The sequence below is a fragment of the Perognathus longimembris genome, chromosome 2 (assembly GCF_023159225.1).
Source record: "Perognathus longimembris pacificus isolate PPM17 chromosome 2, ASM2315922v1, whole genome shotgun sequence".
NCBI classification, from domain to species: Eukaryota; Metazoa; Chordata; class Mammalia; order Rodentia; family Heteromyidae; genus Perognathus; species Perognathus longimembris.
Genome location: NC_063162.1, coordinates 127,890,845 through 127,962,933, shown reverse-complemented (window position 1 = coordinate 127,962,933; position 72,089 = coordinate 127,890,845). Strand labels below are relative to the sequence as shown.

At 36.7% G+C, this 72,089-nt stretch overlaps 2 pseudogenes; one reads left to right on the top strand and one right to left on the bottom strand.

The window, feature by feature from the left end:
* Positions 1–7,473: 7,473 nt before the first annotated feature.
* LOC125347063 lies at positions 7,474–8,488 on the top strand (annotated as a pseudogene).
* A 20,375-nt stretch (positions 8,489–28,863) lies between these two features.
* On the bottom strand, positions 28,864–57,686 carry LOC125345495 (annotated as a pseudogene).
* Between the last annotated feature and the right edge of the window lie 14,403 nt (positions 57,687–72,089).

Genomic DNA, 72,089 nt, shown 5'->3' with positions numbered 1-72,089 from the left:
GAATACGCTATTGAAAATCTGAGCTTTAAATACATGTAAACTGCCCTATTTTACTTCTTTTTAGTTCATCCTCTCAGCAAAAGGTAATTTGGGGGCACAGTTCATACATCTCTGGCTTTTCCTTGGAAGAAGCATGATTTCATGTGACTTTGAGCAGGTTGGGTTTTTTTTCAAGTTTTTTTTAAAATAGCACACAGTATGATTCATCCAAAAATGAAGCACAAGATCTGAACATTTTCAGCCTTTTGGAATCTCACTGTGTGTATGACCACAATAACAAAGCAGATTAAAAACCATCATTTTAAGCTAAGTGTATTTGCTTATGTATTTATTTTTTGTTGTTTTACCTAACTACTAAAAGGGTAATTATGTTACTTTTTCACTGTGATTTTGGCATACATCCCAAAATAGTATATATGTGTATTTAGTGCATGTATGTGAAATATATACATCCATGCCTCACTATGTACTCCGCACTGATTTTGAACTCATTATGTAGCCTAGACTGGCCTAGAACTCATTATGCTGTTGCACCAGCCTCTTCAATATTGGATTGAAAATGGTTACCACAATATTTCACGCAAAATAATATTGATGGTACAAATTAACTTAGATCTCTATAACTAATTTTTGAGGAATATAACCACCAAATAAGTAGTGCTGTAGTTTGAATATGGGTAAAGTTCCCCCAGAAATCTAAGTATTAAAGGCTTGCTCTCTAACATGGTGCTGTTGGTAGGTGGTGAAACTGAACAAGGATGGACAGTCTTCTTTCTGCCAAACACCATTTGGATATTTATAACATTCCAAGGTGTACAAGATTCTCAATGCAGGCAGACTGCTGTGGACAGATGATAAGAAGCACATGTCTGTTCCATCATGTATCAAACAATTTTATAGGTCTTATATGGCCCACAGTCTGTATATTCCCCATTCCCAACTAAGGGCATGCTTTAATAGGGGATTGTGGTACTCCAGTCTCCTCTCTCTGCTTCCTGTCTCTCAGTGCCACTCTATTACCACTGTGTGCTGCTATCATTGCTATCCTCCACCTTCATTTAGAGCCAACTTATTTTGGATTTGAAATTACAGAACTGTGAACTAAATAAATGTTCTTTTCTTCATAATTTTTTATAATTAAGTCTCAGATACTTTGTTATAGCAACATAAAATCTATTGTAGATTGATTTGGACTTGTTGAAGACATTCTCTGGTGAGAGAGAACAAGGTTAGTGTTTTGATTTTGAGAGAAAAACCAAGGTTATGTTATGAGCGCCGAATAATACAAGAAAAATAAATGGAGTGATAGGAGTGGAATGTAAGAATAATATTAAGAAAAGTTGAGCACAAATAACCTTGAGACACTAATGGAAAGAAAATACCTGAAACTACACACACACACACACACACACACACACACACACACACACACACACACACTTTCTTTTCATTTTCTATTTATCATTAAGTTCTCATGTCAGTTTTGTTGTATTATTTGTATAAATTAAATATAATTAGCCTCCCAGTTTTATCTTTTTTTCTTTTGGACCAAAGATCATAAATATTGAGAAAAAGGAAACTAGGAATTTCTAAGTCCACATTCTTTATTTGGGTTAGGAAACTAACTCCTACAGAATCTCAGTGACTTTTTATGGTATGTCATGAGTCTATAATGACCTATGAGTTTCTATATTTTGTTTTTAGCATTTTTTAACAGTGACTAATAATAAAAAGCCAGAAATGGAGGTATAGCTCAAGTGATAGAGCACCAGCCTTCAGCGAAAAATCTAACACAAGATGCAGAGTTCAAGCCCCAGTACTCCCCCCGCCACACACAAAATTACAAGATACAAATTTTTGAGTCTTATAATTACAGATAATCAGCATACACTGAGATCATAAGACATATTGTTATCTTATTTTCTGTTTTTGTAGGTAGTCTTTTCAAACATGAGAAGGAACTGATATGCAGTTATTGCAAGAGAGATTGACACTTTTCAGCTATCAGTACTAAGAAGAATTGAAAGTCTGGCCCTGGCAGCTCACACCTGTAATCCTAACTACTCAGGAAGCTGAGTTCTGAGGATTGCAGTTTGAAGCCAGCCTAGGCAGGAAAGTCTGCGAGACTCTTCTCTCCAATAAATTACTCAGAAAAAGGCTGAAAGTGGCACTGTCGCTCAAGTAGGAAAGCACTAGCCTTGATCCAAAGCTTAGGGACAATGCCCAGGCCCTGAGCTCAAGCCCCAGGACCAGCACAAAAAAAAAAATGGAAGAAAGAAAGAAAAGGAACTAGTGCTGGGGCTTAAGTGGTAGAGTGACAGCCTTGGGCACAAAGAGGCTCAGGGACAGCACCCAGGCCAAGAGTTCAAGCCCCACAGCAGACAAGAAAAAAAAACAAAACAATACCTTCCCAAAAGGCATCTGCCTGTTAATCCTTGCCACCTGTGATAAATCGTAGGCGTAATTAAAGCTAAGGAGCTTTAGAGAGAAGGAAAAAGCTTCTGGATTATAAGAATGGGCCTGTAAAATCACAAGAGTCCTTAAAATTGTAAGAAGAAGGAATGTGGGTCTGACAGATAAAATATTAGAAAGTGATTCCCATGTTAGTGGTTTTGAAGTTTGAGGAAGGATGTTATGAGTACTGTAGACATCTTTAGAAGCTGAGTGCAGATTTTACTTTACAAACAGTAGTCAAACAAGAATCTTGGTCCAACAAAAGAAGGAATAGAATTCTACAGATGATATAAGAGAGGCAGAAATGGTTTCTCCCCTACAACTTCTCAAAAGGTATATATTCTACAACATTGAGCTTAATCCACTAAGACCCACACCAGAATTCTGACCTTTAGCCCTGTAAGATAAAAAAAATTTATGTTTTTGGTTTGTTATTCTAAAAGCTATAAAAAAGTAATGATTCAATTTATTATCTTCCTATTGTTAGGACTTAAGACCATGCATGGATGCTTTCCAAGTCATTACCCCATATGATAATTCATAGAATAATTCAATAGGATTTTTCATACATGAGCATGATAGATAACAATGGTCTGCATTTTAACATATGTACCAGAAAAGAAAACTAAAAATCACAAATGTGTCATAATAATTCACATTTGGGTTGAAGCAAATGCTCAAGAGTTTTGTTTCTTAAACAAAAAAATAATTTGAATTAAAGACAGCTATTTATAGGGACCATTAATCATTTAAACGTTCCTTTTATACTTGAGAAATCTAATTTTGTTGGTAAAGACAGCTCAATATATCAGTCACTTTTTTCCTGAGTTTCTTGCAGTGAGTGGTAGATTAAGACCACCTTAGACTTTGAATTGGAATAGGAGTGTTGTAAAACAACTGAACCCCATAGAAACCTACTTTCACAACTATGCCAGCTGTAAAAAAATAAAAAGCAAGTTCATCAAGGAGCATGCCACTGAAATTTTGAAAGTTGCACAGTGTCCTGCATACACCATTCCATGCAGAAAAAAAATCATCTGCTGCTTGGTAGAAAGCTATTAACATTTGTGAGAAATGGAAATGCCCTTTGAAAGAATGTATAAAATGAAAGGTGCTGCTGTGCACTAGTGTCTTATGATTAGATGCTCAGGAGGCTTAGGTCTGAGGATGGAGGTTCAAAGCCTGCTGGGCAGGAAAGTCAGTGGGACCCCATCTCCAATTAATCACTAAGTGAAAGTGGAGGTGATGATCAAGCGTGCTAGCCATGAGCAAAAAACAGCTCAGAGCCCCAGGCCAACAAAAGAAATCTGGAAGGAAATTTCTAAGAGTATATCTTCACCTGAGGAAACAATGCTTTACTGAGCTGTTCAAGAAGGTACTTAATAAGAGTATCACTACTTCAGAGATTTGTGACAATATCCATGCCAGCTGTCATTAAAGATTTCAATAATATAACCCTTAGTTCTGCTTACAGGATTCTCAAAACGCTCTAAAGCAATTTGACTCACTAGTCGGGCTTAGACTACACAGCAATCAAACTCTTTTATTTTTAATGAGTAAAATGGCTTAAACATTAGCCTGATCAGTTTAGTTAATTAATTGGCTTTCTAAGTGCTCTTAATTGTGTTCTCATTGAGGACACTATGTTTCTGAGCCTGACACGATGATAGACACTAGATTGAGTGACTGCCTGGAAATGCAAACCACATTGTGGGAATCTTTGTGCCTAAAGAGTACACCTAATGGTATACTCATATCTGATGGGTCAAATTTTCTCCTGCAATGATATTTTATTTGTAATTTGAGCCAGTCTCTAAATATTTTATATCATATTCACATAAAAGATAGTTTGGAGATAACTCTTAAAGATAGTAGACATATGTCTACTATTTAGTTCTGTTAATTTAAAAACTAATTTTTTTTACAAAAATGGTTGAATTATTCTAGTATCCACCTGACCTAAAATTAAAGCATCAGACACACACACATATTTTTTCATCATAATTCATATATATCTTTCTGTTTTAGACATCTTTTCATTGCAACAAAAATTATAAATAATTTAAAGGAAAGGAAGATTTACTATTGATTACAGTCCTTACTGCTCTCAATTCATCATCAGTTGACCTTGTTGCTTTGGACCACCTGAAGCAACACAGGACATTGTGGGAAAAGGACTGGGCAGAAGAGACTGTTTTCCACATGGGAGGGTTATGCCTATAAACCTAGATACTCAGAAGGCTTAAGTCTAAGGATGGTAGCTCAAAGCCAGCCAGGCAGGAAACTACCTGAGATTCCTATTTCCAATTAATCACTAAGTGGCTAGCCTTGAGCTCTTCAAGGTCTCACCTCCAAGGACTTCCTTCAACTGGTCCTTACCTTTTCAAGGTTCTCTTATGTCCCAATCATCCCATAGGCTGTGAACATATCCTTCAATATGTGGTTCTTAGGGAACATTTACAATCTTAACCATAGGGCTTCCTCTTCACTTTCCTCCATCCTTGTCAAACTTTGGAATGATCTGTGTGCTGTCACTCACTGCCTCCACTTGTTCAGTGGCAAGCCTCTTTTCTCCACCCTCCACCATCTGGTTCCCACCCTCATCCTGCTGAAACTTTTTTTTCTGACTGATAACAAGCACAGCTTCTTAATCATAATTCTGACTTGTCTGCAAAGTTGGGTGGTGTATTTTATGCTCTGCACTTAAAAAAAATTATTTTCTCTCATATAATGTTCAACTCCTTGTCTTCATTTTTTTCCCTAATAATTTATGCCTCTCTCTCTCCTTTGGTGTCATTGTCTAGAAGTTTTTTTACAAAAAGAAATACAATATGATAAACCAAGCTGATTCTCCTTTCTTCTGCTCTGAGGTTGTACTCTAATTTCTATATTGGTTTGATTATTTTTAGTAACATATTTCTACATGTCATTTGTGTTTTTTGTTGTGTGGTTGGTTTTGGGGATTTGAATTCTGGGGCTCAGTGCTGGCCCTGAGCTCTGCAGCTCAAGGCTAGTGTTCTACCATTTAAGCCACAGTTCCACTTCCCGTTTTCTGGTGGTTAAATGGAGATAGTCTCATGGACTTTCCTGCCCAAGCTGGCTTTGAACCTGATCCTCAGATCTCAGCCTTCTGAGTAACTAGGATTACTGGTGCCTGACCTTGTCATTTGTTGTTGTTGTTGTTGTTGTTGTTGTTGTTGTTGTGTGTGTGTGTGTGTGTGTGTGTGTATGTATTTTGCCAGTCCTGGGCCTTGGACTCATGTCCTGAGCACTGTCCCTGGCTTCTTTTTGCTCAAGGCTAGCACTCTGCCACTTCAGCCACAGCACCACTTCTGGCCATTTTCTATATATGTGGTGCTGGGGAATTGAACCCAGGGCTTCATGTATATGAGGCAAGCACTCTTGCCACTAGGCAATATTCCCGGCCCTCATTTGTTTTTAACATATGCATTATCACATTTTAGAAGCTTGAATTTTAAGAATGTGTCATTATGTATTCCAAAATCATCTATTTTGATCTATTTAGACTATGTAGATACAGTAAAACATTTCCACATCTCCATTTAGACTATGTAGCCATAGTTAAATCATTTTACCATCTCTAATCATCTGTTGCATAAAATAATGACAGTTTAAGCACAGGTTTAGGGGAGCTATTTGTACTTTTGATTTACCAGCTACTGATATGTCCATAAGTGATTTTCTATTCACCAAGAAATTCAATAACACCATTTGCCTTGGAGGCTACTTAAGGAATAAAAATCTCATCAACCATCATACATATCTTAGAGGCATTAAATTTACCTAATATGGAAATCACTGCTCCTAGAATTTTTTTTCCATCTCTTTTCTCCACAGCTTAAATTTGAGAACATCATGATTTATCTAACTACTAGTAGTAAAAACTTAGTCATTTTTAAACCAATTTTTATCTTATCATAATTCATTACTGAATTTTTGGATTCTATATACACAATGGTTTTTAAGTTGTCCTCTTTTCCATACCTAATACCATTACCTCAAATTGTTCTTTATCATTCTTACCTAACTGTCTCCTTCCAAATATTTCTTTACATCTAATAAATGTCTATATAATTCATCCTTCATCTTCCTACTCAAGTTCTCTTCCTAAAACATAGGTTGGAAAATATCTTCAAAGGGATAAAAGGTAAATATTTTAGGCTTTGGGGCAGTTTTGTTTGTTAATTAATCAACATCCATGGGCAAATAAACCTGATATCTTTTTATTGCCCTAATATCATAGACAGTTTTATATTCCTTTTATTAGAAAAATTTAAATACTACCTAGAATGTACCAGATATTGAAATAGCTACATTTGTACATGTATCAAAAATGAGTTTATTGTAAGATTGTGGGATAATAATTTTATGCAGGAGAGAAAGTCAATAATCAACCAAAAAAGAATTGGTTTTGCTACTAGAAGGAAGAGACAAGAGTAGAGCAATAGTTATTTTTTAATTGTGGAAATGTTAGGGGTAATTTGCTAAAGAATGAGAAAAGATAGATGGACTGATCTCCTTGAGAAGCTGTCAGGATAAGAGGTTCAGGAAATGTATGGAAGAGCTTCCTTTCATGGAGAAGCATTAATCCAGCAAAGTAGGACGTAGACTTGGTGACTTTTTCATGAGAGGATGGGAGACCTTCCATATGATAGGCTCATACTCTCCATAATATATTCCATGAAGACACAGGCTGAGAGGTTAAGGAAGGAGAAGACCAAAGAAAGGAACCAATCATCAGTATGTTATGCGGGTGAGCAGAAAAGCACTTAGAGAAATGTAGCAAAATGTCTGGGTCATATCAAGATTCAAAATTTTACTAAACATTATGAATTTAAAGAAATATTAGGGGCAGCAGCTCTAGGGGCAGTAGCAGCAGCGCCGGCTCCCCTGCGGAGGTGCTCTCGGAGGTGTTTCTTGAGCAGCTACAGTGGTTCGGTTGGTCCCCGGAGATCTCATTCTGCTGCGGGAAATCGGGCTGAAGCGACTGAGTCCGCGATGGAGAGAAAAAAGGAACAGTTACATAAACTTATTGATGGCTTAAGCTTTGAAACCACAGAAGAAAGTTTGAGAAACTACTACGAGTGATGGGGAAAGCTCACAGACTGTGTGGTTATGAGGGATCCCGCAAGCAAAAGATTAAGAGGATTTGGTTTTGTAACTTTCTCATCCATGGCTGAGGTTGATGCTACCATGGCTGCCAGGCCTCATTCAATTGATGGGAGAGTGGTTGAGCCAAAACGTGCTGTAGCAAGAGAGGAGTCTGGAAAAACGGGCTCATGTGACTGTGGAGAAGCTGTTTGTTAGTGGAATTAAAGAAGATACCGAGGAACATCACCCTAGAGATTACTTTGAAGAATATGGAAAAATTGATAGCATTGAGATAATTACTGATAGGCAGTCTGGAAAGAAAAGAGGCCTTGGCTTTGTTACTTTTGATGACCATGATCCTGTGGATAAAATTGTGTTGCAAAAACACCACACTATCAATGGTCATAATGCAGAAGTAAGAAAGGCATTGTCTAGACAAGATATGCAGGAGGTCCAAAGTTCTAGGAGTGGAAGAGGAGATGAATATGGAAGTGGACGTGGATTTGAGGATGGCTATAATGGGTATGGAGGAGGACCTGGAGGTGGCAATTTTGGAGGTAGCCCTGGTTATGGAGGAGGAAGAGGAGGATATGGTGGTGGAGGACCTGGATATAGCAACCAGGGTGGGGGCTACCAAGGTGATTATGACAACTATGGAGGAGGAACTTATGGAAGTGGAAATTACAATGACTTTGGAAATTATAACCAGCAACCTTCTAACTATGGTCCAATGAAGAGTGGAAATTTTGGTGGTAGCAGGAACATGGGGGGACCATATGGTGGAGGAAACTATGGTCCTGGAGGCAGTGGTGGAAGTGGTGGTTATGGTGGGAGCTTCACTGTATAAATAGGAGAGGATGAGAGCCCAGAGGTAACAGAACAGCTTCAGGTTATCAAAATAACAATGTTAAGGAAACACTTATCTCAGTTATGCATAAATATGCAGTGATATGGCAGAAGACACCAGAGCAGATACAGAGAGCCATTTTGTGAATGGATTGGGTTATTTAATAACCTTACTGTAGAGGAAGGATTGTAAACAAAACAAAACAAAACAAAAAAACGACAGATGCCTTTGAGACGGTTTCCTAGCATTTTAATTGTTGTTTCCTTCTAGTAGTCTTTTTTAAAGTGTAGAAGCATTCCTTCTTTGATAATGTTAAATTTGTAAGTTTCAGGTGACATGTGAAACCTTTTTTAAGATTTTTCTCAAAAGTTTTGAAAAGCTATTAGCCAGGACCATGGCGTAATAAGACATAACATTTTATCTTTAAAAATTTAAGTGCATGTATAGAGTTAAGAAGCTGTTGTACATTTATGATTTAATAAAATAATTATAAAGGAAAAAATAAAGAAATATTAGTCACTTGATTATGTGATTTTTGTTACATTTTACTGTTCAGAGTGAGTTCATCCATACATTGGGATTTTGTAAAATGAACTTAAGTGAGAGAGGAAGGAAGTGGGAGTTAAAAGGGACAACTAGATTGATGATGATGGTATCTGTGCTAACCAGCATGGAAAGTCAGGGCAAGAGAAGATAGATAGATTGAGAAGAAAATGGGGAATGAAAGGACTGTGATGTTCTCATACCAAATAAATGTTGTTCACTTACATGAAAGTTCTTGCACCAGTGAACCAAATGCATAGGAAGCTGTGTCCAAGGAAAGTCAGAGGTTTGAAATATTGAAAGGAGTTCAACTTTTAAGAGCTGAAATTGTCTAGGAGGTAACATAGACTAGATGGCTGAGATGGAAAAAGAGAAACTATCTTTGGACTATGGAAGTCAAGAGTCTGAGAAGATGGCTTGTTGTTTGGTTTTGAATTGAATTGATGATTCAGGTATTAAAGTCAACAAGAAGAAAGGAAAGGGGGCTGGGGATATGGCCTAGTGGAGAGAGAGCTTGCCTCGTATACATGAGGCCCTGGGTTCGATTCCCCAGCACCACATATACAGAAAACAGCCAGAAGTGGCGCTGTGGCTCAAGTGGCGGAGTGCTAGCCTTGAGCAAAAAGGAAGCCAGGGACAGTGCTCAGGCCCTGAGTCCAAGGCCCAGGACTGGCCAAAAAAAAAAAAAAAAGGGAAGAAAGGAAAGGAATGGGATAGACTGGAAGAGCTTTTGCTCAAAACAGAGACTTTAGGGAGGTGCAGCTAGGAATCCAGAAGAAGATAGTAAAAAGGAAGCAGAAACAGTGGTATATCCAGATCTTTCTCTCTGCCCCCCTCCTCTCTGTCTGTCTCTGTCTCTCTCTGTCTCTCTGTCTCTCTCCCTCCCCCCTCTCTCTGTCTCTCTCTCTCTCTTTCTCTCATGCACACACAGCAGTGACTTTCAGTAGAGAAAACGGTAATTTGGCAGTAGCAATAGGAAGAAGCAGGACAGACCCACCTTAACTCCTGGACTTCCTGTTTTCCACAAGGCAAGGATGTAAAAGGAATATTTGAATGAAAGGAAACTGTTGATCACTTACTGGAGTTACAGGAGACCATCCCCCCACCCCAAAAAAGAAGTTTGTTTGAGAAGGGAGGGAAGGTTAAGAGTTTCTGAGAAAAAGCGGTAACTTAAAGAGGTTAGATTGGAATTCCTGAAGATAAGGGAGATATCCAGGGGGAAAAAGCACCAAGTCTCAGGCCTGGACCTCAAACTCTCACCTTCAATACCACCTTTTTTATGGTATGTGCAATCTCAGACAATAAGCTATGGTGTGGCATCGCTACTCTTTCACTACCTGAGAGTTAGGAAATCACCTGGTGTTAAATATCTTTAAATCTCTGTCTCTCTGTCAATGAGGAATTGGTCTACATAATCTCTTAAATACCTTATCGTATTTTTAATATCTGAGAACAATAAATGAAGTCATGATATTGGTAAGTTGTCAGTATCAGAAATTAATATTCATTACTAATATTAGGAAAAATGTGAAGTATCTGAGAATTTATACATCTGCTACATTTGGCTTCAAAGCATGTTAATGATCTCCACAAAACTGAAATACGACAGAACAATTCACCATATTTTAGAGACATTTGGTTATGCCTTCCTGCTAAAGAAAATGCATTTGTAGCCTGTAACTATGTATTGGTAATAGATTTATGATATCCTAAATGTCAAATACTAAGTATAAAATTGAACTGCAAGACTTTATCTCTCACCCTCCTGACATTCCTTTTTCTTTACAAACTCTATTTTTGTGTTGTTAACATGGAGTAGCATAATTAATAAATGATTTACTTGAAATTATATAATTATAACTGGTTAGGCATTTAGTTAGTGAGGTTCATTCAGTTGATAATTTACAATTTGCTTATATGTTTAGATTGATTTCCTATTAAGTGACTTGTTTGAATTCATAGATAAATGCAGTCAATGCTACAGACACACTAATAGCCTACTGATAAAAGCTGTTTATTTCCATCTGGAGTTTTGTTTATTTGTTTGGGGAATGGTGCTTTGGATTTGAACCCAGAGGCTGTCATAGCAACATGGGCAAATGTTGTACCCATGAGCTATAACCTTAGCTTCCTAAAACTGCTTATTCCAAATAATGAAACAACAGGGTGGTGTATCCTTCTAGCTGACAGAGTTGTTTTTCTCTTCCTATTTCTCTGTGTTCTGTGTCCTGGCAGGTGTTCTGTTGATGGCTTACAGTTTCTGAGGAGAATACAACAAACTAGCCTCTTTGTAATATTAAGGGATAGAGGTAATGTGGACATTACATAGTATGTATTCACTTGGTTTCAAATAAAAATTCTGTATAAAATAGAAACTAAAACCCTGTACATAATTAATTCATTTCACTCAACTCTGCAGAAAGTTAGAATTTTGGTTTTTTCAGGAGTTCAAAAGTATATTTGGGTGCATAAATATATGTGATAACAAATGTAATTTTACCCTGCTTGTATAGAAAATATGTGGTATAATACCTTTGTTATCCTATGTATTGTAGGTAGGTTCTGAGTAATTGATCTGTGGTCTGCCACTAGATGGCAGGGCTTTGATATAAATAGAGATCACAGACAGAAATAAGTATTCTGAGGGAAGAGATAATTAAGAAGATAACATGTAATTCCTCCCCCACAATTTAGAAGAACAACATGAGCATTGTGTGCTAGGATTTCTGTAAGTTCTGGAGGTACAATGAAGCTTATTACATAATCTTGGTCACTAGAATGAATACTGGCTGTGAAGGCAGAAATAAGTATTTTTAAATTAATCATTTAGTAAAATGTGGTGGATAAATTACATATATGTGTATATTACCTATATATACATATATTTGTTAACTATGGGACTCTGAGATGAGAGGAAGAGAATGTTAGAAGATAAATGATACTGAAATACACTGCATCTGTGATGAAGATGGCAAAATAAAACTGAATGCTGTTGAATAATATGGGACAGTGGGGATGGGGAAAGTGAGAGTAAGTTAGGGGGTTGGTAAGACTAAAATACTGTACATTCGTGTGTGAACTACCATGGTAAAACCCCTTTGAACAAATAGCATACACCAAAAATGAAAGAATAACTGGAATTTAAAACATCCTGTGGGTGCTAGTTGGAGAGAAGAGAGTGAACTCAGAGGGTAAATATGGTCAAAATATTTTATACATGGGTGAAAATGGAAGAGCAAAGCCTGTTCAGTTTGTGAAGAGTAGGAGGAGAAAGGGCAGGGACTAAGTATGATCTAGGTACTTTGTATGCACATATGAACAAGTCAAAATGAAACTCCTTTGTACAACTAATTGATATTGAAAATTTAGAGAAGAAATAACCATAGCAAAATGGGCTGCAAGCATGGCTCTGATGGTGTCATACTTGCCTAGCAAGTATGCAGCCCAAACTCAAACCCTAATACAACCAGAAAGAGGAGACAGCAGAAGAGGAAGAGGAAAGGGAGAAGATGAGGTAGAGAAGGAGAAAGGAGAAGGAGATGGAGGAGAAGGAAGGGGTGGAGGGGCAGGGAAGAAAGAAGGAAGGAAAGAAAGGAGGAAGGAAGGAGGAAGAAGAAAAAGAAGGTGGTAAGTCTTTCTGAAACATTGGGCTGGGGTTTGGCTCACTGTACAATGTTTGCTTAGGCCTGGGGTTCAATCCCCAGCATCACCAAAAAGGTTCTAAACCAAAATTATAAAGATAATTGTAATTACTACATAAAACATATCAATATGAAGTTTTGACCAAGATTGTTTGTTTTCTAAAAGTTTCCTTCTATTCCAAAGTTTCTCAGCCAGGGATGACTGCCTCACTCAAGGGTGGCTAGAAATATTTCTGTTTGTCCTAATTAAGGAAAAGTTGTTACTGGAATCTAATAGGCAGAGGTCAAGTGCTACAAAATGTCCTAGAATACATAGGTAGAGGAACACTGGTGAAAGTTCAATGTTTAGAAATAAGCTGGGATTCCATAAGGAAAATTAAAATTTCTGTCCAGCAAGAGCAGTTGAGGTCCAGTGTTTAAAAAACAAAGGCTAGAATAGGCACCTTACATTAAGGATATTGGAACTCACCTGTATAACACATTTGAATATGTGTTGGATCCAAACAAGAAAAACTTGATTTTACCTTGGCACACAAGGGCTAAGAAGTATGGGTTTGGAACAAAGTGATTGCTAGTAGGCATGCAGGAAAGAATCTGGATGTTATCTTTGGAACTGCTGAGAAGCTCCTTTTATCTTCTTTGTCTGATCTAGCTCAGTTTATCTTCTGAGTCTGATCCTTAGGAAAAGGAGAAAACTTTTTCAAAGGATTATAAATGCATTTTAAATATCTAAAACTTAAAAAATCTTTGATAAATAATTTCACATTATTGAGATATTATAGAGTCATAATTTTACCTTTCCTTCCATGGATATCTTTATGTATTATGGAGAGATTAGTTAAGGTAGAAATTATATTGCATAATATTAAGTTGTAGGGTGGGAAGCAACCAGTGAATGAAGGCAAAACATAAACAAAACACTTGGAAGTCATGGGAGAATTATTGAAAGCTGAGTCAGAATCACTAATATCTCTGAATAACGTTTTCTGGTAGGGACAAGATAGTTGATTATTTCCATGAGTAGGCGAGGAATGTAGGGGGATCAGAGTGTGCTGCTGTCATTAGCCAAATACAACCTAGTTAAATTCAATTCTCTGCTGCTCCTGCACCCACACAACTGAATTTTTCCCAGCATAGAGACTTTGGTCTGTGGATAGATGAGAATTCTTCAGCCATCTTGCTGACATAATCCTGTCGCTCTCTGTTTTGTCACACTTCACATATGATCCATCAGCACATACTCTTGTCTGGCTTTACTTTCATTTATACAAAATAGTGGTCTAATTTTATCACCCTTTTCACCAGTGTTGTTATTGTAACACAGCCATCTCTTTTTAAAAAACATTTTACTGTAATTTCTTGCTTTGTTTTCATAACTTTTTTTGGGGGGGAGGAGGCCCTCTTACTTCAATCTATTTTTTTTTAATACAGAAGTCGCATCATATCATCTCTGCTTAAACTTTCCAATGACTTTCATTCTCAGTCAGAATTAAAGCCAAAGGTCTAACTATACTTAAAAGGTATTGTGTGAGGGACTGATGACGCACATTTAGATTCTCAGCCATGCAAAAAGCAACCTGGGAAAAAAGATACTACCTTAAAAAAAAAAAAAAAAGAACCAGGTATGGAAGTACATGCTTGTAATCCCCATGTACATGGAAGTCAGAGTCAGAAGGATTCCGGTTTGAGCTCAGCCCTGGACAAAATGGGTGAGACCCTGTCTTCAAGTCAACTAAAGCAATAAACTGTGAGAACAAACCTCAGTGGTACAGCTACTTGCCCAGTAAACACAAAGCCTTGCCAAGTTCAAATTTTTCCTATTTGTCCCTTTGTCTCTCTGAACTAGCCCCAGTGACCAAATCACTTTAGGACACAGTCTTTCATTATCTTTCCTTGTACTTGTTCTCTCTAGTTTTTCCCTAGATTTCCTTACAGATCCCTCCTCCTTTTCCTCAAGACCATCACTCGGTTACCATAATCTCAGGGAAACCACGTTTGGCCACTCAGTCTAAAATTTTAATAAGTACCCTTTAATATTTTATGTATTCCCCTTCTCTGCTTTGTTTCTTAAAAAATTGTACTCTCTAAATACCATATGTTATCTTTATTCTATTTATTGTCAGTCTCTGAAAGGACCAGGACTTCTGCTTATTTTGTTAAGTATTCTAATGTTTGTACCTAACAGTGATTCCTGCCACATAGTAAATGTTCAGTAAATTTTTTTCAATTAATTTTAAATGTCCATTTGTTGAATGAATCTGGAACTCTATAGTCATCTACAGTGAGGAGAAATGGTTCAACACTCATAAAAATTGTTTTCATGACAATACCAGGCTAAGTAAGGCGGCAACAGAAAATGAAATGTTTACCTTCTGCAGCATTACTCTTCATCCTTCAGAACCATAGCTTATGGGCAAGAATGCTACCAAGTGGGTTGGTAAATAGATATATATCTAGAAAATATCATTTTCCTATGATTAGTTCAGGGAAGACAGGCCTACCTTCCACCTCCCTTTGTACAATTTAATATATATCAATAAAATTAAATACTCCCAAAATAGATTATATTAAATATGATTTTGATGGCTTATAATTTTGTGGGTTATTCAGGTTTTCTGCTTTATGAGGTATTTATTGATTAGTATCATTGAGACATTAGCCTCTCAACATTTCATTTACTCTTTCAGCCAGATAGTCATGTGACTGTATTCCAGGAGCAAATATTCCAAGAAATAGGAAGTAGAAGCTGCTAGGTCACTTGAGTGAGTGTTTTGCCAATGAATGATAAAGGATCAGTTTTCTTGTGTCATATCAAACAGGGCAGACACAACCTCAGCCCAGCCACAGTGAAATAAATGGTGACTGAAGAGGTGTGGTTCATTGTGGGTTGCCATAATCACTATCTACCACAACATTTACATGCCTTTTTATTATTTTACTTATTTAGCTAGATATGTAGTTGTTTGTTTTTTGTTGGTCTTGGGGCTTGAACTCAGGGCCTAGCCTATGTCCCTGAGCACTTTTGCTCAAGGCTAACACTCTACCTCATTGAGCCACAGCTCCACTTCTGGTTTTTGAGTGGTTAATTTGAGGTAATAGTCTCACAGGGACTTTTCTACCTGTGCTGGCTTTCAACTGTGACCCTCAGATCTCAGCCTCCTGAATAGCTATGATTAAAAATGTAAACCACTAGTTCCTGGATCATACTTAGTTTTATTACTCACCTCTAAAACACAAAATCCCATTCCTTTCTCATCTCTCATTTCAGATATAGCCGTGGAATATTTTTCTGTTTATACTTGTACTTGTCCTATTTCCCACTTCATGTGAGAGCTAGCATTTTTCTTCTTTCTCTCTCTAAGGTCATATGCTGAAAAGCTGAAAGAACAAGTGAGTTAACTACCAGGACAAACTTAATGCCAAATGGAGATGGACCTTGCAGGAAAATGTTCTTGTCTCCCATCCTTTGTTCTTTTAGAATTAAATTTTGGGAAATATCCTGTGTGATGCCAGTAGCTCTTTGTGGACTTAACCTCTTCCCACAATGAAAACATTTTTAATAGTCCCTTATATTGGCTTTTCATACCTTCACAATTCATTTTCCCCCATCCTTACTTCTGTGAGAAAAACAAACTTAGTGAGGTATTTTGTCAGGCAATGAGAAAAACCACTGACATTTTATTTAGAGAATTAACCCCAAAGTTAGTTGAACAGTTTCATTTGAAAGCATTCCTTCAACCACTTTGGAAAGCAGTATGGAGGCTCCTCAAAAGACAAAAAATAGAGCTCTCCTATGATCAAGTAATCCCACTCCAGGGCATTTACTCAAACAATCACAAACAAGGCCACACTAAAACCACTACAAGCACAACTATGTTCATTGCAACATTATTTATCATAGCTAAAATATGGAACCAACCTAGATGCCCCTCAGCAGATGAATGGATCAAGAAAATGTGGTATGTATACACAATGGCATTCTGTGCTTCCATCAGAAAGAATGACATCATCCCTTTCATAAGGAAATGCAACAACATGGAAAAAAATCATATTAAGGGAAGTAAGCCAGACCCAAACCAACATAGGTCCCATGTTTTCCCTCATTTGTAATATTTAGCATACGTCTAGGATAGTCCTAGCAGAGGATCACAATAGCTCAATAGCTATGTATATCTGACCATATAAAATGATGCTAATGGAAATTATCTCTAAGATATGAAAACAGGCTTTGGGGTTGTTGTATTTTTTTGCTTTTGTTTTCTTTAATGTACTGTATGAAACTATTTATTTTTCTTTGTTTTCTCCCCTTTGGTTTATTCCTTGTCACCTTTTTTGTGTATTTGTTTTTGGTATCCTTGGTCTTGTATATGTATATATCTGACTTGGGGACAGGAAGGGTAATAACAAAATGGTGAGATAAAAGACAAAGGGTGAACCAATGTAACAGAAATCCTCATAAGACACTATGCTGGAAATGAAATTTACAACTTGGGTGGAAAGGGAAGTTGTGGGGGAATGTAGGAGAAAAAGAGGGAGGGGGTAACAATGTTTAACAAGACATGTACTCATTACCTTACTTATATAACTGTAACCCTCTGTACATCACCCATACAATAAAACAAAAATTTTAAAAAGGAACTATTCTTTCCCAATCTTTGTCCTGAAAAGAGGCTCTTCTTGGTGTTCTGGTTGACTCACTGTAGGAGAGCTAAGTCTACTGTGGTTCTTGACAGACAACAAGAAAGACACTTACACATGATCAAGTCACCCCTGGGTTTGGGATTTCCCACCCCTTGTCTCATTGGAACCATTGGAGCCCATAAAAACCCTACATATTTCCAATCCTCGCTGAAGATAGAGATTTAAGATAGAAAAATCTTCTCTTTTCAAGGCTGAAAAAATATTTTATGCCAGTAATTTATTTTTCTTTAGGAATTGAATTTAGGGCTTTAAACATGTGAGGTAAATTCTCTACCAGTTGAATATGAAATTACTTAATTACCTAGTTTGTTTTTGTGGTTCAAGGGATTGGTCCCAGGATTTTGTACTCTACCCCTGAGCCATTCCCCAGCCCTTTCCTTTGTATTTTGTTTTGTTTTGTCTAGTCTAGGCCTGTAATTTGAGATCTTTTTACCACTGCCTCCTGAGTAGATGGGATTACAGGGCTACCTCATAATGTCCAGCTTCCTTCTACTAATTTCTGTCTCTGGTTGTTCAGCAGAGCAATGAGCAGATGAACCTGATTTCAGTAAGATGGTATGTGGGAAATGATGGGAACTTCTGACTGTAAAATCTAATCTTAAATTTCAGTAAAAAAGCTTATGGTCTGAGGGCTTGAGGTGTATCTCAGTGTATCAAGTTCGCAGAAATGAGAGTGAAATTTTAGTCTTTGTTCAATTGGAAGACCAACTAAAAGGATGACTCATTCTGTGTTAGCTATTCCAGCAAAGAAGGGTGATTTTTTTACCCCTTGTTTAGAAATCATGGACTGAATGTGCATGCAACTTTCCGTTTTTAGAGATAAAATTAACCCTATGAAATGAAAGTAAGGTCTTCTTAAGAAAGATAATATTTGAAAATTTAAGAAAATAAAATGTTTAGTACTCTAGGTGTTAAATGTGGTTTATAATCAAAAGTTTGGCCCCTTAGATTTAGTAAATTAGTTATTTAACTGGTATGACAACTTCTTACACAAATTTTGGGAGACTTTTCAATGTGTATAAATTAGTAGTTGGATTTATATTTGAAAACATGAATATATTTGAAGTAGCACATTAAAATGTTTAATTTCTCTCACAATTTATACTTTATTATCTTAAGAAAGTGACTAACATGTACTGAGATTAGTACATAAGATATGACTAGGTGGGATATGTTAGAACTGGAATAAATTTGAAGAAAGAATAATAAGGGTGTGGTACAAAGCAGATGTATATCCAGTTACATTGCTGCTATACTTGCCTTTGACATATCTCCTACATTTCAGATGAGCAAGGAAAATAACTGAAGAGAGCCAAAGGTCTCTGAAAATTTTAATTTGGTTTTAATTATAGCATGCAGATGAATGTAAAATAGAATCCCAAACTTCTGCTCTAAGTAGCACAGCAATGACTGATTTAGCTTGTAAACAATTTAAAGTGGTTATAAGCAGATGCTCTATTCAGAAAAATAACTACAGGAACACATTTTTTTAAATTTTTCTTTTAGTACCCAAGGATTATATAACTTTGAGAAGGCAGCCCTACTTCCTCACATACTCTCCAAGGAGCTGCCCTATTTGTTAAATGCTCACCAAGATATCTAATTGAGATAACTTGTTTTATTGGCTTGTTGTTTATAAACAAGTTAAAAGCACTGGGACAACCTCCAAGAGTAAGAACTACTTCCACATTCAAGATGTTGATTTTTAACTTAGTTTTGGGGCAAGGCTAAGCTTGCAAAGTTAGTTTGTTTAGATCTCATATAATTCAAAATAATGTAACCACATTACCAGTGAATCTCTTTCTGGTCTGTTTGGGTCTGTGTCCAACTCATTTGAAAGTGACATGGTCATTAAAAACATATGAACAATTATGGCAGTTGTGATATTAATTTACCCTTCTTGAATATTTTAACTCTTCTCCCAGAAGGATACTTTTGATAAATATGATTGTCCTAGGTTACTGTTCTAGTTGCAAAATAGCCTAATTCTATTCAATGTGTTTTACTTTTTTAAGAAAATAGTATATTTGACAAGCTGTCAATTACATGGAAAGTCCATGGGAAAAATTAAATTTTTAAATTAAAAAAATCCATTAGTTCTTCCAAATTTTAGTGTATCAACATGGTTCCTGCAATGTCCTCTTGACACCAAGTGAAGAAGTGTGTTGTGAGCTCTTTACCTTTCCCTAATTATTCACTAATCCAGATGCCCAAACAGTCATTCCAACACTGAAACTTCACTGCTTCTCCAGGTTGTGACATTTTTAAGAGTGATGACTTAACCTAAATCATGTCCCCATTTTCTTGTCTGAAAACACTCATCTCACTGTATTTTGAGGATCAAATAAGGTGATTTGTTAAATGCATATGTAAGAGCAGGTAACAATCCATAACCACTCCTCAATTTTCCATCTTTGTTATAACAATGATTATTCTGGTGGGATTCTTTGTGAGCACACAGAACAGGAGGTTTATACTGAGCTTTGGTTGACCAGAATCTACATGCATAGAGTTAAAGGTTAGGGAGAGCCCAGTCCTTCCCTTCTTCAAGATTTTGAACCTATGAAGAACATATTTAGTAATTTAGAAAGTAGATGATGCAGACACATGGACAGAAGACTGTTATCATTAAGGTGGACATGTGAGGCAACACAGCCTTCCATGAATGAAGGACTGTGCAAGGCCCAACTGTGTACATATCAGTGTATTGCTACTAAAATTGCTCCTGATGCCATTATAGAATCAGAGAACTTTTTTTCCTGGTCATAATTATTCTACATTCATTTGATAAAGGAAAAATTGAGGACATAGGCTAACCTGATACCACTACCCTATTAAATCATTGTGTATGAACTATATCCCATTTCATAAATGTTTGTAGCAGAACAAATTATCCTCAGAAGAGGAGATTTTGACAGCTGTTTAAAATTCTGCTTGTGCACTATTCACCATAGCCAAGGTATACAATCAGCCCAAATGCCCTTCAATGGAGGAATGGACCAAGAAAACATGATGTGTGTGTGTGTGTGTGTGTGTGTGTGTCTGTATGTGTATAAACACATATATATGCATATACATGCACATATACATATATATGGGTAAAATTCCATTGTTTGTATATATATACATTATATGTATGTATACATGTATTTATACATAGATATAAATATATACACATGCATATACATATACACACACATATATATATGTATATATTACACATATGCAATGGAATTCTACCCATTCATTAGAAAGAATGGTACTGCATCATTTGCAAAGAGATAGAAGGACCTAGGGAAATCTGTAAAATGAAGTAAGTCTGGCTCAGAGAGACAGAGCTTGCCTATATTCTCTCATATGTAGAAGCTAGAATTGGTTTACAAATATGTAAACAAATACTTTAGGTGGTATGCAACTGTACATCAAATTATTAATTGAAATACAATACATAATTCCTTATAAAACAAAATCATAATTTAACAAAACAAACACTAGGAGTGGGTTACAGGCAAGGAGAGATGGGTACAAGAATGAAGATAAGAAGGGAGTGCAGTTAAAAACAATGTATATTCTACAAAGTTTAGGAAATGTGAGGGAAGTGGTAGGAAGGGAGAGATGGGTGAGAATGTTGAAAGTCGTGACATTGGTCCAGAGGCATAGTGTTTATAAATTGCTTTGTTGAATGGCAACTCCTTTGTACACCTACTTAAAGAAAGTTCAGAATATGTTTTTTAATCCTGATGATGCAGAGCAAATGGAAGCAGGCCTCATGTTTTAGTAACTATATAAAGTCTTGCAAATGTCCCCTAAATGGGAGAGTCATCTATACAAATGACTCACTCTACCAAGAGATCACATTGGTAGTAGTGTTGGGCTCGTGGCCTGCCAAGGTACACTTTCCTATAAAGCAGCACATTTCATGTCTGTCTGTCTTGAGGTCCTCACCATGTCAAGGTGGTAGATTAATTTGCAGGGTTAGATGGTATTCCTTTTGGATTAGGGATCACTGATGAGATAGCAGGAGATAGCCAAGTGCCTTACAACATTATGCTATTTTTCAGGATGTTTGAGATAGAGTAAAAGGAAAGAAGCAGAAAGACTGTTGTTTGGTACTAGGAAAGAGGCATTTCAAGAGGAAATTCTTTCAGTAAAGGAAACAAAAGTAACAAGAGATTTGGGACAGAAAGAGAACTTTGTATTATCATAATTATCTGTGTGTCTTAGACCCAAAGTTTATAAAGGAAGCCTAAGGGAGTCTAAATTTGTTTTTTTTAAAGATGCTTTCCTTTGCTCCAGAGACAGAAAAGCCTAACACAATTCTTATATTCCAATATTTGGGGAGGTAACTGAGAAGAAATAAATCATGATCAGAAAATGGGGAAAATACAACCTAAATAAATATTTTTAAAAACTTAGTAATTCTATATACTGTTGCTAGATATACACATTATAAAGTTATAGATGTGTAATATCCTTGTATCTTCTGCATGAACAAAGGAAACATCCAGTACAGGGAAGCAGTTAGCCCTACAAGAAAGAAAGTGCATAGGTTGAGCTATGGTGGGTATTCAGGTTGTATCTATCACTATTCCTTCTCCCCTAATTACTCAAAAGACTGCTTTATGTTGTCTATCTATCGTCTACCTACCTATCTGTCTGCAAAGCTGATGACCTGAAACCTAGGGTCTTCAGCATGCTAAGCAAGCATTTTACCACTGATCTAAAACCCCTGGCCCTTGAAATTACAGTTTAAAAAACAATGATAGAGTTTGGGTGCAGTAACTAATGCCTGTAATCTCAGATACTTGAGAGGTGTAGATAGAGGGATCATGTATACAAAATGTTAGCAAAACCCTGCTACAAAACGCAAGTCATATGTGACAGTGGTAGTACAATTGCCATACAAGGCTGGCCTTGGGCAGAAAGCATGAGACCCTATCTGATTGGGCATGGAGCAAGTGGTAGAATGCTTGCCAAGCAAGTACAAAGTTCTGAGTTCAAACCCAAGTATTCAAAAACAAGAAGTAACAAGAATCTGAGTTCTGAAGTTTTCTCAGAACATTTCTGGGAGGAGGGCAAGGGGTGTCCTTTTGGGAGTTCCACTTCCGCTGGCTCATCATAAATGTCAGGAGAGATTAGTATATTCTTGTATATCAGTATATTCTATACATTGTGAAATTTACCTTGCTCTTCTTTCCTGATACACAGTTGCCAAGATTTACCTAAAACTCAAATCTTGTATGTTTTGAGTATCTCCATTGGATTCAGTGATGTATTTTCTCATAAGGGATAGGGTAAGTTTTAAAAAGGTAAACTTTTTTTTTTTTTTTTTTTTTTTGGCCAGTCCTGGGCCTTGGACTCAGGGCCTGAGCACTGTCCCTGGCTTCTTCCCGCTCAAGGCTAGCACTCCGCCACTTGAGCCACAGTGCCGCTTCTGGCCGTTTTCTGTATATGTGGTGCTGGGGAATCGAACCTAGGGCCTCGTGTATCCGAGGCAGGCACTCTTGCCACTAGGCTATATCCCCAGCCCAAAAAGGTAAACTTTTTAACAAAACAGTGACCTGTACAAAGATTTGTAGCACTGGGAAAAGTTCAAGCTGAGCATGGAGTGGCATATATTGAGAAGAATGTTTAAAAGTATGTGGGAGCACAGTTAGCATACATGGAAAGAGTTTTCCCTATTCATTCCTTCCTCTGTTCAGTCTCCATCAGACTAGTAGTTCTTAAAATATGGTCACAACCAACAGCAAATGCATCACCCGGGAACTTGTTAAACATGTTTCTAAATCAGAAATGGAGTGCACTGCCATAAATTTGTACTTTAACAAGCCCTCCAGGTGATTCTAAACCACACAAATATTTGATAATTACTCCACTAGACTTTCTTCTTAGTGAACTGAATGAAGGCAAGTCATTAAGTTATTTCACTACTACTATAAAAAAAAGATCCACAGCCCACTCCTTTACAATCCAATCCAATGTGGGGAGGGGGCAGAGGGAAAACAGAAGGATCAACAAAACCCAACTGAAAGCTCTAAAAATAGTAATTAAATTACTGGAAAAATTGAATCATAACATTAGACTAAATCAAACATGATTTAAAGTGATAAAGAAGCCTCCAAATAAGAGAAAGAAAACTAAGAAAGATAATTATAAAATTAAAACTCAAGATCTAAGCTAAAAGTTAAAATAGAATAATGGAAATAAATTTTTCCCATTAAAAATGGTAGCACTTGTTCCATATGGTGCTTCCTTCATAACAGGCACTGCTCTAATAGAAATGTCTCTCCTAGCTCATTTAACCTCTCAGTACCTTACCAGGAAGAACCAACGCCCTTACAATTTTATATCTAGGAAAGGAAGGCCCTGAAAGAGTAGGAATTTTTCCCCAAAGTCACCAGTAGGTTAAGTGCAGAAATACAACTAGTAGAATAATGAAAACCCTACCTAGTAAGACAAGCTATGTTAAAAATAGAAGTGAATGCATGAGGGTTAATTTGCGTTCAATGAAACGTAAAGAACTATGAAAACTATGAGGGTGGAGTGGAAAGTAGGAACAACAAAGAAGGAAATCTCTGATGGAATCTGAAGCTGGGTGGACCTTTCCAACATCTGAGGCAAAGGACCTTTCCACTCCTGTGGAAAAGTGAGCAGGGTGGGGTAAGGGAACACACATGCCTTCCTCTTCACTTAACCCGTCCCTCCTCCAACCAGGGTCTTTAAGTTTTCGAAGCCAGTATACGTGGTTGTGGTTATGGAAATCTTTTGTTACTGCCAGTCAAAGTTGTGTTAGAACTCTCCCTTCATAATTTAAAAGATCTATTTATTTATTTTGCAAGGTTGACACAAGAGACTGGCACCACCCTTGTTATTAAGCCTTGTAACTAAGGATTATTGTTTCAAATTATCTTATGTAATTCCCATTTTTGCGTTTAAAAATTTCCCCATGTTTCAGTTGCATTGAATATGCTCATAACTTACCATGGCTTGCATATTATTTCAGTGCAGATAGTGCTATTGGTTTTCCTTTTCTTTCCTCTTTTCTTTTTATCTTCTTTCTTTCTTTCTTCCTTTTTTTTTTTTTTTGAGAATCTGCATCTGATTGATTTACACTGAGAACAGAAGCAGATTTTCTTAGATAAAAAAACATCTCCATTGCATAATACTGTGCCTTTTATATATTCAGGAACAAATTGCATTTTCTCTGAAAGACAAAGTCTTTAATCCAGTAACAATAAGAACCCCAGACTCATTGACTTGTGTTTTTGGACAATTATAACAGCTTTTATATATATAATGATGCATTTCACACCCAGGAATCTACCAGTCTTGGCGTATAAAGAAGAGAACGAGAGGTTTAGCTCACTACATCCAGATGTGTCCTGGGTTCAGACCTGGGATGAACTGTCTGAAGCTGTAGTTAATAAAAGTTGGCTTGAAAGACAGCGGCAGGAAGTTTTGTTTTCTCTCCCTGGGGATTGGCCCAACAGAGATGTGAACTCTTCTACAGCCACAGATGAATAAAGCTGTTTTAAAGGCATAATTAAAGTAAAAGCAAAACCACATTTAGGGTTGACTATCATTTTGGAATGAAAAACTGATATTTGTACTACTTTTTAAGGGAAATGTTTTGGGTTAGTGCGTTCTGCTTAAAGGATGAAAATGTGTTAAGGATAAAGAGAAATATTAATTGGGCAATGTTGTGATTCAGAATAGATGCAGTTTAATTAATTACAGTTTGATTAAGTAATATATGCATATCCATACAAAAAAACTAAAACTGCCAACATGAGTCTCTAGTTTTCCCTATTTAGGAGACAAATTTAGTTAAAAACTAATATAGTTAAAAATTAGTTCTAAATTGCCCACTTATTTTATATTATGTTTTATTTTCACATAATGGCCACTATATGAGTTGCCTTGCTCCAAATTTACTGTCTTTTTAACCTGTACTCTACTTCATAATGCAGGAAGCAAGCTAAAAACATAGTAAGAAAACAAAAAAATGAAAACAAAGCATTCTTCTGCACCCAATGGACACTGAAGAAGTAATACTTGCTTGAATGCTTTTTGTTTTGTTTTGTTTTGTCCTCGTCCTGGGACTTGAACTAAGGAGGCCTGAATGCGGATGCTGAGCTTTTTTACTTAAGGCTAGCATTCTGCCACTGGAGCCATAGATCTACTTCTGGCTCTTGTGGGTGGTTAATTGGATATAAGAGTCTCCTGGACTTTCTTTCCCGGGCTGGGTTTGAACCATAATCCTCAGAACTCAGCCCCCTGTGTAGCCAGGATTACAGACGTGAGAAAACGAAAATGTGAAAATGAGATAGTGAATATTGATGACTGTTTATCTAGTGTATACTACCTACAAATTTTTATTGAATTACTTCAAATTTTGAAGTTTAAATACAGCAACACGGTGGCAAAGCTGTTCAAAGATTCTGACTTTTCTGGGGCTGGGGATATGTCCTAGTGGCAAGAGAGCTTGCCTCGTATACATGAGGCCCTGGGTTTGATTCCCCAGCACCACATATACAGAAAACGGCCAGAAGTAGCGCTGTGGCTCAAGTGGCAAAGTGCTAGCCTTGAGCAAAAGGAAGCCAGGGACAGTGCTCAGGCCCTGAGTCCAAGGCCCAGGACTGGCCAAAAAAAAAAAAAAAAAAAAGATTCTGACTTTTCCAAAGTGCTATGGTAGACACAGCAAGAATTTGATCCTAAGCATTTCCAGTGTCAAAAATCACTTTCTCTTATACAGTATTACTTCTCACACTAAATTATGATGTTTCTTCTTTTTAAATTGAAAAAAATATTGTGTATATTTATGTCCAACATGTTATTTCTAAATCCATATGCATTGTGAAATGACTAACTCAAGCTAATTAACATATGTACTACCCACATACTTTGTGTGTGTGTGTGAGAGAGAGAAAGGAAGAGAGAGAGAGACAGAGACAGAGACAGAGAGAGAGAAAGCATATGTGTGTAGTGAGAAAATCTAAATTATTATTTCCACAATTTTCAAGTGTATAACACAATTTTAGTTGATCTGGTAGAACCTGAGAACAGAAAAGTGGCTAGCAGGCCAAGAGAATAGGGAGAAGGAGGAAGAGATGTTAACCAAAACAATGTTTTTATTTGAATGGAGTATTCTTAGCACTGCATAGTGAGTGTAAGTTAACAATAACACATCACATGTCTTAATATAATTGTAAGTAAGCAATTTTAATGTACTCACCATAAATAAATGACAAATTAGGCATGGTGATTCACACTTGTAATTCCAGTTTATTCAGGAGACAGACATAGGAGGATTAAAGTCTGAGGTGTATCCTTCCATACAGGGATGTGCATGAAATTATAGAAAAACAACACAGAACCACTATAGGAAATCATATGAGAAGAGACTACTGCACTTAATAAAAACTAGATTGTGCAAAATATCTTGGGTCATATTTAAAGTTATGCCTGATATATAAAACATGTATATACATATATACATACATATATCATCTAATGTTTTAATTTTGTTTATGTCATATTTTTCAGTACTTAAAATAGTCATTTTGTCAGACTAGAATATGTATGTGTCTATGACTTGTGGATACAAAATGTCTCTGGTGTCGTATACTAGATACCCAGGTGGGCCTCGAATCCATGACAATAGTCACCAGTCAATCAGGATAGGAGTCTCTTGTTTAGCTGTGCACAGCGTCTGATCGCCACGATCAGGATGATGACAAACAACATTGGGCCTCTGTAGGGATGGGCTTTTAAAAGCAAAAATTACATGTACCACTCGCAGGTAATCATAGGGTAAAAATCACATGTACCACAGACAGGTGACAGTACATGTGATAGCAAGCAGACATACAGAAGCAGAAGCAGAATTGGCAGTTAGTGATCACAAATAGAGTTTTCAATTCCAGTAAAACTCTGACAAATTAAGCAGTGAACCATTTAAGCAATCAAAATACTCTTTCTCTGTTTAATTTTTGTTTCTGGGTATAACTGGTATTTACTGAATACCCATTTAACTTCTTTAACAATGCAAATGGAGTAACAATTATGCTTGATCTCTCTACTTCCTTTCTTTTGCAAGTGTCAAGCAGCTCTAGGTCAAGCTGCTTTTCACTTACTGAGGATGGCTCAGCCTCTTTAGCGAGGACTAAAGATGAATTTCATGGTCTGAATGTCTCATCTGAAAATGAAGAGATTAAAACTAAACATCCTAAATGCTCCAGGAAGTGATGGATTCATAGGTAAAGCCCAAGATCATGAGGCTTATGAATCCAGGGTTCTATCAGCAACTGCCAAACACAGATAGACTGGCCATGTCAAAAACTTGCATGGTAACTGTGAAAGAATGGTGTAATATTTTTATTTAAAAATGACACTTGGACTCTATCCTAGACATATAAAATCATTGTGTTGGGATGAGATGTATATGATCATTTCTGATATCTCTAGATAACTCTATAAGGTCAATTTATTAGGCCTTTGTCTAGATCATTTCTTTTTTTTCACATTCCAATACATTTATTCTGTAAAAACAATACTTTTTTTGTTTTTGATTTTTTTTTACAGTAAACTTTTCAACTACAGACCTTGAATACTTGAAAAATGTTCGAAGGATGAGCATAATAGAATCAATAAAACCCAAACTGAAGAAATACGTTCTCACAATATAAGCTGTCATAAAAATAAATTAAGTTCTCTATTATCACAATAGCAACAATCATGTACACATAGTAATGGTTTGTGGATGGCTATTAACTATTCTAATTCTAGTTCCAAAAGGAAACAGTTCATTTTCAAAGCCTCTAGGCAAAGTCAATGCCCTGTCCTTTCCATGGGTCTATTGCTGAGTTCAGTTCAGCATGAACAGGTCAAGGATCCATCTTGAGTGATTAGCTCAGTGTGTACTGGTACTGGGGAAAAGAATAGGTCCCTGCCTTTTTTTGGAGTAACACAGAAAACTCACTGCCTTCACATATAGAAACTCAAGTTTGTGTATACACCATGTATTTTGAGAAATGTGAGCTGTTGACTAGCTATTTCTAGTATAGAATAGACATTGTACAATATGGTTGAACTTTTACACATAGCCTCAAAATGGAAGGACAATTTAATCTACAATTTACCAGTATTATGTATGTTGGAATTAGATCCCTCAGTTCTATCAAAGAGGAAATCCTATCTTTATGCCTATGCTGAGTGGTCATGTAAAAATGCTCATATTTAACTGAGTGTTTGGCAACAGTGGCCCCAAGGTAGGACTTGATGCACCTAAGTGCCTTGATAAAAGGATCCTAGACATGTTGAAAGCCTCAGTATTTATCAGCATTTCTCTTGCAACTTCATGCAACCAAGTAACAAGAAATTACATCAATAACCTTGAAAAAGGTTAAAATGTCTTTTCCAGCATAACAGGAATATGGATGATGTACAAATTTGGGCTGCCAATGACAACAGGACTGTGTGTGTAGGTTCATATTAAATCCAAGAATATAGACAACACTGAACCTTCTTGTGATTTCTCTTAATATGCGGCATTCATTATGGTAGTTAGGTCCCTTCACTGGTTTTCTGCAAGTCTGAAGTTGTGTTTCTTGTGTCATTACTGGTGTCTCCACCCTCAAAGGTGCTTTTGTTTTCCTCTTTTTTGCAGTCTTTATCATCTTCATCTCCTGGAGATTTCTGGGACTGTTTTAGAGTATTTCTTTGACACATAGGACTTTTTCCATTTTAAGCCTCCTCTTTCTTTCTTTTGCCTTTCCCATCTTCTTCTACTCTGCTGCCTTCTTCCTCACTGCTTGCGTCTGCAGTATTTCCACCTTCTCCCTCAGTTTCTGAAGAGCTCTGCTGTTGAATTGTCTGGTATCCAGTAAACTTCACTCTTGAGTTGTTTTCTATTTCACACAATCCTTCATTAAATCCTTTCCATTTGTTTGACTTTTCAAATTTACCTTTGTATTCCTTATATGGAAAAAGGTCTTTGGGAAATAGAAATGCAGTTTTGTGGGTACCCAAAAAGAAGACAGGATACTTGTTTGTTGGAGGCTTTACAGCTCTCTCCGGCAGTTCATCAATCCGGGAGGGCCATTGCGGGTAGACCTTCATCTTGGTAAAGACCAGGTTGCCTGCTTTGTACTGGGGGTCTGTGGACACACCATCGACTGCTCGCTCTGTTCCCAGTCATCCTCGATCCTGTCTAGATCATTTCTGATTGAAAGCCTTTGTGGTACTATAACTTCGACCAAAATACATCTTAAGAGTTTATGGATCATGGAGAATGATTAGGTGCTTTTTGCCCCAGAGTTTTTCCAAGTGAATATAGAAACAATGCTTTGTCATCTGCTAGGTTAATAGGAAAGCCAAACTTTGAGAAATTATCAACAATTTTATATATTCTTAGCTATAAAATCTCACAGAAAATATTAATTGGAATTGCAAATACAGATGTCTCTCAATATATCCTCAAACCATAGACCATGACATTATAGTATTAATGATTGTTGTCTCAACAAAACGTCTTTGGGCTTTAGCATCTATCAGTGGACATTTTGAAAAATATTTGGAATGTCCTGCTGAGTCCTATTGGAATAAAAGAAACAATTATTTACACATTTCATAATATGCAAATATTGCTAGATTTAGTTTACTACATATGAAAAGCTGCAACTATTTAAATTTCAAATGAACATTTACCATCTATGGTCTTCATTAACATTATAATGACATCATGATGTCAAGACATTCCTATTGATATTTGTCTTCTTGAGCCTTATACTACTCAAGTGATTTTGTGACATGAAATATAATAGGCAATCTGTACATTATTATATACAAATCATAAAGTGGCAAAGGACTTTAGAAATGATAAATTCCAATACTCTATTTTTTAAAGAAGAAACAAAGATAATTTATACCCAAAGATTATTTATACCCAAATTCACATGTTGATATCATGTCAGGAGTAACCTAAAATATTATTTAGCTGAGCTCTGTGAATTAAAGTTCCCAATTTGGTATCTGTGTTCCCTTATATTGTTGTACTGTAAGTCAGATGCAAATCCAGTCATGAGAAAATAAGAGAAGCCACAGTTTGAAAGATCAAATTGGGAGTCTTTATTAAAAGGCTAGCAACTGCCTGGTGGACTCCTGTCTCAAAGAACAGCAGCCAGCAAATACACTTAATACTGTTAGGAAAAGGAGCCAAGAAGCCTGGATAGGAATGAAAGAACAAAAATGAACAATACCACCAAACCAATTCAGCTCCATTGGAGAGCCAAACTGCGATGCCATGGTGACTGGAGAAGAGCCAGGAGACAGGAGACAGGACATCAACCCAGAGATACATGGCATGGCACAATGGCTGCTCCAGGCCTAAATATAGTCAATTTGGGGGCAGGGTCATAGGAAAGTTGAGTCCCAGGCACTGGACTGACAGGTTTAGTAACCTATTATTCAAGTTCCTGGCCCTGCCACCAAGTATTCAGGCTCTCCCTCTCTGGGGAAGGGATAACTTCATGGGAGAGGGTGGTTATCCTACCATGAAGACAAGATGCCAGACCCTACCATCCACTATGATCCACTATGTGGCCAAGATGACGCCAGCCAGATCCAATCTCCCCACTTTAATGTGAACTATTCTCTGCTGTAGTACCTTGAGTCACCTTGGGTTCCAGGAAAGAGAAGATTCAATGACAAGCATCTTGTGTGGAAGGCAAACTACTCAAATAGGCAATGTCTTCTTATAGCCTTTAAAAAAAACAGTTGACATTTCAGAAGACCACCTCGTTTGTGTTCTGTTCCAATAAAAATAAATAAATAACTTCTCCAGAATTCCTCTAGAAACAAAAACTGAGATAATAGTTAAACATAGGACATCAGTGATTTGGAACTGTTTCAAATGTTTCTCAACCTGGAAGTCAAATCTCCAGATTTAACCTCCCATTTATCTTGTATGATGGTGGAAGATGGGCTAAAATCTGTCTTTCAATGGCTGCCCTATAATAAATCTCCTTTCTCTGCCCTTCATTTTTCTTCATTTGGCATATATGGGTGGGGGAGTGAGGACATTCAGGAATCCTGGACTTTGGTCCTGGGGTCCTAGTTTTGGTCCTAGTTTTAGTCATAGTCCACAATCACTCAGTAGGTGACCATATTTAGACATATGATTTTTTTTCAAATTTTTATTATCAAACTGATGTACAGAGAGGTTACAGTTTCATATGTTAGGCATTGGATACATTACTTGTACTGTTTGTTACCTCGTCCCTCATACCCCCTTCCCTCCTCCCCCTTTCTCTTTCCCCCCATGAGGTGTTCAGTTCACTTAGACCAAACAGTTTTGCAAGTATTGCTTTTGTAATCGTTTGCCTTTATTGCCCTGTGTCTCACAATATTGGTATTCGCTTTCACTTTCCTAGTTCTAATACCAGTATACGTTATTTCCAATATACTCAGATAAGATTATAGAGATAGTGTAGGTACAACCACAGGAAGGTGATACAAGAACATCATCAATAATAGAAGCTACAGATACACATGGGATGTTGAAAGTAGTTACAACTGTTATGCCTCTATCAGAAAGAATGACATTGCCCCATTTGTAAGGAAATGGAAGGACTTGGAAAAAATTATACTAAGTGAAGTGAGCCAGACCCAAAGAAACATAGACTCTATGGTCACCCTTATTGGGAATAATTAGTACAGGTTTAGGCAACTCATAGCAGTGGATCACAAGAGCCCAATAGCTATACCCTTATGAACACATAAGATGATGCTAAGTGAAATGAACTCCATGTTACGGAAACGATTATATCACAGTTATAGACATATGATTTTTAAGGAAATGGTTAAGTTAAAATGAGACTTGGGAGGGGCCCAATCTCGTATGATTGTTGTCCTTATAAAAAGAGGGAATGTGGACACAGACATACAGAAGGAAGACACAGAAGATGAAGACCATGGTAGACAAAAAAGAATCCCTGTGACACCTTTACAACAGTCTTGTAGCCTTAAAACTGTGAAAATAAATTTCCAGTCCTGCCAGTGTGGGAAGACTTCACTATGGCATCCTCAACAAACTAATATAAAAACCAACCTTCCGAAGGTTGAAGAGCTAATTAGTTGTAGAACTGGGGCTAAAATCTAGGTTTAAATGTCCTACAATCTGGTATATTTTGGAACTTTAGATTTACCAAATTTTACTATAAGAGAGAAGTTTGAAGATTTTTCCTATTATTTTCTTCTGTTAAGCATAAAATCACAAAAATGGTAACTATCAGCATAGGGTGTAATGTGCAATATAGCACATTTATACCCTGAAATCTAACTGAAGATTCATAACATTTCACTATATAAGAACTTAAAAGCATGAAAAATTTCAATACCTGTTTTTTATCTATAAAAATTTCATCTTAAATGCCACTTATGCCCCTCATTCTCTAAGTTACCTTCTTGTATATTGTCTGTAGGATCCACAATTCCATGACTATATATGACAGTTTGATTCTAGCTTTCAGTCTATGAGAAGTAGCCTTTTAGACTGCAGTTTTGACTAAAACATTGCATGTGGTGCTAAGATGTTAAATAAAACAAGAACTATAGGATTCTCTAGTATTTTGATACTTAATGATATATTGAATACTGATTTCTCCTTATAATGAAGGCATACAGAACAAAGTGTAATGCTTATTTCACTAAGTGGGGTAACCATATTCATAGTGCTTAGATTTATCTTGGAAAGAGGTTGTTAAGCACAGAATATATGTAAAGGTTGGATTCCAATTAAAAATGGAAGGAATCCTGGCTGAGATTGAGCATACTTTATGTAATGGTAGCTTGGGGTTACTAGAGCCACAGGACCTATTACATTAATGAGGACAAGGCTAACTTTTAAATATTTAGATAAGTCAATTTTAAGAAAATTATTTTGACATAAAATACATAATGAACAAACAATAACAGTAATAAAATAATTAACAAAGTTATAGGCATTAGCAACTTTATCTTCCAGAGGGATTTTTGTGTGGCACCCTTAAGTAAGACAGTATCTAACAGTAAAACTATCTTAATATTTTATAGAGCTTCAGAATATATAAGCTATATAATATAGATCAGCAGTCCTTGAAGTTCTAAAGACCACAAGTGTCTTCAGATTCTTTCAGTGAGCCCACAGGGTTGTCTTTTTTTAATTATTGTATGTGAAACTGGAGATTTAGACTCCAGGCACAAACTCTAAAAGGTCAGCATATCAAGTCTGGTCACTCTTTACTGAATGCCAAATAAAGAGATATGGTGAAGGGCAGAGAAAGGAGATTTGTTATGTACCATGAGCAGCTGGGGAAGACAACTACTGACAGAGGGAGAGAGGCGTGTGCAGTATTAGAGTCCTGGTCCAGGTATGCATTGGTATATCTCTATTTTGGTCCCTGTTTTGCCAACAGGTCTAGAGAAGATGCTATTAGTGTCATCACTGATATACATATTATAAAAAAGAAAAGAGTCAAGAATCAGTTTAGTGGTTTTAACCTGAGTTACTGGAAGAACTCCTATAAAGCAATTGAAACGGATAAACTGTTAAGTAGAAAAATAGGCTAAGCATAATTGAGCTTAAATAAACATTGGATTTTAAGTCCTATTTTCTAGAGTAAACTTTATTAAAGAAAAGTGGTACAAATCCCAAGTATCGAGTTAGATATGTTTTCACCAAGTACCCAAAATTGTATGTGTAATGAGCACCTACATCAAGAAACAGAACACTCACTGCACTCCAGAAGTAGTGTCATGAAAGTATTTATTTTAAAATTATTTCATATTTAAGCTTTGCCACATAGCACTACAGTACAGCTACAAATCACAGAACAAACAATATCTTCAGAAATCAGGGAAAGTGTTAAGAAACTCACCCTGCTTCCATGTGATGGGAATTAGTCACCCGTTCAATCTCATGAAATTCATACTGAAAGTTCTTCCCTAATAATACAATGTGAGATAGACAGATGATAAAAATAGATGTATTTTTGAGCATAGGTTTCAAAGTTGGAAAGTTCACAGGAGCTGCTAAAGGAAAAAAAAAAGAATCCTCAGTTGACAAAAGAAACTTTTTAAAAAGTGGATTTGAATGTATTAATAGGCCAAATGATCTTTACTATTAAAGGAACATATTCATTGTCTAGAAATCTTCACTATGCTGTGCATCATAATAGTAAGTGCTGAAATTGAAAAAAAACTTGGAACACAGAAAATATAGTTGTAGTTTTTCTCAAATGTGGGTATGGGAGAGGCTGGAAGAGAAGGAAAAAATATAGGAAATGAAATTAAGCTCATAGATTATGATTTGACCCTTTTCATACTAAGCAATAAAGGTACTTTGAAAACGAAATTCTTCCAGCTTGAAATGGAAAAAGGCTATTTTTATAGATAACAAAAATGCAAATTGATTCCAAAACTACATGGCATTTTTTCATTATGAGTATTTTTAAAAGTACATCTAAAAAGTCACTGTTCCTATCTTGGGGAAAATAATTATCATCAAATGGTAGACACTTGGTATTAAAAAGAGTCAATTTTCTCTGGGCACTGATGGTGCATGCCTGTAATCCTAGCTACTCAGGAGGCTGAGATCTCAGGATCAATGTACAAAGACAAAAATGTCCAAGAGACTCTTGTAGCCAGTTAAATACCAAAAAGCCAGAAATGGAGTTGCAACTGGTAGACCACTAGCCTTGACCAAAATAGCTCAGAAACAGTGCCTGGGCCTTGAAATTGAGCAACACATACATACACACACACACAAAGTCAATTTTGGAAACAGAGCAAAACAATATTCAAAACGATCCTCCAATAATAATTGTCTCTCATCAGACACACTGATTTGTACAGCCATTATGCAATAAAATGTGTTCATAAAATCTATGGTTACCACATGAAAGACTATGTACCAGGATTTAATACTGAAAGGATATGTCCCGGCCATCCCAGAGGACCTTGCAGAAATAATCACAGGCAGGAGAAGAAGGTTCATAAGGAGGTTTATTAGTGGGGCCATAGTTCCCACGGGAGAGGGAGCTACATGGCATCTGTACCTTATCCAAGTGGCAGCTTCTCTCTCTGGGAGTAAGGGGAAGTAGGTAGGTAGTGAGTAGGAGTGGCTTATTAGGTTTGGGTGGATCTGGGGGCTAGTGGGAGGAGCCGAGGACCTGAGGCTAGGGAAATGCTAACATTCCCCCATTTGTTGTTTATTAATAAGAGAGGAAGTGTACCAGGGCGGGAGTATGGGCAGAGGTTGTTTCTTCTGGAGTTACTTCCTGCTGTAAAAGGGCAAAGTAGTCAGGGGTCTCTGATTCATCATTTGGCCTGGTACCGTCCAAGAAGTATTTGTTTGACTGTTTGGTTGGTAAAAGTCCTCATCATTTCCACGAGAATGGTTATCAGGGCCAATGGGTGTCATGGTTTCCTCTGGCTACCTCCTACAGCTTGGGCACATCAAGGAGTCACTGGGGCTGCGGTCTTCAGGGTCCGGATCTGCACTGGGCAGAGCAGTGTAGTAAGAGGATGGCCTTGAACTGCAAGTTCCCAGGTGGCGTCCTGGTTGAGGGATGTTATCCTGTTAAAAGAGACTTTTGAAAAGGTCAGGCAAAAAGCTGACAAGTTTACAGGACCAGTTAACATGACGACATGGGAGAACACACTGTGGGCACAAGCCAGAAAAGTTCCATTTGGAACATAAACCCAATTGTGGCCCATTACAAGGAAGGAGGAATAACTGGACTGGGGACAGGAAGGAAGTGTTTAGGGATAGTGGACTGGTTGGGAGTAACCAGTCAGAGGCACAGATAGATAGATAGATAGATAGATAGATAGATAGATAGATAGATAGATAGATATAGATATAGATATAGCAAGTAACAAAAGCAAGAATACAAGTTTCTGTCCAGATGGAAAATGGACAGGTATGGACATTAGGTGGATAAACAAAGAAAAGATGGAAAATATTCAACATATGTGTGTATCAAATTTTGGAGCATCCAAGTATATTAAGAAAATAATAATAGATAGACCAAAGAGGAAAAAAGGTAGTAATACAATAAAAATAAGGGTCCCTAAGCCCTAGTTTCCACCATTAATATAAAAACATAAATAGAATAAAAGAAGGGGGGAGGTGATTAAATTGCCTCCCAGACCAAATAGATGTTGAAGTTTGTCAAAGGCCTTTTATGAATAGGGATGATTGTGTGATTCTTGTTCTTGATTATGTTTAGGTTACATATTATGTTTATGCAATCAGCCTTGCACAATTGGGATACCACCCACTTGATTGTGGTATAAAATCTTTTTCAATTAGTTGTTGAATTCTGTGAGGATTTTATTGAGAAATTTTGTACTGATGATCATCAAAGAGAGTGGGCCACAATTCTCTTTTGTTGTGTCTGTACATAGTTTTGGAATAATAACATTATAATACTAAGCATTACAGAAAATCCCTCTGTTAGGTCCACCCCAGGAGCACTCCATGCAGATGCCCCCACCTGGTTAAGTCTCCACCCAGTTACCTGGGTAACCAGCATACCTGGAGGCAGTTACCTCCCCCTTCCCTGAGGTCACATTCTAATCCACCTGGCCACACCCTCCTTCCCCTGACCTGCCCTGCCAGGGTGAGTGGGAGTTGCCCCTTCTCTCTGGCCATGCATCACCTAGGCCACAGACCAGCAGTTCAGTAATAAACGTTTCTTTCCTGCCTGAATACCTCGTGGAGTTCTCCTTTACCGGCTACCTACTTTAAAAACGTAACACCTTCCCTTTCTAAAATTTTAACTGGTAATGGAAATTTGGTTAAATATTGAATGAATATTTGGAAGAAGACCAGGAGAAATTTCATACTCATTAGTAGATGTTTTAATAAAAAATAGGCACCCTCTCTGAAACATGTGGTTTCAAGAATAAATTTAAGAATCATTAAATATTACATGTATCCACACTCACATGTGGAGAGGCACACAATGAATTCATCTGTCAAGATTTTCAGTTTTTAGGGGCTGGGGATATAGCCTAGTGGCAAGAGTGCCTGCCTCGGATACACGAGGCCCTAGGTTCGATTCCCCAGCACCACATATACAGAAAACGGCCAGAAGCGGTGCTGTGGCTCAAGTGGCAGAGTGCTAGCCTTGAGCGGGAAGAAGCCAGGGACAGTGCTCAGGCCCTGAGTCCAAGGCCCAGGACTGGCCAAAAAAAAAAAAAAGATTTTCAGTTTTTAAAACACCAAAAGCAGTAGTAATTACATTTTTCCATGTTTCCCCAATTACTAGAGAAGATGATTCTTCTTGCTCTTCAGATAGAAGAGCTTAATGTTTTTTTTTCCTCTGATGGTAATAAAGATAATGAAACTAGATAATAATACTGTGGTATCTTGTTGAGGTTCATTTCCTTTCATTACTGATATTTTATAAGACATAAAGTAACATGTTTTAAAATAAAAAGCAAATAATATTTTAAATCTGACCTTTGTGGCTAACTATATGAGTTTTGAAATAAGAGGTAGGTTTAGACTACCTCTTAACTCTGTACCACTGAGAAAAGTAATTGCTCTGAGCCAGACATTTCTCAACATAAAGTAGGAGTAAATTGTACTTAAATAATCTATAATATGCTCTTGACTGTTATTACTAATATTTATGCTGAGAAACAAAATTAGTAGTTCTAGAAGCTACTTCTATCAGAAATCCGTTTGTAAAATTTGTAAGTTTCTGTGACATTAAAAACATTTTCATGTTTAAATTCAGACCATGGCTATCTAGAATCTTTGATTGCTTTCAGAAAAAAAGCGAATTTTTTATTTTGAAAGTAACAGAAAATTACTTAATTCCATCTGGAAAAAAAGACATCTGTAGAGATTTCATGATGCCAACACAGAAGTACAGCTATGTAGATACATATTTTGTCTCATCCTTCTCTGGTAGTATAGAAGAGAATCTAAGAAAAAATTTAGAACACTAAGAAATGAGTAGGAGTGCTAAAATACCAAATAATATTCTTCCATGACTGACAGAAACTAGACTATTCAGTCTGTAAAATATAACCAAGGATTTTTTTGTTGATTGAAATATGTATTGGTCCTATTCTGCTTTATAGATACTCTATTAGTTAATATACCTAAATACTCTTAATATCATCTTTGTTAATTATACTAAGTTCCACCAATTTGAGTCCAAGGCCATGTCTTATAAGGCCAATTAATACATGTGACAATTCAATAACCAAAACTGAGAAACAAAGTCCTTGGATGAAACTTGCTACACAGAATGACTAGCTGTGCTTAGCTAGTATTTGTTGAATGAATGAGTATTGGACTTGTAAAAGCCCTTGCACTGTAAGAATGACCTGTGATAACAACCGGAATGCTATCTTCATTTTCCTCAGCAGTCTTCTGATGTTGACACCAATCAGAATTCTACTAGGACACCTAGAAGATGACTGGGAAGTATGGAGGCTTAAATTACCCACACTGTGTTTTCCATGTGTGCTTACGTTAATCCCAGCAATACACTGGGCTCTACCACTAAATACCATGATATAACTGGATAATAGTGTGAGAAGACTTTCATGTAATTATGCTCTTGAAATTTTCAAGTTATGAAATACTTGGATTCAATCACATTCACCCATTCATACAACCCATTAGGGATTTCAGACCTTTTTTTTTTTTAACAATTTGTTTTAGCCTGTATTTTAATTACTGTACTGTTTTCAGATATTTTCATAATGAGAGTTGATACAGTGTGGGAGACCCACTAGAATAACTTTCAAAAAAGGAAATTAATCATAAGTAGCTAAAAGCTATGCAAGGGTATACGTGAGGTTTTTGTTTTTTTGTTGGGTTTGGGTTTGGGGTTTGGGGTTTCTCTCTCTCTCTCTCTCTTCTCTCTCGATCTGTGTGTGTGTGTGTGTGTGTGTGTGTGTGTGTGTGTGTGTGTGTGTGTGTGTGTGTGTCCTGGAATTTAAATTCAGGGCTTGAGCAATGTCCTTAAACTATTTTTCTCAAAGTTAGAGCTTTACCACTTAAGACACAGCTCTACTTTTGGCTTTTTATGCTTACTTAGAAATAAGAGTCCCATGGACTTTCCTGTCCAGGCTGGCTTTGAACCTTGGGACTCAGATCTCAGCCTCCTGAGTAGCTAGGATTCCAGACATTATCCACCCAGTAGCTTTTGCCTTTAAATGCTTATCTTACTGAATCAGTTTCAGAGCTTTATGTCTTCCAAAAAGAAATACTGAGCAAACTTGTCAAAAAAAATTTTGCTGAAGCACTATAGGAAGATTCAACACAGGTCTCTAATTTTGGGTGAACATTTCTGAAGAAGACCTAACATTTCAATGTTTCAGCCTGGGTAGGGGCATGTTGTAAATAAAAAGTTGGTAGTCAATGTTAGCTTTTCCCCTGCCTCAGGTCCTCAGCTCCTCCCATTATCCCCCAGATCCACCCATACCTAATGGACCACTCCTACTCACTATTAAGACCTACCTACTTCCCCTTTAGCCCAAGAGAAGCTGCCACCTGGATAAGTTGCAGATGCCATGTTGCTCCCTCTCCCATGGGAGATATGGCCCCACTAATAAACCTCCTTATGAACATTCTTCTCCTGTCTGTGACTATCTCCACATGGTCCCCTGGGCTGGCTGGGACATATCCTTTCAGTCACTATTCTATGACTGTATTTTTTTTTCTAAAGGTTTTTAAAACATGAACTAAATTAGCCACAAAGCACAAACATAATCATTCCACAGGAGTTATTTGGGTTGAGGATTAGATATAATGTTCTCATTGTTTTTGTTTTAGTTTTCTAGGAAGGAAAGAACTGTAACTTTTATTGAAGATCTGTTATGCACTGTTTGAAGAAACCTGAAAACATATTAGCACAGTCAAACCATTTTGAGTATGCCAGTAGGCAGTGCTAATATTAAAATTAAAATCATAATCATTAAAATCATAATACCTGGCTTTTTCTTATACTCATTCCAGTGGATCATTAATTGCAATGATTGAAATTCTAAATAGTTATTAGCTATTTTGTTAATTTCAGGTAAAGGTCATATTTGAGAATTGTGGATTTTAAAATAGTATTCAGTTAACTACCTGTGGTTTGATTTTTTTTTCCCCACAACTCCACTAGGCATTTATTCACTGACATTCTTTGCTACAAAATTATTCATTACCTTCAGTTGTAATCCTACTTATAAAGTATCTTAGCTCTAAGAAAGTTCTTCTTACTAAAGAGCAAGAACCATCTCTTTCTAAAACCCATCTACTGCTACTGTATTTTGATCCCTGGGGTGATATTGAAAAAAATCCATTAATTTATCGTTCCAAATTTATTCACTCACCATACCAGTTTCCTCTAGATAGTGTTGGTATCCTCAAGCTACCAAGTTAGGACCTCACCATTTTTTTGGGGGGGGAGACACAATCCAATTCTTAATAATTCTTAAATTAATTCTTAATTCTTCATAAACCTTAACCAGGGTTATGATTTGTAACTGAAAAGCAAAGGAAAAAAGCAATGATTTTGAAGAAGCTCAGTCTAGTAGAAAGGAAAATCCTTGAAGAGTTTATACATGTTAGGGACATGCATCATCATTCTTGGCAAGGAATATTAAATTTATACTTTCTCAATATTCACAAGTTATCTATTCAATGGTCTGTTTTGAGCATTTCTCATTTGATGTCAAGCAAGTTGGTCTACTTGGAGGATTCCATCCACAAGGTAGATTTGTACTATAAATATTTTAGACAATGCTGCTACTAATGGCAACTATGCATGTAAATATTTCATTGAATTTTCAAAATAAATTCTTCAGATAATCACAAAACATTATGTAATTGTTGATTGAGAAAAGCTTTAGTGTCATAACAAATAAAAGAAACTAGGATTCAGCCCAAACTCCCATGACTAAACATAAAATTTACTTGTATGTCATTTTCTAAGGGTACCGAGTTAGATGTTACTATTGAGCAGCTACTTAAAAAAAAAAAAATTGGTCATGGGGCTTGACCTGGGCACTGTCCCTGAACCAAGTGGTAAGCTAGCACTCTACCACTTTAAGCCACAGTGCCACTTCTGGTTTTCTGGTGGCTAATTGGAGATAAGAGTCTCATGGAATTTCCTGCCCAGGCTGGCTTTGAACAACAATTCTCAGGACTCAGCTTCCTGTGAATTACAGGTGTGAGCCACCAGTGCTTAGCTTCAGTTACATTTTATGCAATTTTAAGAACTTTAACTAATTATTGTGAATGCTTTGAATAGAATATGATAGTAATCAAAAACCATAAAATACACATTAGATTTGTTTTCTTTTTGAATGGTTATAGTTGAAATTCAGGGAAACATAATGTTACTTATTAGGTACTTAAAAGAATGCTTACGTAATATGGAAATAATATTATAACTGATAAAAGAGAAACATTATCATCATGCCACTACCTACTCACTTCTCTTTATTTTTCCAAATTCTGTGCAATCCATTATGAAATGGTAATACTGGATCTAACATGCATCACCTTGGTCACATGATGGATGATGGGGAATTGGATTTAACTGGTGCCATCTTGTCTTTGTGTTAGAGGCAGGGAATTTCCACCTCCCAGGTGATGGGCATGCCTGAATTCCTGGAGTCAGGGGCAAGGACTTGGACAATAGGTTACTGGACCTGCTAGTCTTGTATCATGAACTCTCAAGCTCACTGTGATCCTGCCTCCTAACCTGATCCTGTTTAGGCCTAGACCAGATCAGGTGCCTTCATGCCATTTCAGGTCTCCATTGGAGTTGATCTGGTTCATTGGTATTGCTTTTTCTTCTCTTTCTTTGCTTTCCTACTATACAACTATCAGAGTTGAGTTTTCTAACAGTGTTAAGTATATTTGAGGGGCTATAGGTCTTTGTAACAGGAGTCCGTCTGCAGTCGCTGGCTTTCCAATAAACATTCCCAATTCTACTTCTCAAAACGTGGCTTCTCTGTTTCTTGGGATCAAGTTCCCTTACAACAATTACTCACTTATTTATTAACCTTTTACTTGTTGCATATAAAATGCTAGAATTATTGATTCCCCAAATAGCAACATGGATGAGATAGTGAAATATAAGTTGAATGAAACTTTGGCCATGTTAAATCCCCACATAGATGTGGATGAATGAAGACAAGGTGATAAGAATGCAATAATAAAATTCAATGCTTATCCAACTGTTGGGGCCTCTGAGGACCCCTTCTCCTCACTTCTCCGGAGGAGATGCCCAAATGTTGGGGTCTCTAGTACCCCTTCCCCCCCCATCTCCCGGGAAAATGCCTGAACCTCTATTATGAAAGAAACTCTGCCCTACCCCTCATACTGGCAGAAGGAGTAAGGTGTGTCCCTACTGGACTGCTCTAAGCTGAAGTGGGATGCCGAAATCCCTTCCTCGGCCCCCCATAATGTGTCAGGAGCCGCAGGACAAAGATATTGGGGAGACGGTTGGATGGTTGAATGGGTCTCCAAGGATTTAATTGGGAGGGGGGTTTATATAGCAGTAATGGCGGGAAAGGGAAGGACTTGGGGTGATTAACTGATTGGATGAGCTGGGCTGCCCATCAGGTGATGTCATGTAACTTCCTCTGTGGGCGGGGATCACAATCCCCCAAGGGCCGACATGTGCTCGCCCCAGGGGCTGGGGCTTCTCTTCCCATTAAAGGCTAAAGCCAGCTGTGGCCTCTTAAAGGCACAGCTGTCCCCAACATCCTAAAAAATTAAGAAAAGTTAAGGATGGGGAGAGAATGGTGAAAGGGGTGACATTGAATTTATAAACCACTTTGTTGAATGGCAATTCCTTTGCACAACTATTAAAAGATACTAAAAGATAAAGTATATGAACTGTTCATTTGATATCAATCCAAGGTGGGAAAATTCAATTCCTGGCCAATCTTATAAATATGCTCATCATACACTTTAATGAATGAAGTAGTACTTACCATGTATTCAGATGTGCAAATGAAATAAAAAGTTAAATGATAGGCAATATTATGGATTATAAAAACTAGAATTCAATATTTCTTCCATTATTGTGTTCTAGGGTTTAGGTATAGGTGGCTGGTAATAATGTATCAGTCATTGTGCTTCTTGTTTGCCAACTTTATTTTATATTTTCCAGAATATTTAAGTGTAAAATAATCATTTCTTAGATGAGGAACCTAAGGTCCAAATTCGTTAGGAAATAAGATCCTATATGAGTGATGCTCAAAACCAGGATTTCTAGTTGGATCCTCTGATTATCAAGTCTGTCTTGCATATTTCTCTTAGGTCCCTCATTTCAGTATATTTTGATTTTTCATTTCTCAGTGATTCCCTCAATGCTTAAACTCATTCTGAATGTCTGCTATGTTTGCATTATCTTTACAAATCCAAACCTGCCTGCCCTTTAAAATCACAAACAAAAGAACGGGCTCATCAGAAAATTCTCTATGTAGACACACAGATCACTGCAGAGACTTTTCTCTCCTTTCTCTACCAAGGAATTCTTTTGTAATGTAATTTGTACTCTACTTACACCCCTTAAAATCTATTGTGTATGACAATGCAGGTCAGTTTGATTTCTTTAAAGCTATGACTATTTACATGTTCAAAGACTGTGACCTCATTGTTTATGCTTAACACATACTTCCTTGGCAATTATATATTAGAGAACATGTGGTCCCTGGTCCCTGTCAATTTCCTCTTATCAATCTTGTGCATGCCTCACAATTAAGTTTAGAGGCACAGCTGCCTTCATTGCTCTCTCTAAATTCTGGAAAATGAAATTTATCTGCAAACCAAGCAAATATTTCCAAGATACACTGACTTTTAGCAGAATGTAACTTCAGACTTCTGTCATGTTTCTATAACAGCTTTGTGATCAGCCTTTGCCAGTATTTTCCACACCTACATTCTCACTGTCCCAAACTATCGTTCTTGTACCACAGCTTCATTTTTCTTTTTCTTGGCAATACTTGGGATTGAATGCAGGGCCTGGGACTTACTAGGTAAACATTCTACTACTTGAGCCATGTTCCCAGTTCTTTTGATTTAATTTTGTTTTCTTGAATGTGGTTTCACTGTTTTCCCCAATTGACCTTGGACTATGGATTTACCACTTCCAAAATGGCTGGGATTACAGGTATGGATCACGCTATCAAGCTTGTTTTTGAGATAGGGTGTAGTGCTAACTTGACTCTGGCTGGCCTTGAACTACAGCCCTTTTCTCTCCTTCTCCTAAGTACCTGAAATTTCTGGCATGTATTAACACATAGAACCCTCATTGTTCATTTTCATTCTCATTAGGCTGGTATGCTCACATCTGTACTCTTAGATGACATGCAGATTCTGTCTCACATCAAGAGTCTATCATTTTTGTTTTTAATCATTTGGAGAATATGGCTAAGAGAAGATGTCCTGACTGATAGCTTTAATATATATTTGTGATTTTGTTCTTAAATCACATTTTAAAAAATACTTTGCAGTGTTGGGAAATAAACACAAGGCCTTGCATGTACTAGATATGTGCTCTACCATTAAGTCTCATCCTCATCCCTACATTAATTATTTTCAAATATGCAATTATAGTGGAATGATGGAGTATATCTGCAGCCCCAATCTTGTTACTATTTGGCTTTTACTTATTATTTGTTTTTGATCAGTCCTGGGGCTTAAAATCAGGACCTGGGCACTGTCCCTGAATGCCGGGCTAGATTTACCTCCCCTGGTGTGGGGATGCTAAGCTTACTCCCTTATCAGTGCTCCCCTTTTCACCCTCTCCCCTGGGCGCCCGACCCGCGGGCGGCCAAGGTGGAGCGAAGGGACACGGGCAAGCCTAAAGTGCACGCGGCCAAACGAGATCCCCTTTTCCTCCCTCCTTACCCACCAAGGAAGCCAGGCGCAGACGGATCTCGGAGACGCTTCGGAGAGCAATCTGATTTAATCGGGAGGGGCTTACAGTAATATAATGATGATGACGAGGATTGAGCATGAGCTGGCGATCCAAGAGCAGCTCCCAAGGAACTCCCTCATGGGCTAACGTCACTTCCCATGGTACCGCCCTCTGGGCAAAGCCTGTGAAAAAGGGAGCACACATGCTCGCTGGCATCTCGCTGCTCTCAAAGCTATCCCTTCTGGTTCCGGACCCAGAAGGGGATAGATGTGGCTCACTTCCACACTGCCCCAGGGCTGGGGGAAGGGCGGGGTCTTGGGAGTGCTCTCATCACCCTTCCCCCCTTAAGGCCAAGATGAATCCCCAACACCTGAACTCTTTTGCTCAAGCCTAGAGCTCTTCCACTTTGGGCCACAGCACCACTTCCAATTTCTGGTGGTTAATTGGAGATAAGAGTCTCATAGAATTTCCTCCACATGCTGGCTTTGAACCGTTATTCTCAGAGCTCAATCCCCGGAGTGGCTTGGATAATAGCAGTGAGCCACCACCATCCAGCAGCAGCTACTTTTTTTTTTTAATGAAATTTCAACAAATGGATAAAGAAAAGTTCAGGAAATATCAGAATTATTTTTGATATTTAAAAGTCAATGGTTCAATATCAGCTGAGTCTATAGATACACACAGAAGAATGAGTTTCCAGAGCAACAGTAACTGAGTTGCCTCTAGAAATTCAACAGTGTAAATTATTTATTTCAGTGGGGATAATAAAAGCAAATACACAGTAGCTTTTCTACCTTTGCAGCAGCTGATATTTGGAAGAAAAATAATGTTACCTTTAGAAGAAATAAATATTTTGAACTATCAGTTGTTCATTATTCTTCCTATTTGCCACATCTTAATAGTAAGGAATAAAAGCTGTGCTTTTTATGTCACCCACAGGAAAAGTAATAATGTTATTTTCAACAGAAATTCATAGCTAATGAGTGAAACCTAAGTTCCCATCCATCAGAAAGCTTCTCTAGCTATTTAGGTAATAAACAACTTTTATTATCCACAAAACAGGATGACTTTGTCCAGTATCTCTACAGATGAGTGGGGAGTGATTCAGAAGACGATAGAAAGGAAAGTAGAAGATAATTTTACCAATGAGAGCCACAACGTTTCAACCATCATTTAGGAGTGAGATTTTTCTCTATCATTCTACCATAAAGCCTTCTGATGGTCTCTGAGAATATCTTCCATTTTCTTCAAGGTTGTACTTTGTTTCCTTTAAACCTGCCTTCTCCATATGCAAAACCATGATAGTTTTGAATATCAGCATCGTTGTATGAGCATTCCTAAGGAATTGCCTTAAAATATGACAAACATGATAAAACATACATTTTTAAAACATAAATTTTTAAAGGTACATTATTTTATAATTGCCAAGAAAAAGAAAATGAAGAAATGAATAGAATCTGGAATAATTTGTTACCTACTCCACTACTGCTCATTTGCAAAAAACAAAACAAAAACAAAAACAAGGGAAATCTGTCTTAATTTAGTCATCTGAATTAGGTATGTACCCAGCTAAGTATAATACTGGCTACATGGTAAGTTTTTCACAGTGGAAAGAATAACAAGCTAGGGAATGTTGGAGGAGAAGGAAGTTATCGTAGGTATACTTGTCCATCTAAAGACAGTTGGGCTGAGGAGAAGTTAAGGAGTTATGAGATATGTTAATTAATCATACTTGTTATGAGTCATTCATGGAAATAAATATAATGAATATAAAATGAGTATAAAATAACTTGAACTCTAAACTTCTCATTTTTCTGTTTACCCAAATTTTGTCCATTGTATATTTATAGTTAATTCACTTATTATTCCATTGATACATTTCACATATTTTACTGTATATCAGGAATTGTGTTAGACAAATGAATTAGACATATGAAATGCAGTTCCTTGATTCTCTGAGATTTGTGATAGCATACAGTATTGCAAATCTATATGTAGGAGAACACTTGGGATATAGAACCAGGATAATGTAGTTTAGGAAGTAGCATTTGAACTGGTGAGGAAGAAGCAATTGGGAAGAGCATTCTATCCCAAGGAGAATACATGATAAGACCCAGACATATGGCCAGGGAGTATACATATGTACAGTTGCTTGGCAAGTTTGGGGAATCTTATAAAGAGAATGAAAATGCAAATAGAGATAGCGCAGGGGAAAGAACGGACTCTACAAGCTGAGATTTGGCATTTTGAATGTTATCATTTAGGCATTAGAGAGACTGCATCTTTCAATAAAGAAGATAAAAATCTCAAGCCAAAATAAACAGCAAAAGGAGAATATGAGTGAAAATGAATCACTAATTAAATCAATACTTGCATTTCTTACTGAGTGCAGTATATAAACTCAGTGGATATTGGAAAAAAGAGTAGATGCCCACAAAAAATTAAAAACTATGGAATTAGAGCTCAGAAGAAAGATGGAGGCAACCAACTTCAGTTGGGTGAAGTGCTTAGGGAGAGGAAGAAAACAAAAAGTAGTGCTTTAAAAACCAATATTGCGAGGTAGGCAAAAGACAGCAGTCAGTAAAGGATTTAATGGAATGAGCAAACCCAATACAATAAATCCATGATCTTGATAGAAGCAAATTTTAGTAAAGAAAGAGTGGACACAATAAAATAACACATCAAGAAACAGTAAGATGAGTGTTGGTTTAGACTTTGGAAAGCCACGGCTGGCTATACCAGTAGTTCCAACAGTACAGGAGGAGGAAATACTCCATGGCAAGGCAGATGGAATAAATGTGGACATGGGAGTAATGGAGGGAAAAATAAGAATGCAGTTGGAATAGAAAATGCTGGTAAGCATTCTTTTTAGCATGGAAAGAGCTAAATTTACTTATGAACAGGAGTGATCAGTCAGTGAAAGGAAATAATTATAAAAGGGAGAGACAGAATAGGAGACAGGAAATAATAAACAAATCTAAGCCCAGAGAAGGCCATTACTTTACTAAGTGATAAGATACAAGCAATATAGACATGGAAAAAATGTTTTATGCCTCTTTAAAAAATATTTAAAATAGAGGAGACATAGGGAGTAGAGCTGAACAATGAATGGCAATTGATTCCTACATCTTCCATCAGAAAGTTTACTGGAATCAAATTCCCAATCTTGGTAAGATAGGATAAACACTATGCTTGAAATTCTAGGGTTGTTGTTTTTTTCATATTAGTTATGTGCACATTCATAGATTTTGACTTGAAAAGGTCTTAAAAGGTCTCTTAAAATCATATCAAGTCAGTGAAATGTTGATGGAAAATCATGACTTTAGGGATTCTGTTTCTAATGGTTGCAGCCATAATGGGCTTGGGTGGTGCTCTTCTCTGCCTTCTCTTACTGCTCTCATAGTTGCAGGGAGGTCCAGATGGTAGGTGGGAGAGAACCAGGGCGAGATCTGTTTGGCTTCTGCCGGGAAGAGCATGAGGATTTAATTTTACTGCTTTGGAATGGTGGACTATCATTGAGAGACGAATGGAAAGACCTCTGGGCCTCATAGCAAGTAATCAAAACCACTTTTTGTAAGGGAATTAGATAATATGAAGTTATGAATCTGTAATATACAGCTTTCAAATGCAAGTATGTGATGCTATCATCACAGCAACTCAGCTGGCACACAAAGTTGCATTTAATGTCAAAAATTTCACAGTCTATATTTTTTAAGCTTAATATTATACTGTAATAATTAATTTCACTGCTACTTTATTTTAAAACTAATTTGCATTAAAGCACATTTACTTTTTCCAAATATAACCTCAACTCTGAAAAATAATTTCTTTGAAAGATTTCAAGGGCTGCTCTTCATTATTTTCTTGATTATCAAATAATACTATAAGGTATTAAAATGTAGAAAAATATATAGGAGAGTATTTTTGAAATCACATAAGGAGAAAGTTGAAAGTTTTGAAATTCATATTAATTGCCGACACTGAGAAATCAATACTATTCTATTTATCTGAACATCTCTTCAGATCAATCTTTATAATAGCACACATACATAACAATTGTCATAATTTTACTGAAGCTTTTTAATTTTTAATGACCTTATAAAATATTTTGGAATGTAAGTGCCTGGCAGTTAGAGACCATGGATTCTGAACATCCTTGTGTTACAATCTCTAGTACAATATGTATATACAGATAGACACATTTGGCATGTAAGGATATTTCAGTTGATCACATTCATACCATTGTATTCAATTAGAAAAAAACAAATTCAGCAGAAGTTCTTTTGTATTTCAAAGTGATTTTCCCCTCATTCTTTTTATATACGTTTTCATGATACTATGCTCTATACTAAACGCGCCATTTTTGTTGTTGTTGATGGTGGTGGTGGTCGTGGGGCTTGAACTCAGGGCCTAGACACTGTCCCTGAGCTTTTTCACTACAGGCTAGTGGGCTCTCACTTTGAGACACAGCTCTACTTCAGTGTTTTGGGGGTTAATTGGAGATAAGGGTCTCATGGACTTTTCTGCCTGAACTGGCTTGGAACTGCAATTCTCAGATCTCAGCCTCCTGAGTAGCTAGGATTACAGACATGAGCCACAAGCTCCCTGCTCTAGCCTCAGTAAAAAGAAGGAAGAACAAAGCACTCAACAACAATGCACTTTTTTTTCTTTTCTTCATATGGGGACATAAAATCTACTAAGAAATAGTTTTAATGTTTAAAACTGTAAGATATGATAGGAGAGGTACTTGAAATGAAAATGAGAATCTTGTTTTATTTTATTGAAAAAAATTGTAGAAAGAGAAATCATGACCCTATGACCTAGAATTTGTTCTGACAAGAGAAGGATTGCTCCTTTTCCTGGGCCGCCAGGGTTTATTTGTTCTGTTGTTTTCTTGTGTTTTTTTTTGTGTGCTTACAATGCTTTGAGTTAATACCTGGTCTTGGAATCCCCTCCTTCAATTCTCTTTGCTTTTTTTTTTTTTTTACTTTTTTTTGATTGTCAAACTGATACACAGAGCGGTTACAGTTTCATACTTTAGGCATTGGATACATTTCTTGTACTGTTTGTTACCTTCTCCCTCATTCCCCCCTCCCCCTTTTCCTCCCCCACCCCACCCCATGAGTTGTTCAGTAGATTTCCACTAAACAGTTTTGCAAGTATTGCTTTTGTAATCGTTTGTCTTTTTTTACCCTGTGTCTCTCGATTTTGGTATTCCCTTACAGTTTCCTAGTTCTAATACCTGTATGTTTATCAAGAAAAGTAAAATTAAAGGACTTAAAGGATAATGATACCAGAAGAAAGCTAGATATTTTCAAAGTCCAGAAAGGCGTAGTGTGTTCTTCATGTGTGTATCTCAGATTTCAATTCTAATCAAGTCTCTCAATTTCTAGACTTCTGTCTTAACTGAAAAGGGCAGAAGACAGCTGTAGCTCCTACTAGGAAGAACTAAAGAAGAAGAAGATTATTGCAAAAGTTTAATCTCAATTACAAAGGTAGATTATAATTCTACCACTGTCTTTAGAACTTACTATCATGTTTTCTGGTAGTGTTTACCCATATGTAGTACTTAACTGTTTGGTCAAGGAAACTCTTGAAAGGTGTTTGTGAATATCCTGTTAAAGTTCTGATTACATGGCATCTTGGAGGTGATTTTTCTGTGCTCTAATCAAATGAGAACAGGACAAGCACTTTCTTAAGGTCACTGTATGGTAAAAAGTAGAGTTTATGCTTTCCTTCAGAAACTAAAACAATTTAACCTCATAGAAGTAAATTATGCAAAACACTTTAGCCTTCTGTCTCTGGCTGTATCACAACAAACCTAAAGCTAAAGAGAGAGACATCACATTTCCTGAGGTAATTATATACTACATGGTTCATTTTTTTTTAATTTATGAGATGGTTAAATCTATGCTAATTTATTTTACCATTTTCTTCCTTTATGTAGGTTCACATATGTACAATTTTTCTATATTAAATTTGAGAGCTAAGATATTGTGTCAAGAAAAAGACTAAAAGCCATTAGGACAATAGTAGTTATTGCTTATTCTACTTGGAGTGAATGAAGATGTCACATTGTTCTTCATACTTCTCTAAGAGTTTTAAATATATAATGAACATATCTACTGACTTTTTATTTTGATGCAATTCCATACTTATTGAAAAACTGTAAGAATAGTTCAAAAACTTCCTATATTCTTTTTGCTCATATTTTGAAATGTTACCATTTTACCAAATTGCCTTTATCATTAAGTCTTCCTATATAAACGTTTTTCCTGAACCATCTGAAAATAAGCTGTGTATATGATATCGTTTTGCCCCCTAACTTACTTGTGTATATTTCCTAAATATCAAGGGTATTCTCTTATATAACACCAGTACAATAAGCAAAAATCAGAAAATTAATCGAACATTAGGAGTGCACTGACAAAATGCTAGTTGCTACTCAACAGGCACATCCCAATAAGGTCTTTTCTATTCAAGGAAATTCTGTGTGTCTGACTGTCAGCTCTCCTCAGAGTGTTTAATGTGGAAAAATTCTTCCATCTTCCCTTGCCTATTATAACCCTGGCATTTTTATGTGTTTAGACTAGTTATTTTTATAGAATACTCTTAAGTATAGGCTCTCGAAACATTTTGTTAAAGATAATTTCTGTCTCAAATTAACTTAAAACTGCATCTAAAATTGCATTGATTTTCCACTTCACAAGATCTAATTCTCATCTATATCATGTTTCCAAAAAAGGCTTTTTCCATTGTTCAATTTAGAAATCTAGATGCTTTCCCCTACTTATTCAGGCCCCATGACTGAGAAGAGATCCAATGGACACATTTCTGTAGTCCTTTCTCTTCTCCATGCTCACCTCTCTCCCTGAGTTCAAGCCCTTCTTCTCATTTCCAACAACCTTCAGCTGGCCTCTCTGTCTGCAGTCATTGCTCCACCACCTCCCAATCCTACCCCTTTCTCCCCATCTCTAGAACTTCCAAAATAGCTCTTTAAATCTGAAATATAATATTTTTTGTAATTTCCTTAATAGACAAGATACCTCAAAAATTCAGATGGTGTGATAGATTACAAATGCCTTTTCAGTGCATCCTAAACCTTCCTTTCCTACTGTGAATCAAGACTTCCCTCCATACTTTCTCTGCATCAGCCATACTTACCTAATTGGATATTCTCAAGCAACCTTGTTGGTGTCTACCTTGAAGTCTTCATATTAGCTGTTCTCTTGGCCTTGGAACCTCCTTCCTCTTCATGTACACACTCTGTTTTTGTAGGCTGATTGGTATTTTTCTACTAAAACTCAGCACAATTAACACCTCTTTTCTTAAGATTCCCCAATACTCATCATACATGTCCTACCCAGGGGGAGTTTGTTCTTTTTTTTTTAATGTAGTTTCTAGGGGGGGGGGGATCCAATCAAACAAAGCTTTACAATAATTACAATTATGAAAGGACAATTTTATAGCAGATTAAACTGCTCCCCCACCAAAGAGTCCACAAGCTAGAATTCATTATGCACTTAAGAACTTAAAAGTTTTTAGTTGTCCTGAAAATTAGCCTCGTCTATGACTAAACTATTTGCTTATATGACCAGTTATGTGAAGTTTTTTATGATTTTGTTACTGTTTTTATAGGTCTCAAAATGTTTCTTTGTGGAAGTAAACTCTAAGGTGTCCTTTTAATTAATTAATAAACTAATTAATTAATTTAGTGCCAGTCCTGGGGCTTGAAGTCAGGGTCTAGCCACTGTCCCTGAGCTTTCTTTTTGTTTTTGTTTTTATGCTGAAGACTAACACTCTACCACTTGAGTCATAGCTCCACTTCCAGCTTTTTGGTGGTTAATTGAAGATAAGAGTCTCAAAGATTTTCCTGTCCAGGCTGGTTTTGAACTTTGGTCCTCAGATATCTGCTTCCTGAGTGGCCAGGATTCAGAAATTAACCAATGGCCCTTGGTTCAGCTGTCTATCCTTCTAAAATTATTCATATGCTATCTACCACATCTGCTGACTCAACCAAATGCAGATCAATCATATAAAAAATGATGTCTATCCTGAACATGCACAGTTACTTTTTTCTTTTCATTTTCCCTAAGCAATACAATGTAACAATTATTTACATGAGATGTACAGTTGAGGTTATAGGTAGTCTACAGATGATTTAAAATACATAGGACAATGTGCATAGGTTATATGAAAGTACTAGACAATATTGCACAAAGGTTGTGCAGAACACAGATTTTAATATCCATCAAGGGTCCTAGTACTAATCCCCTGGAACTAACAAGAGAAGACACTATGTAGGTAACAGAAATTATCATCATAAGAATAGTGAATAGTAATGATATTACTACTGGAAAGATTAAAAACTCATTAAATGATCCCATGTGATCACTACTGTCAATGTATTCTATAAATCAAAGTTAGTTGTTGCAATTTTGGATGGACTGTTCCTGATCTGAGTCACACTGTGCCCAGCAGACTGCCTAAAACATAATTAATATTTGGCAAGCCTTAGATATAATAAGGTGAATGACAAAACAGGGAATGATTATTCTAATTACCTGCTTTAAGAAAACCTTGGCACCAGGTATGGTGGTTCACACCTATAATATCAGCACTCAGAAGGATGAGCCGGGAGATCACAAGTTCCAAGTCATAAGAAGACAGTCTGAGGGGAAGGGGAAAGAAGGAAGAGGAGGAGAAAGTGAAAGAGTGAAGAGTAAGAGAAGTATGAAATGGAGGAGAACAAGAAAAATGGAAAGGAGGATGAAGAAAAGAACAACAACAAAAAGAATAGTAACTGCCCTTAGTGTTGCAGGTATTTTGATATGCTACCACCCAGACACTTGAACCTGTGACCAGAGCTTTGTGCAAGCTGAAATTAGTTGTAAGCCTTTTTCAGCTTCAATTTCAGCTTTTCATTTCTGTAAGTCAATGATTTTTAAGTTCATTTGAATCATCTAGAATACTTTAAAAAAGTACCCATGCTTGGGACTCACCCACAGGGATTCTAATTTAACTATAATGGTGTTTTTGGAAATCAAGCATTTTAATATAACAAGCCAGTTGAGAATCATTGTTAGAAAAGTATTTTCTTGCTGTACAATGCCTCTTCAATATAGTGTGTTTATTTGTTTGATTGTCCTCATCTACCATGGCCAGCAAGATTTGACAATAAATCATTTGAATTGCTACATAGAATTTCTGATATGTTCCAAAGATTTGATTATTGTGAATGATATTATAAAAACTAAGAATAAGGTTTTCCATGAGTTTCAGGGAATACAAAGCAGCTAGAAAACTCTGGTAGCTAAGAATCTGAACACAGTTTAAACTGGAGAGGGTTTCTCAAAAACTGAAGAATGATTGTTAGATCACTTAATTCTTCATGTAGCCATATAAAATACAGTTTACTTTGATATTACAAAACATGAGAGAAGTTAGTCTTTCATTTTAGCCATCACAATGCTAAAAACTGCAACCAAAGATTATTAAATAACATTGGCTTGAAACCATTTCACTAATGTCAAGTTTAGATGCCATTCCAAACCTTGTCATGATAAAGCACATTCATTCCTATTAAATATTTTTTTTTCATATTGCAGTTGATTAGTTGCTTTGTTATTTTTCTAACATCAGAATCTATTTTGGTTGGACATGTGAAACCACCACAGAAGAATGTATTAGAAGGTAAAATTAAGCCAGGTGTGATGGCAATCCCAGCATTAAGAAGGTGAATTACAAATTCAAGATTAGCCTGTGATACATTGTGAGATATGGTTTCAAAAGAAAAATAGGAAAAGTATGCCTACGGAAATAATCTTATTTTGAGTAAAGTGACTCAAACATTGCATATTGCGGGGGTGGAGAGGAGTAGGGTAAGGGTGTTCAGAATAAATTTACAATGGGCCAAATTCAAGTCTGTAGTTCTAAGGCATTAACATGAAAACTATTTTAGACATCAACTGTTACTGAATGTTATTAACATTTAAATACAAATGAGTTAGAAACACGTGTGCTCTTTTCTTTAAGTTACAGTATTTTAAATACTGGCCGAAGTGCAGAGAAGAAAAGAATATTTGGTCCCCAAATAACGCATGCGCTCACAAAATGCTGGCTGGACAGGTCTTCTCAAATGCATGAGTGCATTGAATAGAATATTCTGGTGAGCACACTCTTTCTAACTTCCCATTACCATCCAAACAGTAAAGTACTAGCAAATTTGATTATTGGTGATCACACATCTACCATTTCAGAATTAATAAGAATATCTTAAATGTATCTTGCATCACCAAAATAGAGCATAATAATCATAAACCCACAATAAAAGAGCTCCTTCAGAGGTTATATGACCTAATCCACAATATCCATACATAGGGAACTGCTTTGCTTGAACTCCTTTGCTCTGACTTTATGGTTAGAAAATGTCAGATACAATTCACTAGTAGAATTTCAATTTTTACTTCACAACCTTTTTCGTGAGAAGATTTACTGTTGCTGTAGTTCTATTTGCTCGTCTTTTTATTTGTGCTTTCTTGTATTTTGTAGTTATCTGTTTAACAGTGATAATTACAATACAGGGAAGACAAGGAGTGGGTATTTTGTGTTTGTTGTTTGTTTTACTGATAACTAAAATAACTTTTCTTTGTATCATGTAAATAGTAATTGAAAACTCATAAGGCTGTGAAGCAAGTATCAATTGGTATTTATGATGAATAAAACCATAATTCCTCTTAGGCAAGCTACTTTTTGCTTCAACTGAAGTGAAAATTTTTCTGTAGTATTTCTATTACCTGGAGGTGCTGATCATTGTTATGGCTTCTGCTGAGAGTTTCTTCTGGAGAGTGTTGTAGTCCACAATCATCCATAGTCAGAGGGAATCTGGTTGTCAAAGACCAGAAGCAGTATGTTAATGGGTTTTTGAGAGCACCATAGGACATGTCTTGGAGGTATCTCTGAAGTATTGTGTCTTCATCAGGGTTAAAATATTCAGACACAGCTTGAAATGCTGATGTAAGTCAGTTTCCATCACCCAGTCTGTTCATTTTTCCCACATCGGATTTGATAGAATGGGAAGGCTGTCATCCGCACTATAAGGACTCATTTGTTTGAGAGAAGTGGATACAGTTGTGACAACTCAAATGGAAGTGATTTCTTGAAAATTCTGTGCAGGTGAAGGCAGAGCAGACTTATTGCCATTCACAGAGAAAGCAACTATGGAGACTAGTCCCTGAATTGTCAGTGTGAATAGGTTGAATGCTAAAAACAAAACAAAACAACAACAAAAAGAAAACATCTATACTTCGTATCCCTAAAGCCTACAAAATAGGACATATTTTATTTTGATCAAAATTTTAAGGATAAAAGGACTAAAGAAAATGAATTAAATCTAAGATTTTATAGTAGATTTTACACATTAGCCCTGTACATAAGGACTCTTCTTAGCCATTTCATTAGCTACTCACATTAATTCCCTTCAAACATAGCCTAATCAGCATGGGTAGTGAAAAGCATGGCTCAGCTTTTCACTACAACGTTAGGAGTAGCTATCAGTTTCCTAACTGGGTATTAAATTGACTGTGCTAATACAGTCAGATGACAAAAAGCAGGTACTACTGTTCCATAAATAAAAAGACAGGAGACACACCTAAATGAATGTTAGTCTGTTGGTGGTCTGCTTACTTCTTGATTTTTAAAAAGAAAGAAAGGGAAACGTACATAAGAGTGTAGTCTTTACCTTTGCTATTTCATAATGAAAATATATCACAATGTCAAGGAACCAAACTCCTGTCCAAATGAAGTAACCTATACTATGGTAAATTTGGATAAGGTATAAATTTGAACTGAAGATATTGTCCCGTCCACACCAGGCCTCTAACTTCATTAACCTAGGAAACTGTTGCCCCATATACTTTTCAAGTGAACTTTGAAATCCTTCTTAAAGTGTACAGTGGGTCTCTACTGTATTGCTAAACTGTGCTTTACAACTACATGCTAAAACTTAGGACCATTCATATTGCTAATTGTCTTTCAAGTGTATTTGTAAGGGAAGAGACAATTGTAAGAAGTATTTTTTTATTCAGACTGGAAAAATTGGAATAATGTTTCTGTGTTGTCCTAATGATTCAAATCTTCACTTTCTCTAAAAAGCTTGACTCCTTAATGAGGGGAGGGAGCAAAGACTGAAGGGGTTGGGAGTAGGTGTGAGAAAAACTAAGTATTCTGATTATAGGTAACTTTAGTTTAGAAAACTTGAGTCTTCCAGATTAACTGATCATGTTGAGGATACATGTTCACCTTTTCATAGTTTTTCCTCTCCTCTTCTATAGCTGTATCTTTGGGGTAGAAGGTCAATGGGAGGTCTGATTTCAAGCTCATTCCTGGGTTATTGAAAGGTCCAGTTCTCCTACTGATCACAGACACTAGCTCCTTGGAACATTTGCTCGTCATAAGGCCCACCACATAGCAGCTGACCTTGCCCAGAGCAAGAAAGGGAGAGAGTGAGCAAATTACAATGTTAGTTTTGACTTTTTTTTTTTGGTGAACAAATTCCTAAGCTGGCATTACTTTTGCTATGTACTACTTGTTAAAAAAGCAAGCAAGTAGGGCCATCTTACATTTAAAGAGATTAAATGAATATTAAGAAGGAGAGTCTATTTGGGCTTAATGAAATATTAGAAGCTTCTACCAAACTGTTGAGATTTTTCCTTCTTTTTCAGTACACAGTGCCTGTAAAGATTTCCAGTTCCTTATGCAAAGGTCGGGTAAATTAAGACATAAGTTTACTCACTCTCAGACTCTTGGTTTACATTTACAGGAAAAGAATCTGGCAGCACGAGCAATGCGAGGGAGCCAGAATAGAGATAGACACAAAAAAGACAGAAAAGCAAGAAGCAAAAATATCTGGTTTAGGTGCCAGTGGCTCATGCCTGAAATCCTAGCTTCTGGACAATCAAAGTTTCAAGCCAGTCTGGCAGAGAAATTTACAAGACTCCAACTCATAAACAAGAAGCCAAAAGGACTGAAGGTGTGCCTTGACTGATAGACAACCAGACTCAAAAGTAGGAGGCCTTGAGAGTAAAGCCCAATTCTGCCAAGAATCAAACCAAATGGAAAAATTCTTGGTTAGTGATAAGAAAGGAACAATGACAACTCTCCAAAGCTTTAATAGCATTTGTGAAAAATGAGTATGATTAGAAATAAATCAAGGTTGAAAAGAAATATCTAAATCCGATATGTTCAATTGAAGTTTTAACTGAGCAAGCAAATATAGCCTGTCTCATTTTGTGCAGTTAAATTCAGACATGCAAAGATATAGAAAATAGTCTCATGACCTTGAAGATTTTATAATGTCTAGACAGCTGGAGATTGACAGAAGCTAGGAAGAGAGGTCAGGAGTGGAGTTTAAGATTTTTGTCATCAGTATAGAAAAATGTGTGATAAGATCTGAGGGAAGGCTCCAAGTTGGGGGCTTGAAGAGCCCTCAACAAATATATTCAAAATCATCTTATAGTTTACAATGTGTTCTAGCTTACCTTACTCCTTAAAAATATTTATAAAGTAATTACAGTTATCTTCATGTTGTGCAAAATAATGGAAGAAATGACTAAAGATTAAGATGAAGGTTACAGAGGTTGTATAGAATGAAAATTTCTGGGCAGATCTTTTAACATTCCACCCAGTGATTTTTTTTCCCCATTCCCTTCTGCCTCTTTTGTAAAAATATGTGCAGTCATAAAAATGAGAAAAAAGAATTTTATAAATAATATTGTGGTATGAAAATTGAGAAATTTTTGAAGAAGGCTATTAATAGTTACAAACATGGCAGAAAACTTGCAAAGAATTGTTATATAAAAACATCACTTATGAAAGTAAACATTTCATACTTGCAGAGTTGAAAGAATCGGAATCTCCTACAAATGTAGCAGATTGGGAGTACGGATACAAGCTGTCAGGCTCTTGATCCTAAGGGAGGGTAATGCTTCCCAAACATTTGTCAGAGCTCTGAGAGTGTGTGCAAAGGCTTGGGATGATCACATCCATGAAGTGACATTCAAGAAGTGAGCATATGATGAGATGTCTTATACCCCAATAGAAAAAGAACCCCAGGTGCAAATCACATGAATGGAAAGTATATTTCACCAGTTTTATCACTTCAAATGTTGAAACCCATCCTTATTACCTAAATTGATAAATACTTCTCACTTTTGGTAATTTTCTTTATATTTATTTCAGTTTGTTCACTTTTTGAGACAGGGCCTTATTATGTAGCCCAGACTGGCCTTGAACTTGTTATTCTTCTGCCGGATCCTATGGCATGTATGTGTCACCATACCCAGCTCCTTTTTTGGTACTTTGGGAAATAGAGTTTGTTTTGAACTTTTAATGTTTTATATGTCCTCAATACTACATAATTCAAATTTCCTAATATTTTGTTGACAAGGCACTCACATCCTGCTTAATATTAATGCTTATTAGAAATTGAAGTTCTATCAAACTAAAATATGAATTAAAAGTTCTTGACATCTGTAACAATGGCCTGGTAAAATATATCAAGTAAAATATTTACAGCATTTTGTTATTGAGGCATGAAGGTTTCATATGGAATTACATCTATGGTCTGAAAAATTGAATGCTTGACAATGACTCTTGAGTCCATTTCTTTGAGTGAGCATATTCTGACTTTGAAGGAAGTGACTAAATCTGGGCTTCTGAGGGTAGCATTTATCTTTTCTTCTACCATTTGTCCTCTAACCCTGAGATTATACACATCCTAACTTCCTAATCCAGTGCTACCAGAATAAAAGGACTCTGGCAATATACTGTTTCTATACATTGATTTTTCTGTATATATGTATATGTAAATAAATAAGCACACACACACTTATATAGTATTATGCTATTTTAAAGTAAAAACATCAGTTAGAAATTAACTCCCTGGACTGCATCAAACTGCAGAGCTTCTGCATGGCAAAGGACATAGCACGCAAGATAAACAGAAAGCCCACAGACTGGGAGAAGATCTTTATCAGACATTCAACAGACAAAGGCCTCATCTCTAAACTATATGCAGAACTAAAAAAATTACCTTCTTCCAAAACAAAACCGCAAAGAACCAATAGCCCCCTCATCAAGTGGGCTAAAGACTTACAAAGAGACTTCCCTGATGAGGAAATGAGAATGGCCAAGAGACACATGAAAAAATGCTCTACATCACTGGCCATAAAAGAAATGCAAATCAGGGGCTGGGGATATAGCCTAGTGGCAAGAGTGCCTGCCTTGGATACACGAGGCCCTAGGTTCGATTCCCCAGCACCACATATACAAAAAACGGCCAGAAGCGGTGCTGTGGCTCAAGTGGCAGAGTGCTAGCCTTGAGCGGGGAGAAGCCAGGGACAGTGCTCAGGCCCTGAGTCCAAGGCCCAGGACTGGCCAAAAAAAAAAAAAAAAAAAAGAAATGCAAATCAAAACAACATTGAGATTCCATCTCACCCCAGTAAGAATGTCATATATCAAGAAAACTAACAATAACAATTGTTGGAGGGGATGTGGCCAAAAGGGAATCCTACTTCATTGTTGGTGGGAATGTAACCTGGTTCAGCCACTCTGGCAAGCAGTATGGAGATTCCTCAGAAGGCTAAATATAGAACTCCCCTATGACCCAGCAGCCCCACTTTTGGGTATCTATCCAAAAGACCACAAACAAAATCACAGTAATGCCACCAGCACAACAATGTTCATCGCAGCACAATTTGTCATAGCGAGAATCTGGAACCAACCCAGATGCCCCTCAGTAGACGAATGGATCAGGAAAATGTGGTACATATACACAATGGAATTTTATGCCTCTATCAGAAAGAATGACATTGTCCCATCTGTAAGGAAATGGAAGGACTTGGAAAAAATTATACTAAGTGAAGTGAGCCAGACCCAAAGAAACATGGACTCTATGGTCTCCCTTATTGGGAATAATTAGTACAGGTTTAGGTAAGTCATAGCAGAACACCACAAGGCCCAATAGCTATACCCTTATGAACACCTAAGATGATGCTAAGTGAAATGAACTCCATGTTATGGAAACAATTATTATATCACAGTTGTAACTACTTTCAACGTCCTATGTGTATCTGTAGCTTCTATTATTGATGATGTTCTTGTATCACCTTCCTGTGGTTGTACCTACACTATCTCTGTAATCTTATCTGAGTATATTGGAAACCGTATATACTGGTATTGGAAGTAGGAAATTGAAAGGGAATACCAAATTTGAGAGACACAGGGTAAAAAAGAGAAACAACTACAAAAGCAATACTTGGAAAACTGTTTGGTGTAAGTGAACTGAACACCTCCGGGGGGGGGGGGGAGGGAAAGGGGGAGGAGGGGGCGGGTATGAGGGACAAGGTAACAAACAGTACAAGAAATGTATCCATTGCCTAACGTATGAAACTGTAACCTCTCTGTACATCAGTTTGATAATAAAAATTTTAAAAAAGATAAAAAATAAAAATAAAAAAATAAAAAAGAAAGAAATTAACTCCCTGGGAGTCAGTTATCGTATGGTCTGACAAAGCTGCTATACCAGTTTGCTTTTCTATGCTGTCAGATATGTGTCCAGTGACAGCATTCTAAACATTAAACAGTGCTGACATGAGTCCAGCAACAGCTCATTCCACCTACATATGGAGAAACTGTAAAAGGTGAGGAGAAGCAGCAATGTTTATCTGAAACAAAACCTGCAGTTTGTTCTCAATAAAAAGATGGTAGTTTCCAGGCACTGGTGGTTCATGCCTGTAATACTAGTGACTCAGGAGGCTGAGATCTGAGGATCACAGTTCAAATCAAGCCAGAGCAGAAAAGTTCCTATGAGACACTTACCTTCAATTAACCACTCAAAAACCGAAAGTGATGTTGTGGCTCAAGTGGTAACGTGCTAACCTTGAGCGAAAGGACTCAAGGACTTCAAGCCCCACAACCATTAAAAAAAAAAAAAAAAAGATGGTAGTCCTTATAACAAAAGGAAATGGAGCAACTCTTAAAATTAATCAAAATGACACAAAAATGAACTAACCAGCCAATGAAACAAAAACCTTTGAAAATTAATTTAAAATATCCTCATAATTATCAAACAAGGTCTGAGGACCATATTTGGTTGCCACTTATGTCTAACTTGTCACCTTTTCTCCTCAGTCCTTTCCTCTCTGTCAACCTTCTCATTGTGTTCCCTCTTGTTCCCTAATTTTTCTCTTACCTCTTCAATCCTCTCATTCACTCTATCCCCTAAAGATTGCTTATTACTTCTACCCTCCAGAGTCTAATTACCACCAACACACACAAAAAAAACCCCAACAATTTCAGGATTGGATTCTCTGAGAAACATGAAATGGATGTGTTGGCAATGTTGGCAAACTTTGTATCACTGACAAAATGCCTGAGAAAATCACTTTAAAGTAAGTTAGATTTGTTTTGGCTCTCATTTTCAGAGTTTACATCCATTATTGCTTGGCCCATCACTTTGGAATAGTGGCAAGGCATACATCATGGTGGGTGGTATAGGGTGGGCAAGCTTCTTACCCCATGGTGGCCAGGAAGCAAAGACATGCCAGAAATGGGGAACACCTTTCAAAAGAAGTTACAGATAGTAAGCAGAGTGAACTCAAGATTGTAGGTAATAGCAAGAAAGGTCACAGGGGCCTATATCCCATTATCATATATCCCAGATGCTAGACTAGAAGGTAAAAGATTTGATGTTTATTTTACTGATTTGATCTTAGCCCCTTGCTGTTTTCTTATTGCTCCCTTTTAGAATGAGAATATTCTGTAGAATGTTTATCCTAGAAGTGCATCTTACTCTGTAATCTTTATAGGGCTACAACTAAGAGTTTGTCTTGAGTGTCAGAGAAGTCTTTGGACCTACACTTTTAAATAGTGCTGGTACTCAAGATTCTGGGGACTCTTGGAGATAGCTGAATGCATTTTGAATTGTAATATGGACATAAGTTTTGGAATCATAGATAAAATGTTCTTTATTTCTTTCTCTTCTTTCTCTCTTTTTCTCTCCCTCTTCCTCTCTCCCCTTCCCCGCACATACCTGTCTCTCCTCATGTCCTTTATGATGTGAGCAGCTCAGCTTTGTCATGTGCTGCTTCACCATATGTCCAAGAACAATGGAGCCAACCAACCATGAACAAAAACCTATGAAACCACAATGTAAATGTGTCTTTCCTCTAAGTTCATCATATCAGGTATTTTGTCACATGATACAAAGCTAACAAAACTACTAATGTAGAAGCAAGATCTACAGCATGGACTATATGTCCAAGAGGCAGAGATCCCACTCAAGTGTTCACATCCAACATGACAAGAGTTTAGAAGTTTATTAGTTCAAAACTCACATTGAACATAAACAAGTGGGAAATAAACATATTTTGTGGGAAATATAAATGCAAACGATTATAGAATTTCCAGGTCACGGGATGATGTAAAGGCAGAATACTTCATTTCTAATTTCTCTTCTGTGAGTTGTTAATATAAAAAAACATTCTTTGAAAAGACTTTTGTTTTCAAAAATTGAAATTTTATACAATATGGAAATGACTAGAAGTATTAACATAAAACTTGATTATGAGTATTTTGTAGGAAATAATTCAAAATGTCAAAAGTATTTCAGTATGGCAAAAATGTGCTACAGAAATGTGTAAAATTGAAGCTGTAGATTCATAAATCATAGTGTATACATACAGTGAAATCTTGTGCAGCTACTAAAAATGATTCTTTCCAAGTTTTTTAATGACAAATGGAGAGGTCTATGTAGAAAAATCTTTCCACATACATAATCCATCCAGCTAAAAGAATATGGCCAAACCACATGCATTGTTTCAGAGCCATATTCAAAATAGATGATATAGAAAGTAGAATTTTCATAGTCACAAGCTCTGAGGATCAAAATACAGTTTTAATTTTTATTACTTCTTTTTTCATTTCTTTATTGTCAGAGTGATGTACAGAGAGGTTACAGTTTCACATATAGGGCAGTGCATATATTTCTTATCCAAGTTGTTACCTCCTCCCTCATTTCCCCCTCCCCCTTTCCCATCTACCTCCCCACCCCCAAGTTGTGCAGTTGGTTTATAGCATATAGTTTTGTAAGTATTGCTGCTGCTTTGGTTTGTCTTTTTATTCTTTGTCTCTCTATTTTGATATTTCCTTTCCCTTCCCTAATTCCAATACATGTATATACAATATCCAGGGCAACAAAATTAGTTACAGTGACATCAGGGGTTAAACCACAGGAAAGAAAGACAAAAGAAACAGAGCATAATTTCACATGATATGTTGAAAATAATGACAGTGTTAAACCACTTGTTTCCATAACTTGGGGTTCATTTCACTTAGCATCATCTTATGTGTTCATATGTACATAGCTATTGAGATATTGTGCTCTTCTGCTAGTACACCTGTATCAGAAAGAATGGCACTGCCCCATATGTAAGGAAATGGAAGGACTTGGAAAAAACCATACTAAGTGAAGTGAGCCGGACCCAAACAAACATAGACTTCTTTTAATATCTGATTTATATTTCTCATTTTCCTAACAGAGAAAGGCAGAAGTAGTTAATTTTTGGTACACTCTATCAAGGTGATTTCACAGACATCATTTTTTTAAATTTTTATTGTCAAACTGATGTACAGAGAGGTTACAGTTTCATACGTTAGGCATTGAATACATTTCTTGTAATGTTTGTTACCTCCTCCCTCATTCCTCTCTCCCCCTTCACAGACATCTTAAGGCATAGACTGAAGTAAACCAAGGTACTAGATGCTGGAACTCCTCCACAAGGCAAGTGTCCATTCCCTCATGCCCCGTCTTCTATGTCTAGACCTTACTACAAGTTCCCTCTGATTGACAAATGGATTGCACAGTACTCAGTTTCAAAGGGATATTAGAAATGTGATTTTTGTTTAGTTTTGCTTTCTAGTATCTCTGTCCTGTAATAGAATCCATAGGTGATAGGGATCATTGAATAATAGAAGTATAAGTATCATTAACATCATTGTCATTGCAATCAACTGATCTACAGTTTAAGGTGGTGTGTCAGGTCCATGAATTCAAATGTGAACGTTTAATGATCAAATTTTTATTTCAAATGACTGCACTAACCAATAGTGATTAGATTTCTGTTTGTAAATGGCTCCGATTTACCCTTTGTGAGACCTCAGTCTCCCTCAGAATGATAGCATTTGTCTAGGGAAAATGCTTTCACTTAGTGACTGTTCTGTAACCTCTGAGCATCATGCACAAGATGATCAAACAGAAATCACTCATGCCTTACATTTGTACAATGCTTAGATTTCATAAAATATACCTGTGCATGTCCCTACTTGGCCCTACAAAATTAGTTTGTGAAGTAGTTTAGGAAACCATTCCTACTATACAGGTGAGGAGCTTCAAGGTCATAGTAGAATTATCTACTCTAAGACAATTCGCTAGTAAGTGGTAAGGTCCAGACTAGGTCTCAGCTGATGGTTCATTAAATGATACTTTAAACATACCACATAGGCACATTTCAGAATGATAATGTAAAGAAGCTTTGCTAGGAAGCTGGAGAAAGCCCAGAGAATGGGAAATAGATACCTCTGAGTTGGGGAAGAGGGAGAGCAACTTTTAAAAGGAGAGACTAGTGGAACTGAGAGCTACATTTTTTTTAACCAACTTTCCAATATCACCACAAGCAGCCCTAAAGGCTCCCTCTGTGAGTAGGTACATTTCCAGCAGAGACTATTCTTTCTTATATTCATTATTTTTGGTAACTTCTGATCAAAAATAGCTTAGCCATTAAGAAAAATATTGTAAGCTGCAAATATAAGCTCTCACAAGATCCTACTTGTCAAAAAGCATACTAAAAAAAGCAATGGCACATTGGCCTTGGGGAGGGTATTTTCCTCCATGTTCAGAATAACTCAGTGGACCACTGCTTCCGATCTGCAAACACTGCAGTCTTTTAGGCTGGTGTGTCTTTCGTGTATGCTGAAAGAATGACAGAGTGGGAACATGAGCCCACTGATTCAAAGACCTACAAATCACAGACTCCCTGTTAATATTTTGTGTTTTTAATGTTTGCTACAGTGGTTGAGAATAATTCAAAAGGCTTGATTGGATTTACATAAAGACAGCAGGCTTTCTGAAATTACAAGTGTGGAGTGAGTGGGAGGAAGGGAGGTGAAGGGAACAAGACTGTCTGTGTAAAATAGCATGAGCCAAAGGAGATAAACAATTCACCCTTTCTGCTCAGTTTCCTATAGAAACCCAACATGGCACAGGAGGAGAGCCAAACAGCTTCTGAGCAATTAGCCTCAAAGCCACACTGTCTATGCATCAAAGTCTGTGTACTTCTATTTTTAAAATAAAATTTTACACAACACCTATGTACATTTAATGCCCACACAATTCTATTAAGATTGGTAACCTAAGCTCCTGAGGTAGCAAATAAGGATGAAAAGAGCTGTTATAGACATATGGCAATGAGAAACGAGGGAGGCCAGTAGCCTGAGAACAAGCAAATTATAGAATCATAGTGACAAACACATCTAATAGCAATAAATGCATGTTAGTCTAAGGCTGGTTAGCATAGGGACAAATAATCTCATGGATGTCAACAGCTGAGTTTTCTGGTATTTATAATTGTGTTCCTACATGGTCACCATATTGCATCTAATCTAAGAATGTGGACATTGAGAAAATTATTTTGCAAATTTTATGCTAAAATATTTAGTATATAATATATAGGAATAGCACCTTCTCTAACTGGAAGGTTTATCTATCCATAAAGACTTATGAAAAAGCTCCATGATAATCAGGCTTCCATGAGAAAATACTCTAAATAATGATTTATGTAAATCTGTGAAGCTGAAAAGTTATTCAGTTTAAATTGTTAAGGTTTAAGAATGAAATCCAGTATTAAAAATAGACATTACACTGGTCAGCTTACACTATGATACAAGCTGTCATTAATTCTCTTAATAATGCTAATGGAAACTAAATGTGTGCAGAGATTTATTTCTACCAATATATCTAGAAATGTTGACTCAATGATTGAGCAATGTTGAATTGTATTAGGCACTTTGCCAAGAAGAATGTTGCCTGCAGAGAAAATAAGCCATTAGAATAAAATCACTTCCAATTGACCTAATACTAGAGCTTCCGTGAGAGAAAAATAAAGCAGTGCCTTACCAGCAGGGGGATGGATCATCCTCATAAAGGGCATTAGGACTAAGAATCAAAGAAGATCCCTTTCCTGACTGTAGCTGGTGGTAGGGATGGGGATGGGGATGGGAATGGGGATGGGAATACAAACACATGGTTAGCTCACAGATCATCATGTATAACTAATATACCTGTATTCTTTGTATTATCAACAGAGAGAAGATAATTCACTCACACAGAGTATTTTTCTTTTCTTTTTTCTTTCTCATCTCTTCTCTCCTCCCCTTTACTTCTCCACTCCTCACCTCTCATTTTCTTTCTTGTTCTTTTATCTCCTTCCTTGTAGTCACCTTTCTTCCCTTTTCCCTTCCTTTTCTCTCCTTCCCTCTCCTCTCTTTTTTCCTCTCCTCTCCCTTTTACCTTTTTTTCCCCAACTAGCCAACTTGTTTGGATCTTTTCCTCAGGATTCACTGTGTCGGACAATATGAAAATGATTAAATTTATTCATGAAGAAATTGCCTTCAAATTTTTTAAATAACATTGATGAAAAGAAAAACTTAAAAGATCAAAAAATCTTTCTTTACATATTGCAATGTGCTAAAAACATTGGAGAACATCATAGTCTCATGAGAGAATGTAGATGTAGAAAAGGGCATCTCAAGAAAACAAGGCACTATTGATTCCTTTACCTGCTCTTCAAAAGCTACTGCTTCCTCTCCCCTCTATCTAGAAAGACATGAAACTCACAAGGCCCTGAAGAGTTTCTTTATCTGAAAGGAATTTTAAGGAAATATTGAGGACTAGCTATCTAACATAAGACCTTGACAAAGGGAAAACTTGCTGAAATGTTAAACTGGCTTCATTATTATTAAGAGGCACACTCACATAGGTGAAGCTATTTTCTTAGCCATTCCCTTTATTTCTGCTTTACAATGACTTTTGTATGTAAAACCTCACATTTCAATAATTTTGAAGACTTGGGGAGTCATTCCTATATAGCCAGTTCTTGGATTTTAAGTGATGAGTTTTAAGAGTTAATTTTCATGGTTAATACTTTGAAAATACAGCATTTGAAGCTATTTATTACATCTATTTGTTTAAAACTATTTTGCCCTTGATTTACATGGTACCCATTTCTGGTTCATTACTATCTAGCTATGTTCTTTGTTTAGGGCTCAGAGCACACTTCAATATATGTTCCATACTTATTAATCTTACAAGCCTTTTTTTAATCTCAGACATTCTTTATATCTGTAATCTTGGAACACTATGTTAATGAGCTTTTTGCTATGAAAAAATGTTTTGCATAAATGTCTACAGGAGGAAGAATTTATTTTGCTCATTGTTTCACAGGTTTTGATCCAGTGTGGCAGGATCCATCTTTGTTGGGAGTGGTAGAGCAGAGCAGTGTATAGCTTATATCATGGTGGCCAGGAAACAGAAAGAAGGAGAATGACTAAACTAGCTGGCATTTTCCTTCTCATATTTTTTATTACACCCAGGTTTCCAGCCTATGGGATGGTGCCACCCAACTTTGGCAAGGGTCTTTTCTCCTAATTAGTCTCTCTGGAATCATCCTCACAGACACACCTAGAGATATACTGATCTCACTGGTGCTTCCCAAGGCAATAATGCTGACAAACAAGATTAGCCATCAGAGTCATCTTTTAATTTATTCTTTTATACATTCATTTTCTATGTGTTCAATAAATATTAATGAGATTCCTTGGTACCAGTATACAGATAAAATATGTATAAGTCATGATTTCTGCTCTCAATAGCTTTTCTATCTTTTTGGAGGAGGTTTGATGATGCTCAAAACCAAGATAACAGCACCTGAAAATTCTAACAAGTAAGAAAGACTTCCTGAGACATTGCAAACTCTTTTCTGTGGCTGACCCTTAGAACAGTAGGGTCATAATAGCAGCAATGTGGAAATAAAAATTGAAGGGGGAGGAGAAAGAAAAGGACTAAAGAGAAGGAAGTCTAGAGAATAAGCAGGAATCAAATATTAGAAACCTCAAATGTCATAGTAGTTATGGGGGCCTATTAAAATCAATGCTAGTGTGAATAGAACTGAGTGTATAGATAAGAAAAAGGATATCAAAACTGAATTCAAAACGTCTTAGTTTAGTAAGATACTTATGCCAGAATGAGTAGGGCCAAGGAGCTCAGAAATGAGATTATCACTGTAATAGACATGTCAGTCATCTAAAATGTGACCCTGGACTAATACTATCATCTGAATGGCACAGACTTGTTCAAAATGGAGAATATTGAGCCATATTCAGATCTACTTCTCCATCAGATTCTACATATTAATAAATTCATTTAGTGTCTCAAAGTCATATTACAATTTGAGATGCATTGATCTAAACTATATTTTGATACTGATAGTAAGACTAAGAAAAATGGGAAAATTAGAGGGTTAATTCACTGGAATGGTTAGTCTTTGTGAAGGCAAGAAAATAGACAGATAGTGTCTCTAAATAAGAAAAAGACTAGGAAAATAGCTGATACTGTTTTCCTCCTGGAGTTGTTTTTGTGTAATCTATTAACAGAAGTAATAAAATTGTTGCATAACCTCTACTCCAAGAACTACAGCCAGAAGAATGTTTGAAATTGCAACATAAAAATATTATGGAGCCAAAATATGTCTGCTCAATAGGCTGCCATTCTTATTACAGCTACCTCAGAATTTCTCTCTTCATAGCAATGCATCAGGATCTGAAATAATATTTTGTCTTACTTCAGGCTACTTTGAGACATCAGATAAGGAGAAAGACAGAGTTGATGACAGAGAGAGGAAGAGAGAGAGAACACAACTGATCAATGACAGAACTGCCTAAATCCCAGCTACAGCTATCCTTCTTTAAGTTACATTGTAAAGATGAAATCTTCATTATACTTAAAGATAACAATAATCATAAAGTGAAAGTAAATTTTCCTTAATAACTTTAAGAGTTGATGCCTAATGCTTTTGAATGGTTTCCCTGCTAGTCACTGCCTGTTCACTGTACTAATTTAATCTTTTTTTTTTCTCCCAACAGGTTTTAAACTAGGAATTTCCCTCCTTCCTTGTAGTCATAGAACCTGAGTATTATAGATGTGATAGGTTTTGTTCAAGGCTGAGCAGCCAAATGGAGCTTCAATACAAAAAATATCCAAGCCTTTTTCTACCATGTTACCCTGCTTTTAAAAACAGGTATTTCTTTGCATTTGAAAAAAATTTGCAATGAATTAACATTCCAGCACAGAAGAAGTAGGACATGGATGGCTATATATAGAAATACCTGTCCAACAACAGCTAAAGAAAAGAACAGAAGTTACAAATGAAACATATTCTCTTTAGCTATAGAAAAATGAAATACAACAATTAGAAACATTGAGTCTTGGTTTATAAGGCATATTACTTGATTTCTAATACATAAACACATTTTGTGAATCATATGCCAACATCATTCATCCTTGTGAATTCAGTTAGTCTCAGCATTTCCTGTTGTTGTCTTTGTATTGTATTGATGTAGTATAAGGCCCTTAATTCAATTAAAGTAGGTGAATACAGTTGACATAACCAGGAATTTGGAGCAAGACAAAAGCATAATGATGTCTTTTGGAGCTAATTCTTGTCTTGGCTAGAAATTAAAAGAATTTATTCAAATTTTCAGAACACATAGAAATCAAGAAATAACTACAGCACAGGTTCTGCTATCAAGGACCTAGCAGTTTAGGATGGGAGATATAACATCTTTATATAAACATAGAAGTGTATCTTAAGTGCCATATCAGGGTCAAGATATAAATGAGCTAGAAAACTAAAAATCTCAACTGTGAAATAAGTTTTCCCAAGACTTAGTGATGTTTGATATTCACTTTCTATTCTCTAACTGAGGGACTGGGACAGGATACAGCAGGACTGTTTGTCTCTGCCTGATGATGTCTGGGGCCTCAGCTGGATGACTCATTCTGATGGCTGGAGTCATCCAAAGCGTCACTTGTTTGCGAGTCTGGCAGTCAACGCTATTTAAACTCAGTGGGCTAGTGGTTGGGACTGGATATGGCTCCTCAGCCATCTCACTGTCTTTGTGTCCCTGCTCCTCCTGGTCTCTCAACTTGGCCCCTGTCTTGACAAAGAGTGCAGGGGGAAGAGGGGATAGCTGTAGGGACTTTTCTAACATAGCCTTACTTGGAAGTCCATTCTGCCACATTCCTTTCATTAGAATCAATTCACTAAAGCTAACCTGTATTAAAAGGAAGATAATTAAAACTCCATCTTCTCTTGGAATAGATAAAAGAAAATGGCATAATTTCATATGGTATGTTGAAAATAACAACCATGATAAACCCCTTATTTCCATAACTTGGAGTTCATTTCGCTCGGCATCATCTTTTTTTTTCTTTTGCCAGTCCTGGGCCTTGGACTGGCTTCTTTGTTTTTTGTTGTGGTTTTTTTTTTTGTTTTTTGCTCAAGGCTAGCACTTTACCACTTGAGCCACAGCGCCACTTCTGGCCATTTTCTATATATGTGGTGCTGAGGAATCGAACCCAGGGCTTCATATATACGAGGCAAGCACTCTTGCCACTAGGCCATATTCCCAGCCCCTCAGCATCATCTTATGTGTTCATATGTACATAGCTGTTGAGCTGTTGTG